Here is a 72089-nt window from a genome sequence, read left to right as displayed (position 1 = left end):
AAGGGGACAAAACTCTTAGCAAGATATATCTAAAATTTATCACAATATCAAGACAAGTATATGACCTATAATTCCCCTATCATGACAATTTTCAAAGGTTTTTACCACAATCAATAATATGAGAATTATAAGGACACATTCAAATCAAGAATCATGATATACTTTAGACATATTTGGCATTTAACCTTCATAAGCAACATCCACATAACTTGCAACACAAAAAATCAACAAGTTACATTCACAAACAGTAAAGAAGGGACCCAAATTAGAGACAAACTGATGAGTCATAGATTAGTCTAATTTAATGCTTTATTTAATTTAGTTTTATTAAAGATTTAGTTTTATTTTATTGCATTTTATTTCCTTTTAGAATATTTTACTTTAAATTGCTTTTTATTTTATTTTAGGAACGAATATATGGTGGAAGGTGCCTTGGAGCGAAAGAAAGAGGACTGGAGCAAATACAGCGCAAGAATACGAAGATACGGGACAAAAATATATTCCCTCATACTCAGAAGCTTGGCACGGCCCGTGCCAACATGTGGCACGGCCGTGCCCGTCTCCAGAACCTGTTTTGCTGCTTTTTCTTCGGGCCCAAGTTACCCTGTTGCAGCTTTACCGTTTTATCCCTTTAGTTGCTTAGTTTCTAAGTCGATTGTAAAGCTATAAATAGAGTAGCTCTCCACCATAAACATTCACCCTTTACTTTGTTTATTTCAAGTATTATTTCAATAAAAAGTCTTTATTTTCCTTTTACTTTCTTTGCAATTTATTTTACTGTTTTTCTCTCTTCTTCCCCCATGTCTACGATGAACATGAGTGAGTAGACTTCTTTGTCTTGGGATTGTTGCGGAGTCTAATGACTCAATCCTAAACAAAACAAGCCTAAACCCTAATTTCTATGTAACCCTAATTTCTAATCTAGATTCACCGTCTTAACGTGGATTAACAATTATCAAACTGTGGAAGCGAAAGCGGAGGGTTTGATAATCGTTAATCCATCATCCCAAACATCAATTCATAAAGCGAGAGCGGAGTCTTGATGTTGGAACAAGTGAATCTAGACAATAATCGCAAAACAGTGAAATAGTCTTTGCAATTATTGAGACAAAGAGTAGTTTCAATCCTCTATGCATCTTCTAGTAATCATGTCAGCGAAATAGGCTTGTTTGCTAGAAGTAAACTCTCATCGGACTTTCATCGGAAAGGTGAGGGGCTAAGGGAAACCAGTCTTTATAAATTAGTGTGTAAACCATGAAATTAGATGTTTAGGTCTTGTCTAGTGAAGGATTTGTCATTATGATGAACCAATGATCCCAAGGCTTTTTATTAATATTGTTTTTTACCTTCAGCAATCAAAACCCCTTTTTACTAAACTTTCTCTCCCTCTAATCATTCACTAAAGGTTAATTAAGTTGAACAACTCCCTAGCGGAACGATACTTTTACTTACTACTATTACTTCGATAGGCCGTGCACTTGCGGTTTGGCTCTATCAAGTTTTTGGCGCCGTTGTCGGGGAGTTAACTAATTTGATTAACTTTTTCTTAGTGATTAGAATTCTCTCTTCTTCTTTCTCTTTTCTTTTTCGTTTTTATTTTTAACTTTTTATTTTTCTGTCATTGTTAACTTCTTGGGTTCTCAAATTTTTATGCGAAAAACCAGAAATCGAGTTGTAATAATCAATGAGATCGAAAGGTATTTGCATAAACGAAAGAGAGACGCACGAAATAACACCGTCATGGCCAATCGCACTCTCAAAGAGTATGCAACGCCGTCTACGGCTGAGCCACAAGCTGTTATTGTGTACCCAACGGTTGAGGATGACAATTTTGAAATTAAGCTGCCCTACTTAACTTGGTGCAGCAAAACCAATTCTCGAGATCCCCCACTGAGGATCCCAATCTTCACATCTCTATTTTCCTACGAATTAGTGGAACCATGAAGGAGAACCAAGAAGCCGTAAGACTTCATCTCTTTCCTTTTTCCTTAAGGGATAGAGCTAGCGCTTGGTTCCATTCCCTCGAAGTCGGTTCCATTACCTCATGGGATCAGATGAGGCAAGCATTCCTTGCCCGTTTCTTTCCACCATCTAAAACCGCTAAACTTAGAGACCAAATCACGCGGTTCAACCAAAAAGATGGGGAATCTCTCTATGATGCGTGGGAGCATTTCAAAGAAATGCTAAGACTTTGTCCCCACCATGGCCTAGAGAAGTGGCTTATAGTCCACACTTTTTATAATGGCTTGTCTTATACCACTAAGATGTATGTTGATGCAGCTGCAGGTGGAGCACTTATGAACAAGAACTACACGGAGGCGTATGCCCTGATTGAAGACATGGCTCAAAATCATTACAAATGGACCGACGAGAGAGCCATCACTAGTTCTTCATCCTCCAAAAAGGAGGCAGGTATGTACGAAGTCTCTAACTATGACCACCTTGCTTCTAAAATTGATACACTAACTGAAAAACTTGAAAAACTCAATGTTAGTGCTATTAATTCTGCTTCTACTCCTTCTTGTGAAATATGTGGTATAACTGGTCATGCTGGTGTTGATTGCCAACTAGGTAGTGCTATTAATGGTGTTGAGCAAATGAATTATGCTCAATACAACCAAGGGATGCGACAAAATCAAAATTTTTATAAAAACCAAAATCCCTATGGACAAGTAGCACCACCCGGTTATGCAAACAACCAAAGATTCACTCAGAAATCTAATTTGGAAATTTTGTTGGAAAATTCTATTGCCAACCAGACTAAACAACTTCAAGAACTTAAAAACCAAACAGGATTTCTGAATGATTCTCTTTCGAAGCTCAATACCAAGGTTGACTCTATTGCTACTCACTCTAAAATGCTTGAAACTCAAATCGCTCAAATAGCCCAACAAGTGGCTACCTCTTCCCAAACACCGGGAGTCTTTCCTGGTCAAACCGAAGCCAATCCCAAAGCCCAAGTTAATGTCATATCTTTTGGGGGTAGTAAGTTAGGCGAAACTTTTGCTAAGGTTAAAAACATTGGGAAAGAAAGTGTCAAGCCTTTAGGTGATAAAATTGTGATAGAAGAAGCAAAACCGCTTGAAGAAAACAAAACTCCATCCCCCTTAAATCTTGATAAGCTTAAACTAGAGGGTAAGTTTGAAAAATTTGTTAACATACTTAGGAAGATTTGCATTAAACTTCCCTTTGCTGAAGCTTTGTCTAGGATGCCTCTATATGCCAAGTTTTTAAAGGAAATTTTTTCAAAGAAAAGGGCTATAGAGCATAATGAGACAATAGCCTTGGCCAAGGAAACTAGTGCAATCATCCAAGAAGCACCCCCTAAGCTTAGAGATCCAGGTAGCTTTGCCATACCGTGTGAAATTGGGAATGAAACCATAAACAAAGCCTTATGTGACTTAGGAGCTAGTGTTAGTTTGCTGCCTTTGTCTCTTCTTAAAAGGATAGGGATAGGAGAATTGAAACCTACCAAAATAGAGTTGAAGCTAGCTGATCGTTCTACCATGAAACTTGTAGGATTTGTCGAGGACATACCCGTTAAGATAGAAGGGATATATATCCCAACTGATTTTGTAGTCGTTGACATTGCGGAGGACGAAGACGTCCCCATAGTCCTAGGTAGACCTTTCCTAGCCACTGCGGGAGCTCTTATAGATGTCAAGAACGGTAGGATAGTCTTTCAAGTGACTGATAAGATGGTAGGATTTGAGTTGGAAAATGTTATGAAAGGTCCCGCTCTTTACTCTTGTTGTATGGTTAACGATCACGTTGTGAAAGAACGTTTTATAGCGTCATCTACACAATATGATATCTTTGATCCATTCTAAGGACTTTTTCTAACCGTCAAGCTAATGACATTAAAAGAGCGCTTCGTGGGAGGCAACCCACGCATTTAATTGCTTTCGTTTTGTTTTTCTTTGTTTTAAGTTGTTTTGTAGGTAATTGTCCAAGTGTGATTCGAAAAAAAATCAAGAAATTGAAAAATTCTGAAGCCCCCAAGACCAGAAAGGTGGCACGACCTGTGCTAGGTATGGCACGGCCGTGCCAAGTTTTTAAAGAAAAAAAAAGGGTTGAAGTCAGAAAGATGGCACGGCCCGTGCCAATAGGTGGCACGGCCGTGCCCGACCTCTTGCTGCATATATACATAAAATTTTCTTTCTTCTTCATCATTCACAAACAACAACCCTCTCTCTACCTTCAAACTTCTCTCTAAACCTCCATAACCTCCAAACCTTCAAACCCTCATATCTCCCTCAAATCTTAACCAAATCACTCAATTCTTTCACCAATCAACCACAAACTTCATCCAAAACAAAAACCACCAATCACAAACATCTTTCATCCATCCAAACCCATAATTCACCAAAACCCTAATCTTTCAAAACCTAACCCAAATACCACAAAACCTTAACCAATCTCCACATCCAAACCAACAAACCTTCCTTAAACATCAACCCCAACCATAAACCAATCCTTTCCACCAAAAATCTTCCCAAACCCTAAAACTTCAAACCAATTGCAACAAGGGTCAATGGCTTCAAGAAGAAGTGGTAAGGAACCAGCAAGCTCTCAAGGAGGACCTCCCCCAAAGAAGCAAGCACAAGTGAAGAATCATGGAATCCAGTTCAAAAACAACAAGCAAAGGGACAGGTATAAAATTCTAATCTCTAAACACTTGCATCCTTCTCGTTATCCAGATCCCAATACTTTGGATGCGCTAGAGCTTTTTGATGATGTTTCTAGGTTGATAGGAAAATTAGGTTGGACTGATTTGCTGAAACCTATGCGGGGTTATGAAAATTTCACTTATGAATTTTTAAGCTCAATTGTTTTCACTAAAGATAAGTTGGATTATGATAACCCTAACCATAGAGTTGTTTTCCGGTTGATGAATATTGATTATGACATGTCACTTCAGCACTTTTGTGAGGCCTTAGGTTTTGCAAATGAAGGATATATTCATGATCATTGGGATCCTAGTCTAAAACCGGTTAACTACGACCCAGCTGCCTTTTGGACACGTATCACCGGCGTTTCCAACTATGTCCCTAGAGCCAACAAAGCTAGCAACATCCACAACCCCGTACTTAGGTACCTCCAAAGGATAATGGCTTGCACTATTTGGGGTAGAACCGAGCTAGGAAATACTAGAACCGATGAGTTGTTCATGTTATGGGCAATGCTCCACAACCACCCCGTCAACACATGTTTCTATTTGATTGACTACCTAGACTTCTTAGGTAATAAACCAGCCGGTAAGGGAGACATAGTGGTGGGTGGCATCATTACATACATGTTTTATCTTGGTTTTCGGGTGTCAAACATTGATTACGTTTGAACCTTTTTAACCTTTGATATCTCATTTTTTCTTGGGAAGGGAAAAAATAAGCAAAACCCTTGAGAATCGAGGTCCGGGAGTTGTTTTCGCTACGGGAAGGTGTTAGGCACCCATAACGACTATAGTATCCTATAGGAACCGTCTTTACTTTCTACGCGCGCGCTTTATTTTTAAATGCTATTTGAAAGTGTTTATTTATGCCTAAAGGTTTACTAAGTGAAGAATTAAAGGGAGAAGAATGTTTTTGGATTTTTATTTTATTTTAATTGAAGGAATATTGGTTCCTTGCCTACGTACCCTTTTAAGGGATCAAATCCACCGTAGTTCTCTTCCAAAAATGTTTTTTGTTTTTGTTGATTGATTTTAAGCTTGAAAATGAAATTTTGAAGAATAAGAGAGAGGCCTCAAGGGCATAAGATTGGAAAATGTGAGGTTGAATTAGTCATTTTGCAAAAGAAAGTCTAGGTATGATTAAAATTCTTTAATGATTTTTGTTTAAGAAAATAAAGGAAAAAAGGAGGAGTTTTGACTCCTATTTTTGGAAAAAGGTTTTCAAGTGAGATTGTTCATGTTTATTTGGAAAATGATTTTGCTAAGTTTCAAGTCCTAAACATACATCTAAAGCATTCAAACCCTAAACATACATCTAAAGCATGCATACCCTAGACATACATCTAAAGTACCTATGTGATGTGTGTGCATGTGTCGGTGCTTGTGTCGGTGTATATCATTAGAGTCCATTGTCCTTTACATTGGCCCTAGTTTACATGCTATGGTCTTGCAAGAATTTAAAAGCATAAGGTAAAGTACAAGAATTCCTAGGTTTTACATTCTAAGTATTGCATGAATTCAAATGGCAAGAAGTGAAACTAAGACTAAAGGATGAAATATGCTTATGGAGTGTATGAAACATGAGACGAAAATGTTAGTAGCACAAAAAATATAGAAAAGAAATAGAAACAAGTAAAGAGAATTAGAGTAACTAGAAATTAACAAAGAGATAACCAAGAACTTAATCAAAACCATGATGAAATAGTACTTGAAAGATTACTAAAATTCTTAAGGCAAAACCAAGGCCTAGAATCCTCACATCAATGGTAACATTTCAAAAGTTTTAATTCAATTATGATGTGAAAAATCAAGGGAGATTAGCATGCAATGCAATCATAGTATTTTCAAGCCTATTTGCACTTTATTTAATACAAGGACCACACATTATTCACAAGGTACAAAATCCACAACATGAAACCAAATCAAACAGCAAGTATATACTAAAACAAGAAGCCAACTCACTCAAAAAAATGCATATTCAAAGTCACTATTATGTGCCAAATTCAAGAGCCAAAATCACTTCAAAATTGCACAAAGTTTTACAAGAAAAAGTGAGGCAAAAGCACAAGAAGGTTGCACATAATTTTGAAGTGAATTTCAGCATGAATTTACATTTCACGAGCAAACATCAAGTATCCACAATTATGAGCCAAAAAAATCACACAAGTCCTAGAAATTTTTAACACAACTTGATACATTGAATTAACAAAAAGCACACAATATTTTCCATACATTTTTCAGTATCAACATGTAAAAATTATCAAGAATCAACAAAAATATCAAAGGAAAATAATAGGCATTTTTAGAAATTTTATCATGCAAAATTAACATAGCAGGAGGTGTAATTAGAAACTTTCAACAAGAAATGCAGGAAGCAGGGGGGTGCGCGTAGCAAGAGGTACACAGGCATGGGAACTGGGCTTGGGGAGAGTAACGGGCCAGGTTGGGTTTGGAGCGGGTCATACTGGTTCACAGGCCTATATAAGGCCTTGAACCGGTTTTGGTTCACTTTCACCCTCTCCTTCTCTCTCTAAAGGAAATCTAGAGAGAGAGTCTGCAACAGACTCATCTTCTCCGTCCTACTTCCGATCATCTTCTTCCTTTCTCCGACGCGGTGGCCGGTGGTGGCGCCGCCGCGTCGGAGCTTCAAACCACTCCGATTCTAAAACTAATTACATATTCTTAAAGCTCTTCCTCTCCTCTTTTCAATTTCGAAGCTAGATTTCTAAAAAGATTTTTGAATCGGCGTAGATCGGGGTTTGAACTTATGGTTTTTTCAAGAACTTTCGGTTTTGAACTCTTTTTCACATATGTTTTCCAGAAGGCTCCGATCTACTTCGATTTAACCTCGTTGATGTGTTTAAAGAAGATCTGAGAGGTTTACGTGTTTACCTGTTGTTCAATTCGGAGATTCAAAGGAGAAGATGCAGGAAACTTCTTGAATCTCTTCTCTGATCTTCTGGTGAGTGTTTCTTTGTTGCTTCGAACTAAAAACGAATAGATGAACACGTTCCACTTCTTCTCTGGTTCATCTTCGAATTCGATCTTTCTTCTTCTCTTCTCGAAGCACTTCTTGTGATCGCACCTTGTGCTTGAATTGCAAGAAGATGAAAAAAGAACCAGTTCGGTGATGAAGATTCCTGAAAGGAATCACTGAGAACTGCTACGGTTTTGGTCGAACTTTAGCGAGATTTTTGTTGAATTGAAACACTTTCAGCTTGGATTTTCTGGAGATTTATGTGAAATTCGTGTGCTTGATGATGAGTTTGGTGAATTGCTGCGAAATCAGTGATCAGTTTGGGACGGATCTGGCTTTGATTGTGATGATTCTGGGAAAATTGATGAGTTAGGGTTCAAGGATGAAGATGAATCTTCATCTTCGTTCCTGGAGAATTTTGTCTTTTGATTCTGTTAGAGGAGAGAGAAATTGTGGAGGTTGTTTGTGATGAGTTGTAGCCGAATGAATGGTCCTCCTTGACTTGTACAGTGATGTGGCCTTTTATAGGCTGACACATGGCTTTCTGGACCAATGATGAGCTGACACGTGGATTGGACACTGGACTTGACTTTGGACTGATCTGCAATTAACTAAACTTAAAGGACCAAACTGCAAAAATAATAAAAGACTAAAAATGCAATTATTAGAAACTTCAGGACTAAAATGAAAATTAAAATAAAATTGAATTAAAATTGGTAAATGGAAAACAACGTAAAGTGAAACGATTAAAAATAACAAAACGGACTAAAATGAACCAATTACTAAATGAGGTACTTCAAAGTAACCTCTCTCTGCCAAAATTTTGTGTAAAATGACCAAAATGCCCCCTAGGGACTAAAATGACTCAGAATGACTCAAATGCAATTTTAAAATGGTTTTTAATAGGGAATTAAAGCAAGAGTTTATACAAACTAAATGAAAAGACTCAGAGACAAGTTTTAGGGATTAAACAGAGTTTTAACACAGGAAATGACTAAAATGCCCCTAGGGGCTAAACTGACTCAAAATGACTTCAAATGTAATTTTTGGAATGGGTTTTGACATGGAATTAAAACAAGGACTTATACAAATCAAATGAAAAGACACAAACAATTTTCAAGGACTAAAATGAGTTTGGATGCAGGAAATGACTAAAATACCTTTTTTCATGAATTTTGCAAGTAATATTGAAATAAGATGCAGAGAAAGATGCAATTGATCATAGACAAATTCAAATGACTTTGAAATGCAAGGAAAATATTTTGGGTGACTTGAAATGCAAGAAAAGAAGAATTGAGCTAGTATTTTTAGGTCCAAAATTAGGGTATAACAGCTGCCCCTATTTAAGTTTCTTTGTCCGGAGGGTCAAGAGACGAAGTCTTTGATTTGACGGGACGAAGATACTTAAATATTAACATTTGCACTGTTTTTGGACATAAAAATACGCTCTCAGATTTTCAAAATATGAATGCCATGCAACATTTTGATTATGAATGCAAGACAAACGAACTAGAGTTTACAGAGCATGTCATATCACTGGGGATTTAGGGAGGCATTGATAGGGTAGACAAACCAGGGGACAAAAGATAGGTACAAGCTGTTCTTTGAATCGAACTAGCCACTTGACCAAGAAATACAAATAAGAGATGGGTACAAGCTGTTCTTTGGATCGAACTTGCCGCTTGACCGGGGATAGAAATACGAGACAGGTACAAGTTGTTCTTTGGATCGAACTTGGCACTTGACCGGAAACATAGACATATAGAAAGATACAAGTTGTTCTTTGGATCGAACTTGCTACTTGATTGAAAACACAAACAGATAGGCAGGTACAAACTGTTCTTTGGATCGAACTTGCTATTTGACCTGGAAGCATAGACAAAAAGTTGATACAAGTTGTTCTTTGGATCGAACTTGCGGCTTGATCAATATTACAACATGTAAGTTGGTGCAAACTGTTCTTTGGATCGAACTTGTCGTTTGACTGATAACAAAACATAAGCAGGGTACAAACTGTTCTTCGGATCGAACTTGCTGTTTGACCGGAAACATAGGCATATAAGCAGGTACAAGCTGTTCTTTGGATCGAACTAGCCACTTGACCGATAACAAGACATATAACAAGATACAAATTGGAAGTTTGATTTGAAAAGATACAAATTGAGAGTAAGTTGACATTGATTTGATTTGAAAATAGACATGACCATTATTGTTGGCCCAAAAGCAAATTGGGAGTGGATTAACATTGACTTGAATTGAATTGAAAGTTGACATTGAAGGAGACATTGAAAGTTGAAAATAATCAGAGATACAAACATAGACACTGAATTGAGAGTTGAAATTGAATTGAATTGGAAATTGAGATTGAATTGAATTGGAAATTGAAATTGGGTTGAATTGAAATTGAGAATTGAAAGTGGAGATTGAACTGAATTGAAAGTGGAAACTGAGTTGAATTGAAAATTGAGATTGGAGATGCAACATGTATGTATGGTATAACAAGATCAGTAAATGTATGAGCACATAAAATGCATGATTATGCATGTAAGAATGCTTGAAATGCATGATTGGTTTGTAGTTTGACAGAGAAATTTCACAGAGACAGACGAAACATTGGAAGATTGGGCACGTAGTGGCTCGTGCTATAACATATTCATATGGAAATCCTCTTTGGAGAGACCGTCGTTGAAAGACGTATCAAAACCATGGTTGAGGGCAATAGAAACTTGTAGAGGAGGGACCTTTGGAAGATTCTTGGATACAGGTCGCCGTTGTTAGGTGTGTCAGTGCTGGGTAAACGTTGGATGTTCGCATCTGTGGTCAATGCTTTTCATCATTTCATTCTTTCTTTTTTCAATCCCATTTTTGCCTGAACCGCCCTTTCGGGTTTTCGATTCACTGGGAATAAATTCTTTTCATTGCCCCATTTTTGCCTGAATTGCCTTCATAGGTTGTCAATCAGCGGGGTGCTCATTTTTGCCTAAGCCGCCCTTTCGGGTTTTCAACTTAGCGAGCTTTTTATTTGCATTTTTTACTTTCATTCTGTTTTTTCATTCTTGCCATTGACCACAGATCATCCTGGGGAACAACCTGCTTGTAACGTGTATTGAAATGGACATTGATATACATTTATTCATGCATGTTTCACTGGAATGTACCTTATTGCTCAGGTTTGCTTTCAAAATAGACGGAAAAGATTTTTCAATTTTCAAAAATGTTTGTTCCAGACATTGACATTATCACATAGAAAGGAAATATTTTGTATATAGCATTGAAAATAGAAAGAAAAATAGAGTTTCAAACAATAGCACAGGCTCAAATTGATGTAGAAGAGTGAGAGTCAGCCAAATGCATGACTTCACAGATTTACAAAGCTTGGAAAATGGTAATTTTATTGGTTGGTGGTACATTGAACACGATGACCGCTACAGTTCATAGAAATTTTGAATTCACAAGTACAGAAGCTTCTGATGAAGACGATTATTGACAACTGCAGATGCCCCAAGGAGTGATGGTGGTTTGCCAGATATAGTTACTTGTCTTTTATTATCAATCTCATTTTTGCATGAACCGCCCTTTCGGGTTTTCGGCTCATCGAGACGCTCATTCTTGCCTGAGTTGCGTACAATCTCAGCGAGCTTTTTCATATTCATTTTTTTTTTGTCCCTAACTTTTGCCTGGATCGCCCTTTCGGGTTTTTGATCCACCGGGAAGCGCATTTTTGCCTAGGCCGCCCTTTCGGGTTTTCGACCTACCACGCTGTTCTTTTCTTTTTAGACAAAGTATTTCTTGACTATATCAGCATTTACAGGATTCGGAAGTTCAACACCATCCATGTGTGTAAGGATCAAAGCACCACTAGAGAAAGCCTTCTTGACAACATAAGGACCTTCATAGTTAGGTGTCCACTTGCCCCTTGGGTCAGGTTGCTGGCTTATCCTTCTTTTCAATACAAGTTCGTCTTCCTTGAATTCTCGAGGTCGGGCCTTCTTATCAAAAGCATTCTTCATTCGTACTTAATACAACTGTCCATGAGCCATGGCATCCATACGTTTCTCTTCAATCAAATTCAACTGATCATACCGACTTTGACACCATTCAGCCTCAGTTAGTTTTGCTTCCATGATCACTCGAAGAGATGGAATCTCCACTTCCAGAGGGAGAACTGCTTCCATACCATACACCAAAGAGAAAGGAGTTGCCCCGGTTGAACTGCGCACTGTAGTACGGTAACCATGCAAGGCAAAAGGTAGCATTTCATGCCAGTCTTTGTAAGTGGTGACCATCTTTTGAACAATCTTCTTGATATTCTTGTTAGCGGCCTCAACTGCACCATTCATCTGAGGTCTATAAGGAGAAGAGTTGTGATGTTCAATTTTGAATTCTTCACATAAAGCTTGCATCATGCTATTGTTCAGATTGGAACCATTGTCAGTGATGATCTTGTTGGGAACACCATATCGACAGATGATGTTATTCTTGATAAACTTTACTACCACTTGCTTGGTTACATTTGCATAGGAAGCAGCTTCAACCCACTTGGTGAAATAGTCAATCGCCACTAGAATGAAACGATGTCCATTGGAAGCTTTTGGCTCAATTCTTCCGATCATGTCAATGCGCCACATGGAGAAAGGCCATGGGGAAGAGATAACATTGAGGGCATGCGGAGGCACATGGATCTTGTCAGCATAAATTTGACATTTGTGGCATCTCTTGGCATGTCTGTGGCAGTCACGCTCCATAGTTATCCAGTAATAGCCGGCTCTTAACAGTTTTCTTGACATGGTGTGACCTGTAGCATGGGTCCCAAAAGTACCATCATGTACATCATGCATCAATTTCTCAGCTTCTTGTTTATCAACACATCTTAACAAGACCATGTCGTAGTTCCCCTTGTATAGGATTTCTCCGTCCAGAAGGAATTTACTAGCCCATCTTCTCAAGGTCTTTTTATCCCTGTTGGAAGCACCAGGTGGATATTCATGATTTTGCAAGAACTGTTTGATATTATAGTGCCAAGGTTTTCCATCATTCACATCTTCATCAGCTTGATCTGGCATATTTTCAATAGTAAACACATGAGCGGGTCTATCAAGACGCTGCACTTTGATTACGGGCACATCGTTCCAGTGGTTCACACGAAACATGGAAGACAAAGTAGCAAGAGCATCAGCCATCTGGTTTTCATCCCGGGGGATGTGGTGCAGCTCAACCTTTGTGAAGTATGTCAACAGCCGTCTTGCATAGTCACGGTAAGGGATCAGCTTCTCATGATGAGTCTCCCATTCACCCTTTATCTGATTAATAACAAGTGCAGAATTTCCATAGACATCAAGGTGCTTAATTCTCATATCAATGGCTTCTTCAATGCCCAAGATGCATGCTTCATATTCAGTTATGTTATTTGTGCATTCAAAAGTTATTCGTGCAGTGAAAGGAATGTGGTGCCCTTGCGGAGTTACAATAATGGCTCCAATCCCTTTACCGTAGGCATTGACAGCACCATCAAAGACTAACCCCCACTTGCTATTGGGATCTGGCCTTTCATTAATCAGTGGTTCTTCATAGTCTTTTGCTTTCAGATACATAATCTCTTCATTAGGGAAATCAAACTTAATTGGCTGGTAATCATCAAGAGGTTGACAAGCAAGATGCTCAGCAAGGATACTTCCTTTGATTGCTTTCTGAGCTTTGTACACAATATCATATTCAGACAACAACATTTGCCAACGTGCAATCTTTCCAGTAACAGCAGGCTTTTCAAAGATGTACTTGATTGGATCCATTCGGGATATCAACCAAGTTGTATGATTCACCATATAATGACGCAGGCGTTTGGCAGCCCAAGCTAAAGCACAACAAGTTTTTTCAAGCATTGTATACCGAATCTCACAGTCGGTGAACTTCTTGCTCAGATAGTAGATAGCATGTTCTTTCTTTCCAGTCTCGTCTTGTTGACCGAGAACACAACCCACAGAATCATCTGACACTGACAGGTACATAATCAAAGGCCTTCCTTCCACTGGCGGGACAAGGATAGGTGGTTCCAACAAGTATTCTTTAATGCTATCAAAAGCTTCCTCGCATTCATCATTCCATACAACAGGCTGATTCTTTCTGAGCAGTTTAAAAATTGGTCCACAGGTAGTAGTCATGTGAGATATAAATCTTGAAATATAATTCAGGCGTCCGAGGAAACCTCTGACTTGCTTTTCAGTTTGAGGGGCCGGCATCTCTCTAATGGCTCGGACTTTGTCAGGATCCACTTCAATGCCTTTTTGACTGACAATGAAGCCTAGCAACTTTCCAGATCTTACACCAAATGTGCACTTGTTAGGATTCAACCGCAGCTTGTACTTTCTTAATCTTTCGAACATCTTTTTCAAATACACCACATGCTGCTCCTCATCACTTGATTTCACAATCATGTCATCAACATATACTTCAATCTCTTTGTGAATCATATCATGAAACAGAGTGGTCATGCCTCTTTGATAGGTAGCACCAGCATTTATCAAGCCGAATGGCATCACTTTATAACAGAACGTTCCCCATGGAGTGATGAAGGACGTCTTTTCTCTATCTTCAGGTGACATCCGTATCTGGTTATAGCCAGAGAAACCATCCATAAAGGAGAACACTTTGGATTGAGCAGTATTGTCAACAAGCACATCAATATGAGGCAATGGGAAGTTATCTTTCGGACTGGCTTTATTCAGATCTCTGTAATCAACACACATTCGAACTTTCCCATCTTTCTTTGGTACTGGTACAATGTTGGCAATCCACTCAGGATATTCAGCTGTCATGAGGAAACCCGCATCAATCTGCTTTTGCACCTCAGCCTTGATCTTAAGAGCTATGTCTGGACGAGACCTTCTCAATTTCTGTTTGACAGGAGGACATTCAGGTCTTGTCGGTATCCGATGTTCCACAATCTTGGGATCTAGACCCGGCATATCTTCATAGGACCATGCAAAGACATCTGGATAATCACGGAGAAGCTGAGTAATCTTCTTTTTCACCTCTGGCTCAAGTGCAGCACCGATCTTGATCTCTCGCTTGTTCTCTTCAGTACCCAGGTTGATAAGCTCAATTTCTTCCTGGTGAGGCTGAATGGCTCTTCTTTCTTGTTCAAGCAGTCGAGTGATCTCATACGGTATCTCTTCATCATCTTCCTCATCTTCAGCTTCATATACAGAGAATTCAAAATTTGGAGGAACCATAGGGTCATTGTGTTCAACGGGTTTATTGTGGTTCAATCTGCATAATATGATTGGGATGATTTTAGAAAAAATGTTTTTTTTATGCAGATTTTTGAAATTAATAAGAAAATACAGATGTTTCGGTTTTTTCTGGCATTACCATTATTTCCAAGAAAAAGGCACTAAAAAGTACAAAAACAAAGAGTCGCGGAAAAGACGACAACTTTTATTGATAACGGCAACGCCGAAACAAACATGCCCTTACAAGGATATCACTTTCGCCTTGGGCAGAGCGAAAGGATTGTTATTTTGAAAACAAAGACAAACATGAGCAACAAAACACATTACATGGAAGCATGCATGACTAAAGGAACATCAATGGCCTCCCAATTTCTCACGGTGCCTCCTGGTACAACAAACGTAGGCACACAACTACTTTCAGCAGCATCTTCAGCAATAGCATTGATGAACCCAGCACTATAGAAAATTCCTGTTGAAATGCCTGAGGTCGGGGAGAATCCAAGGCCCTCTTTACGCTTGTTTTCCAAAATCTGTATCACTTTGCCCCAGCCAGCAGCTTGCCCTTCTTGAACAGCTTTCTGGGCGTCTTTCAATGAAGCCATACTAGCACTAGCTCTCCGGGGTTCTGCACCTTCAACAGTCAAGCCTTGAAATGACGTCCCTTCAGCGGACCCTGCTTCAACACAAGAGAAAGATGACACTTGGCTAACCAGATACGCTTCTTCACCATGTACAGTGACAAGCTTACCATTCCTCACAAACTTGAGCTTTTGATGCAGAGTAGAAGTTACTGCCCCAGCATCATGAATCCACGGTCTTCCGAGGAGACAACTGTAAGAAGCATTGATGTCCATGACTTGGAAAGTGATCTGGAACGTCTCAGGACCAATGGTAATTAGCAGATCTACTTCTCCAAGAACATCTTTACGAGATCCGTCAAAAGCCTTAACCAAATAACTACTTCCCCTTAGAGAGAGTCCATGATGACTCAACTGTCTCAGCGTAGACTCAGGCATTACATTTAAGGATGATCCAGTGTCCACCAACACATTGGATATCATGTCAGACTTACAGTGCACTGAAATATGCAAAGCTAAGTTGTGGTATTTCCTTGCTTCGGGGAGTTCATCGTCACCAAACCCCAAATTATTGCAAGCAGTAATGTTACCCACTATTCCATTGAACTGATCCTCGGAGACTTCATGATCAACATAGGCATGTTCCAGTACCTTCATTAACACTTTCCTGTGAGCTTCTGAGCTCAAGAGCAGAGACAAGATGGATATTTTTGACGGAGTTTGCAGCAGTTGGTCTACAATCTTATAATCTCTCTTTTTGATAAGCCTCAGAATTTCGTCCAGATTAGACTCTTCAATAGATTGGCCTGATGGGCTGGCATTCTTGTCAATAGGAGGAGCAACTGGTGGAGTTATTGTGGCAACGGGTGTAACCACCTTCTTTTGGAACAAGGGTGGACGGACTTTTCCGCTTCTCAGAGCTGTAATTTCTCCAGCAACGTTATCAATCGTAGCTGGGGATACCAGTGGCACTTCCACCCCATTCTCAATCATAGTTGCATCATACTTGTAAGGGATTGCCCTAGTAGAGGCATAAGATACCGGGCCAGGCAACCTGATTACTAAGGGTTCAACGTTCCTTGTCTGAGATGCACTTCCAGCAGGAGAATCATGAAACACTGGCACAATCACACAAACATCACTGGCAATCAAGTGCTTGTCATCCATTAGGCTTTGTATATCACCTTGTACCACACAACAACCCATAGGATTTTGAAGACATTCTGAACAAGAAGCATGATCGTAATCAAACAAAGAAGCTTGGCAAAGTTTGACATGTAGTGGCACCAAAGGAGTGGCAACATTACGGACATCTAAAGTAAGAGCTTCTCGAGGAACACGAACTCCTTCGAAAGCCTCGATCATATTAACGGCAGCATGGTTTGGAAGTGGGTTGTCAAGAACATGAGGAACACTATTTTCAAACGTCAACCGTCCTCTGTCTATCAGGTCTTTTACCACATATTTCAGAGCATAGCAACCCTCAACATCGTGGCCTTGAGCGCCCTGATGGAATTCACATGTGAGATCCTGTCGGAACCTGGGAGGCAATGGTGTAGGCGGAGGCTTGCCTGGTCTGGTGACGCATTGGCCTTTAGCAAGTAGAGTTGGGAGCAGATCAGCATACCGCATTGGTATTGGTGGGAAATAAGTCTTGGGCCGAGGACCCTGTTGTTGCTGCTGTGGCTGTTGAGCAGGAGGCTGCTGTTGTACCTGCTGAGCAATGGCGTTAACGGGCACGGGTGGTTGACCCGGTGGCAAAGGATATTGCTGGTAGAATGGCGGGAAGAAAGGATGTTGAGAGTACTGCATGTTTGGTAGGGTAGAGGTAATTGAGTAGCAGCTGTAGACTGGTTACCAGATACCATCCCCACTTCGGATTCTTTCTTCTTATGGTGGCCATTACCATACTTTTTAGGTGCACTAGCTGAAGATTCCCCCTTTTCAAGAACAATGATACCTTCTCTGACAGCCTCCTCTAAACGAGTTCCCATAGTAACCATGTCGGAGAAATTATTTGGAGCAGAAACTATCATTCTTTCAACATATTCCTTCTTCAAAGTTTTCAGGAATGTCTGTGTCAGTTCTTCCTCATCAAGCCGAGGAGAAGCACGGGCAGCTGCCCCTTTCCATCTCTGAGCATATTCACGGAAGGTTTCATCTGACTTCTGGGACAAAGACTTAAGAGAATCCCTATTCGGCTTCAAGCGGGTGTTAAACTCATAGTGATTTTCAAAAGCAGCAGCGAGTTCCTCAAAAGTATGGATATTGTCTTTGCTTAAACCAGTGTACCAGTCTGCCGCATCTTCCATCAAGCTATCCTAGAAGCAGTGGATCATTAGTGCATCATTATCTGCGTAGTTGGCCATCTTTCGGACGTACCGAATGACATGGCTATGTGGACAAGAAGTTCCATTGTATTTGTCAAAATCTGGCACTTTGAATTTCTTAGGAACCTCAAATCGGGATACCAGGCATAGATCACGAGCCTTAGCAGAAACACCGTTCCCACGGCTTGCTTTGACCTCACGGAGTTCTCCAGCTAACTCTCTTAACTATTTTCTCATAGCCTCCATTATAGGGTCTTGTCCACGCGGAGTGTCAACATCGATTACCTGTTGCACAGTGTGTACAATAGGATCGGTAACAACAGTAGTCACTTGAGGCATAGAGGTAGACGTAGGAGTAAACGTTGTCACAGGAACCTGTCCTTGATTGCCAATACCAAAAATATCAGCCGCAGTATTAGGAGCATAGAAAGCTGAGAGTCCATAAGGGCGTCCGTTGGGCATAACAAACCGAGCATCAGACATTACGGTAGACAGTGGGATAGATGGAATCATTTCAATAGAAGCTGGGACAGATGTGGCTGGTTGCTCTTGTGCAGCCATCATAGTAGACATAACGTCATGAGCCTTAGCCAGGTCTTCTTTCATGGCAGCCAATTCGGCACGGAGCTGAGCATTTTCTTCTTCAAAGTTAGCCATGTTTCTTCTCTTGTACAATCTTGTTTGATGAACTCTATCCGGTTGGTAAACCTTACGAGCACGAGCCACTTTTCAGACTGCGGCAGAAGAACCAGGAGGCAATGAGCATGAGAGAAGTCATTTGTGACCAATGAATGCATATGATGCATGAGATGTGTTAATGCATATGCAAAAAGACTCTTTTTGTGTTATCGAAGGGTTTTAGACAAATAAGAAATTTGTAAACATTACTAAACAATTGAAACATCAAAACCAGACAAAACAATCAAACATCACAGAGTCCTACAAGATAATTCCCTTTGAAATACTAAGCCAAGGGATAGACTTTGAAATGTAAAACAACAATAACAACTGGGAATAATAACAGGAAATAGAAATCCTCAAGCATAGGAAGTGGAAGCATCATCCTCAGACTCAGACTCATAGCTGCAGTATCAGGCATAGAAGTTACGGGCCCCCCTAGCCCTCTTGGAGTCTCTCATAAGCAACTTATCCTTTTCTTCAATTTCTTTCCTAGCTTTAGCCAACTCTTTCTTCAGTGTCAACACCTCATGAGTCTTCTGTTCATCTTTTCCATCCAAAGTCATGATCAAATTCTCAGCCTCATAGTATCTAGTCTTCCACTGATGCTTCTCCCGACTCTCCATAGCTAGACGTTCCTGATACATCTCCTGAGTAGGTGGAAGTAGAGGCAAAGGCATAGTTGGAATAGATGCAGACACATACCTCATGGCGGGGTAAGGCATACCAATCTTCTCAGCTTAATTTATCACCAACTGCGTATAGGCCTCATGAGCAATACCGGACCTCACACCCATATGCTTCACCTCTTTCTTCCGAATTTTAGACCAAGCCTCTATGAAATCTTCTCTTATTCATGTGGGAGCATTAGAGTAATGGAAGAAGTAAGGAGATGTAGCAAGATGGATAGGCTTCTCTTTCATTGGGAAACCAAATTGTCGCAAGGCAAGCTCCGGGTTATAGTTGATTCCACCCCGGGTACCAAGAAGTGGTACATTAAGAAATTTTCCACCACCAAGGATAATCTCTTTGATTCTAGCAGCGGGAGTGAACCAAATCACTTCATTAGGGGTGAGAGCCATGATCCTCTGTGAAATAGTCCAATTCTCTGGATTATCATGGAAAGACTTCAGAAGGTGCGAAATAAACCACCTATAGAGGAGAGGTACACAACAAAGAATGCATCCACGACCTTTGCCGGATCGATCGTGAATAGCATGGTATGTGTCAGCTAGCAAAGTAGGAACCGGATTCTTGGATTGGAAGATCATAATAGCATTCATGTCCACGAAGTCATCAAGATTTGGAAAGAGAATAATCCCATAGATGAGGAGTGCAAGAATAGCTTCAAGAGTGTCCTGACAAGTGGTCTTGAGATTGGCTTTCTCGAGTAAATACTCCAAAGTGAACCCTCGGATGTGAGCCTTAGTGACAAGAATCTTGGAGACATCGGTGGTCTTGAGATGAAGATCACGGGCAATAACCAATGGAGTAGGAGGATTCTCAAGTCCCGCGAAGGGTACCCCCTTAGTAATAGATAAATCCATCAAGCAAGAATAAGCCTCGAGTGTGGGCACCAACTGAAAGTCAGGAAAAGTGAAGCACCGATACTCCTGATCATAGATTTGTACTAGAGTGTGCACAAGCTTCTCATCCACATTAGTCTGGAGAAGAGTAAGTAAAGCCCCGTAACGATGTCGGAAACCAGTCAGATCCTCAATCTTGAGTGCCAAATCTCTCAAACTAGCCAAATCCACTTCCTTGAACTTGTAGGACTTAGTCTTCCCCATTCCTACAATGTTTACAAATTCAATTTGTCTAAGCCCTTCGATAAATGCATGGAAAAAGTTTATGCATGTATGCATGTATGCATGTATGCATGATCACATTCAAGTACGGAGAAAACATGGTGGGTTTGAAATTCAAAGTCAAGGAGTCATGGGTGGAGTCATGGGTGGACACGGTGTCCGGTGAATCTAGGGCTTTAGGATAATAGTAACCGGGTTCTAAAAAGGTTCCCAAGTTGCAACCTCTCCGACGTATATCATGGTGTCACGAGACAACACTCGCTCCATGATTATGCGTAAGAAGGTCTAACTTGAATGTAGTGTCGCGGGACGACTAAAATTCGAGACAACACTCGGTTTAGCCTCCGCACTACATCCTAGAAAATGGCCATGGATGGGTTTGGTTATCTACGGTTCATAGCGTCATAGAACAATTAGAAGCAAAGTGCCTAAACGCGACAACACGCGCCGACAACATCACCCCCAAAATGCCTCAGCTATGTGGGATTGATCGCATAATCCAATACACGAGGCAACCCTCGGAATGAATTCTCGATTATATCCCTCCTAAATCCTAAGTTCACTCAGCCCGGGTGTAGGACTTTTGATATTCTCACCCTCACACGTTTGCAAGAATTTAAACAATTATTCACATAGGAAAGCAAAAAGAAGCAAGTAAAAACGAAAGCGCAAGCTTGGAAATAAAGACTAGGCGTAACTCTCTGATATCCCCAGTGAAGTCGCCAGCTGTTTTATCTTGGTTTTTGGGTGTCAAACATTGATTACGTTTGAACCTTTTTAACCTTTGATATCTCATTTTTTCTTGGGAAGGGAAAAAATAAGCAAAACCCTTGAGAATCGAGGTCCGGGAGTTGTTTTCGCTACGGGAAGGTGTTAGGCACCCATAACGACTATAGTATCCTATAGGAATCATCTTTACTTTCTACGCGCGCGCTTTATTTTAAATGCTATTTGAAAGTGTTTATTTATGCCTAAAGGTTTACTAAGTGAAGAATTGGAGGGAGAAGAATGTTTTTGGATTTTTATTTTATTTGAATTGAAGGAATATTGGTTCCTTGCCTACGTACCCTTTTAAGGGATCAAATCCACCGTAGTTCTCTTCCAAAAATGTTTTTTGTTTTTGTTGATTGATTTTAAGCTTGAAAATGAAATTTTGAAGAATAAGAGAGAGGCCTCAAGGGCATAAGATTGGAAAATGTGAGGTTGAATTAGTCATTTTGCAAAAGAAAGTCTAGGTATGATTAAAATTCTTTAATGATTTTTGTTTAAGAAAATAAAGGAAAAAAAGGAGGAGTTTTGACTCCTATTTTTGGAAAAAGGTTTTCAAGTGAGATTGTTCATGTTTATTTGGAAAATGATTTTGCTAAGTTTCAAGTCCTAAACATACATCTAAAGCATTCAAACCCTAAACATACATCTAAAGCATGCATACCCTAGACATACATCTAAAGTACCTATGTGATGTGTGTGCATGTGTCGGTGCTTGTGTCGGTGTATATCATTAGAGTCCATTGTCCTTTACATTGGCCCTAGTTTACATGCTATGGTCTTGCAAGAATTTAAAAGCATAAGGTAAAGTACAAGAATTCGTAGGTTTTACATTTTAAGTATTGCATGAATTCAAATGGCAAGAAGTGAAACTAAGACTAAAGGATGAAATATGCTTATGGAGTGTATGAAACATGAGACGAAAATGTTAGTAGCAAAAAAAATATAGAAAAGAAATAGAAACAAGTAAAGAGAATTAAAGTAACTAGAAATTAACAAAGAGATAACCAAGAACTTAATCAAAACCATGATGAAATAGTACTTGAAAGATTACTAAAATTCTTAAGGCAAAACCAAGGCCTAGAATCCTCACATCAATGGTAACATTTCAAAAGTTTTAATTCAATTATGATGTGAAAAATCAAGGGAGATTAGCATGCAATACAATCATAGTATTTTCAAGCCTATTTGCACTTTATTTAATACAAGGACCACACATTATTCACAAGGTACAAAATCCACAACATGAAACCAAATCAAACAGCAAGTATATACTAAAACAAGAAGCCAACTCACTCAAAAAAATGCATATTCAAAGTCACTATTATGTGCCAAATTCAAGAGCCAAAATCACTTCAAAATTGCACAAAGTTTTACAAGAAAAAGTGAGGCAAAAGCACAAGAAGGTTGCACATAATTTTGAAGTGAATTTCAGCATGAATTTACATTTCACGAGCAAACATCAAGTATCCACAATTATGAGCCAAAAAAAATCACACAAGTCCTAGAAATTTTTAACACAACTTGATACATTGAATTAACAAAAAGCACACAATATTTTCCATACATTTTTCAGTATCAACATGTAAAAATTATCAAGAATCAACAAAAATATCAAAGGAAAATAATAGGCATTTTTAGAAATTTTATCATGCAAAATTAACATAGCAAGAGGTGTAATTAGAAACTTTCAACAAGAAATGCAGGAAGCAGGGGGTGCGCGTAGCAAGAGGTACACAGGCATGGGAACTGGGCTTGGGGAGAGTAACGGGCCAGGTTGGGTTTGGAGCGGGTCAGACCGGTTCACAGGCCTATATAAGGCCTTGAACCGGTTTTGGTTCACTTTCACCCTCTCCTTCTCTCTCTAAAGGAAATCTAGAGAGAGAGAGAGTCTGCAACAGACTCATCTTCTCCGTCCTACTTCCGATCATCTTCTACCTTTCTCCGACGCGGTGGCCGGTGGTGGCGCCTCCGTGTCGGAGCTTCAAACCACTCCGATTCTAAAACTAATTACATATTCTTAAAGCTCTTCCTCTCCTCTTTTCAATTTCGAAGCTAGATTTCTAAAAAGATTTTTGAATCGGCGTAGATCGGGGTTTGAACTTATGGTTTTTTCTAGAACTTTCGGTTTTGAACTCTTTTTCACATATGTTTTCCAGAAGGCTCCGATCTACTTCGATTTAACCTCGTTGATGTGTTTAAAGAAGATCTGAGAGGTTTACGTGTTTACCTGTTGTTCAATTCGGAGATTCAAAGGAGAAGATGCAGGAAACTTCTTGAATCTCTTCTCTGATCTTCTGGTGAGTGTTTCTTTGTTGCTTCGAACTAAAAACGAATAGATGAACACGTTCCACTTCTTCTCTGGTTCATCTTCGAATTCGATCTTTCTTCTTCTCTTCTCGAAGCACTTCTTGTGATCGCACCTTGTGCTTGAATTGCAAGAAGATGAAAAAAGAACCAGTTCGGTGATGAAGATTCCTGAAAGGAATCACTGAGAACTGATACGGTTTTGGTCGAACTTTAGCGAGATTTTTGTTGAATTGAAACACTTTCAGCTTGGATTTTCTGGAGATTTATGTGAAATTCGTGTGCTTGATGATGAGTTTGGTGAATTGCTGCGAAATCAGTGATCAGTTTGGGACGGATCTGGCTTTGATTGTGATGATTCTGGGAAAATTGATGAGTTAGGGTTCAAGGATGAAGATGAATCTTCATCTTCGTTCCTGGAGAATTTTGTCTTTTGATTCTGTTAGAGGAGAGAGAAATTGTGGAGGTTGTTTGTGATGAGTTGTAACCGAATGAATGGTCCTCCTTGACTTGTACAGTGATGTGGCCTTTTATAGGCTGACACATGGCTTTCTGGACCAATGATGAGCTGACACGTGGATTGGACACTGGACTTGACTTTGGACTGATCTGCAATTAACTAAACTTAAAGGACCAAACTGCAAAAATAATAAAAGACTAAAAATGCAATTATTAGAAACTTCAGGACTAAAATGAAAATTAAAATAAAATTGAATTAAAATTGGTAAATGGAAAACAACGTAAAGTGAAACGATTAAAAATAACAAAACGGACTAAAATGAACCAATTACTAAATGAGGTACTTCAAAGTAACCTCTCTCTGCCAAAATTTTGTGTAAAATGACCAAAATGCCCCCTAGGGACTAAAATGACTCAGAATGACTCAAATGCAATTTTAAAATGGTTTTTAACAGGGAATTAAAGCAAGAGTTTATACAAACTAAATGAAAAGACTCAGAGACAAGTTTTAGGGATTAAACAGAGTTTTAACACAGGAAATGACTAAAATGCCCCTAGGGGCTAAACTGACTCAAAATGACTTCAAATGTAATTTTTGGAATGGGTTTTGACATGGAATTAAAACAAGGACTTATACAAATCAAATGAAAAGACACAAACAATTTTCAAGGACTAAAATGAGTTTGGATGCAGGAAATGACTAAAATACCTTTTTTCATGAATTTTGCAAGTAATATTGAAATAAGATGCAGAGAAAGATGCAATTGATCAGAGACAAATTCAAATGACTTTGAAATGCAAGGAAAATATTTTGGGTGACTTGAAATGCAAGAAAAGAAGAATTGAGCTAGTATTTTTAGGTCCAAAATTAGGGTATAACAATACATAGCTAGGTGTTTTGGAGTAGGTGAAGATGAGGGGATCAAACCAATTGAGGGCAACAATAGACTCAACATAGATACCCTCATTGCTATGAACTTCATTAAACAACGTCCACCCCTCCATTAGCAACTCAAGCTAAATGTGCCTATCTTGTTTTTACTTCCTAACCCATCTCGGACTACCACCGAGGTGGAAGAAAATTGGTTGTATGTTGATGATGTGCAGGTTCTAGAGCAGCAAGATGATGAAGGAGACGGTGCTAACTTGCACCATGACATGGGAGAAGGTGCTAACTTGCACCAAGAGGGGCACCATGGCCATGAAACCGGTGAACTTGATGAACATCAAAGATGGGCATGGATTCACAATGAGATCGAGAGGATGAGCACCGAGCAACAAAGGCAAGGTGTTGAGTTATCCGGGCTTCGAAACGATGTCCAAAGAGGCAACCGTGTGAACAATGAAAACAATGAAATGCTCCGAAGGATGATGCAACACCTCCAACTTCAAGGTCCTCCTTATGGACCTCAATAAATTGTGAGCGTTCCTCTTCCTCTCTTCCCTTCTCTCTTCTCTCTCTCTACTACTCTTCTTCTACTCCTTCTTTATTCTTCTTCTTCTTCTTCTTCTTCTTCTTCTTTTTAATTTCTTTTCTTTTTGAATCATTGAGGACAATGCTTCCCCTAAGTGTGGGGGGGCCTAATAAAGTGTCTAGAGTCGTAGTGTCCAAACTCCCTTGAACTTTATTCTTTTGTTTTGTTTTTATAGTGAAAGGCATGACTAGTAGCTTGTTTTTAATGTAAAAAATTGGCATGAAATTTTTTGTTTTGTCTCTTCTTTAAAAGGTTGCTTCTTGTACATGAAAGTAGTTTCTTGTGTTTCTTATGTTCTTGCTATACCCATGTCTTGTTTTATTGTGAAATTCTCCAATGAGAAAAGCACCCGGTTGCAATCCTTGAGCAAATGTATGAATAGGTATTTTAAGGAACACGTTCTATCTTTAGTGTTAACTTAGACCCTTTAAAGTCTTAAGAGTAAAAGTAGTATAAGTTGTGTGGGAAATTAATCAAATGTTCTTAATTGTTATATTCTTAAATTGTTAAAGTTAAATGGGGCGGGAGAATGGCACCAACATGTGGGGGAAAGGATAATCCCTAACTTCCTAATTGTGGTGGTGACTCTCTAATTTGAACTTAAAGTGAAACAAATTCATCAATGCTAGGGGGAAAGGACAATTACATCCAAAAAGACTTCCTACGCGGAGATGAAATAAATAAAATTTTGCAGCACTGCTTAGGGTGATTTTGAATCTAGGGGGAAAGGACAATTACATCCGAGAAGACTTCCTACGAGGATAGATAGCCCCTAAGCATCTGCAGCCCCTTGTGCTTAATTGTTAATCTAATCTAATTTTAACTTAAATTCCCATCACTCTTATATGAAATGAAGAAAGGACTTTTCTCGATTACTTTAGCACTAAGGATAGAACCTATTCCTCATAATATCTGTCTTATACAGGAGCAAGAAAAGGGTTGGACTGCACACACACACTAACTTGAGACTTGATGTTGGGTAGAATAGGTTCATGAGAAGTATTTGAAATTGTAATTAGTGTACTTGAAGCAAAGCCTTTCTTTTGAGACATGTGTTCTTAATATTGCCATGAATAAATCTTTTGTTGCTGCTATGTCTGTTGCCTTTTGCTTTAGGACAAGCAAAGATTCAAGTGTGGGGGAGTTTGACGAGTCATAGATTAGTCTAATTTAATGCTTTATTTAATTTAGTTTTATTAAAGATTTAGTTTTATTTTATTGCATTTTATTTCCTTTTAGAATATTTTACTTTAAATTGCTTTTTATTTTATTTTAGGAACGAATATATGGTGGAAGGTGCCTTGGAGCGAAAGAAAGAGGACTGGAGCAAATACAGCGCAAGAATACGAAGATACGGGACAAAAATATGTTCCCTCATACTCAGAAGCTTGGCACGGCCCGTGCCAACATGTGGCACGGCCGTGCCCGTCTCCAGAACCTGTTTTGCTGCTTTTTCTTCGGGCTCAAGTTACCCTGTTGCAGCTTTACCGTTTTATCCCTTTAGTTGCTTAGTTTCTAAGTCGATTGTAAAGCTATAAATAGAGTAGCTCTCCACCATAAACATTCACCCTTTACTTTGTTTATTTCAATAAAAAGTCTTTATTTTCCTTTTACTTTCTTTGCAATTTATTTTACTGTTTTTCTCTCTTCTTCCCCCATGTCTACGATGAACATGAGTGAGTAGACTTCTTCGTCTTGGGATTGTTGGGGAGTCTAATGACTCAATCCTAAACAAAACAAGCCTAAACCCTAATTTCTATGTAACCCTAATTTCTAATCTAGATTCACCGTCTTAACGTGGATTAACAATTATCAAACTGTGGAAGCGAAAGCAGAGGGTTTGATAATCGTTAATCCATCATCCCAAACATCAATTCATAAAGCGAGAGCGGAGTCTTGATGTTGGAACAAGTGAATCTAGACAATAATTGCAAAACAGTGAAATAGTCTTTGCAATTATTGAGACAAAGAGTAGTTTCAATCCTCTATGCATCTTCTAGTAATCATGTCAGCGAAATAGGCTTGGTTGCTAGAAGTAAACTCTCATCGGACTTTCATCGGAAAGGTGAGGGGCTAAGGGAAACCGGTCTTTAGAAATTAGTGTGTAAACCATGAAATTAGATGTTTAGGTCTTGTCAAGTGAAGGATTTGTCATTATGATGAACCAATGATCCCGAGGCTTTTTATTAATATTGTTTTTTACCTTCAGCAATCAAAACCCCTTTTTACTAAACTTTCTCTCCCTCTAATCATTCACTAAAGGTTAATTAAGTTGAACAACTCCCTAGCGGAACGATACTTTTACTTACTACTATTACTTCGAAAGGCCGTGCACTTGCGGTTTGGCTCTATCACAAACATATCACAAGATTGCACATCAAATGTCAATGTCAACTTGACAAAATATCATATCAAAACATAGTAAAAAATTCACAAGAAAAACAAACAAATCACAAGTGATATCAAGTATATTTTTTTATCATTTTTTTAATACGTAAAACAATCACAAAAATATCAAGAAACACATTAAAACATATAGGAAACTTTCTAGGATTTTTAACAAAGTTTTTTGGGCAAGCAGGGGGCGCAAAAAATAGAACACAGTATTCAAATAGTAAAAATACAAGCAAGAACGAAATCCACAGCACACCTAAGCCCAGGCCCAAAGGGGAAATGGATTTGGATCTCAGGAAGCAACAGAGGCCGCAGGATTGATCCAGATGGATCAAACCCTAGGTCCAACTGCCAGGATGCAAAGACAGATGAACCAAAACTGAACCGAACCGGTCCAACTATCTATATAAGGGTTTGTGGACCGGTTCAACTCATTTCTCTCTTCTCATTCTCTCTCTAACTCTCTCCTTCTCTCTCTAGCTTCGCCTGATCCTCTCTTCCTCTCACCGGTTTCTGAAAGAAACTGGTCGGAGAAGATGAAGATCGGCCGGAATCTTCATGATTCCGCCGGAATCTTCATCCAAACCACCGTCACTTCCAGATTCCGACGAGATTGAAACTTTCACCGATTCAAATGCAACAAACCCTAATCTATTCTATTTTTCATGCTGATTTCAAATATGAACTTAGATTTGAAGAATAAACGGTGAATCTTCGTAGATCTACATCTTAGGGTTTGGCTTCAAAACTTTTTCAATCTTTTTCAAACGAACAAGTCTCAGGACTTGTTAACCTACTTCGATTCACCGTTTATTTACATTTGTGGACCTTCAGTGAACTTTTACGATGAAAATGAGAAGGTCTCTTGTGTTTACCTGAATTTGATTTGGGAGATTCGAACGAAAGGATCCGTGAAAGCTTCTGGTAAGTTGAACCGAAAATAAATCGGTATACTCTTCTCTCTTCTTCACTGATTCAATTCCTCTTCTTCTCCTTCTCTGATTTCCTGTGATCGTGTTTGAATCTACTACTACCAGTGGTGGATTCGCACTGGAATTGCAGGAAAGATGATTCAATGATGAAGATTCGTAAATGAATCACTGAGAATCATCCTGGATTCGTCGCATTTGATCTTGATTTTGCATTCTGGAATTCTAGGTTTTTGGATTGTTCTTCGTGTTCTTGGTTTGATTCTGAGTTTTTTGGTTATTCTGTGATGGATCAGTGTGAAAATTGTTGTGAATTGGTGTGTTTTTGTGATGAATTCGTTCGAGATTGATGAAATTGGAAACGGTTAGGGTTTCTGGTTCATGTGTTCTTGATGAAATTCATGTGAATTTGAGACTTTGATTCGTTTTTTCTGGAAAATGGGAATGGAAATGTGTTTGTGATGTGGCGAAATCTGAATGGGAATGCACTGTTGTGGCTATTTATAAGCTGCCATGTGTGATTCTGTACCAATGAGATAGTGCCACCTTGGATTGAAAATGGCTCGGCCTTGCTATTTTGAGAACTTAGGGACCTTTCTGCAATTATGAAGACTCAAAGGACCAAACTGTAATTATGGAAAAGGACTAAAAACAAAAAAATGAGACTTGAAGGACTAAAAATGTAAATTGAAAAAGTCTTTAAAAGAAAAATAAAATGGAAGAAAAGGACTTAAGTGCAATTTTTAAAACTTGAAGGACTGAAATGCAATTAATAATAAAATTGAAATAAAATTGGTAAATTGAAAAAAACGTAAAGTGAAACCAATAAAAAACACAAAATGGACTAAAATGAACCAATTACATAAATGAGGTACTTCAAAGTAACCTCTCTCTGTCAAAATTTGTGTGAAATGACCAAAATGCACCTAGGGACTAAAATGACCCAAAATGACTCAGATGCAATTTTTGACATGGATTTTAACATGGGATAGAAGCAAGAATTTATTCAGACCAATTGAAAAGACTCAGAGACAATTTTTAGAGATTAAACAGAGTTTTAACACTGGAAATGATTAAAATGCCCTTAAGGACTAAACTGACTCAAAATGCCTCAGATGCAATTTTTAAAATGGATTTTGACATGAATTAAATCAAGGACCTATACAAACAACTTGAAATGGCTCAGAGGCAATTTCAGAGATTAAAATGAAGTTGGACACATGAAATGACTAAAATACCCCTTTGTTATGAATTTTGCAAATAATATTGAAATAAAGTGCAGAGAAACATGCAATTGATCAGAGACAACTTCAAAATGACTTGATATGCAAGAAAAACATTTGGATGGTTTTAAATGTAAGAAGACATAGACAAATTCACAGTTTGAAAAGATTTTTGAGGCAAAATTAGAAGATAAAGCAGGGTAAAATATCAGTGTAAAATAATAGCAAATTGGCAATCTTTCAAGAGTAATAGACACATATCAAAGATAGAAAAACATTTTGAGCAAGTATTTTTAGGTCCAAAATTAGGGTATAACAACTGGCACTAGATGGAAACAATTGGAAAAGATGGAGTGCACTGATGAAGTCACTATTTGGAGGACAAGATGTTCTTGAATCGGTGGAGAATGGGTATGAAGATCTTGGTGCAAATCCTAGAGATGTGCAGAGAGCTACTTTCAATGATTTGAAAAAGAAAGATTGCAAGGCTTTGTTCTACATTCAACAGAATGTTGATTCAAGTCACTTTGAGAAGATTTCAAAGATCATAAGATCCAAGGAAGCTTGGGATATCTTAGCAAAATACTATGAAGGTAGTGATAATGTGAAGCAAGTGAAGCTTCAGTCACTGAGAAGGAAGTATGAGTTGATGTTGATGGAGGATTATCAAAGAATCAATGATTACTTCTCCAAGTTGTTATTTGTAGTGAATCAGATGAAGGCTTATGGAGAAGCAGTGACAGATCAACAAATGGTGGGTAAGATCATGAGATCCCTTACTTTTAAATTTGATTTCATACTTATGGCCATACAAGATGTTAAAGATGTGAAGACATTTAAGATTGAAGAACTTCAATCATCTAGTCTTGAAGCTCATGAGATGTTGGTGATTGAAAGAGGTTTTGAAAGGAACTGCTCAACAAACCTTACAAACTCAATTCACTAAGAAAGATGGATATGACAATGGTCTTACTAGGACCTAAACATTCATAATGATTTCAAGTATCTGTCTTTTTGTCCTTTTTATACATCTTGTGCTTGTCCTTTTAAAAAAGGCTAAAACACACTTTTTACCCCCTAAGTTTCAAAATGTTGCAATTTTGGCCCCCTATTAAAAAAATAGCATTTTTGGCCCCCTTCGTCCAAAAATTGCTGAGAAGAGGCCACGTGTCCCAAAAAAGGGGCCATAATTGCAACTTTTTCTAAAGATAAGGGGTCAAAAAGCATATTTCCCTTATGTTAGAGGGTCAAAAGAGCATATTTCCCTAAACATGGGGGTCACTTTTGTCATTTTTTTTAATAGGGGGTCAAAATTACAACATTTTGAAACTTAAGGGGCAAAAAGTACAGTTTAGCCTTTAAAAAAATCTCATTGTATTCATAGTTAAACCGCTCCAGTTTTGTTTTTGTTTATTATCTATATGCTTGTAACTTGTTGATTTTTTTTGGGAAAAAATAAGGGCTGAGAATAAGACTTCCCTAAAGATGCATGACATATAAATGAACCAAACTCCATCGTTAACCATAGTTTACGAGGACCAACTTATGGATGAGTGATCTTTTTGGAATTTCATTAAAAAGCGTGAGTGAAAATAAGAACATTATACCATATACCCATACATTTGTACCTTCACCCCTACAAATCACTTATAATTTCAATTTTATCCTTTTTTCTATTTAATTTTTTGCACATTTATTTTCATCCAAATTCGATGTTCACCCCTACATGACATATATGTATGTTCCGGTGAACTTCAATTCAAGTGACATTTACACTTCAAATTGTTTATCGAATATCTGTCAAAATAGTTTCCGGTTTATTTTAATTTCAAAAAATTCACATTACCTTTCCAAAAATTTCAAACAGGAAAACAACAATAACGAGAGTTGATACCTGCGTTCTTTACGATCATTTCCATGCTTATTGTTTACAAACACAACTTTCTGGACTCATTTCCGATCATTTTAGAAAACAATTAATAATAAAAAACCTTATTTTTCAACAATTTAATAAAAAACTGTGTCATAATCCATCATAATCATTTCGGAATCCTTTATAATCTTTTCCAGTAAACACATAAACACAAACTAGAACCGTCGAAAAACCGTATAACCGTCACAAAATTGTGTCAAAATTGCAGCAAAGTCGTAACAGATCTGAAGCAGAATCGTGATAACATTTTCTGCTAATGAAATATAAACTGAAATCGTTGTTAACCAAATTCTAATCTGAAACACATATTGATGTTTACTGATGCCATAGGGTAATGTTTCCAGCACTAAAACACAAACTAGAAGATTGAAATCAGTCATTATAGAACTCACTCTGATGTTGAAAATCAGCGATTCAATGATTTTTGGGTGAAAGAAGTTTATGTAATGGATGAATATTGTTGGGTGCAACCTGAGTTTTCTTTTTCCGAAAGGGTGAAATAAGTTGTCTGGGGTAGAATTGTTGGGGTGAACAGTTAGATGAACAAAAAAACACTGAAGTGGTTTGAGGGTAAAATGGGTAATTTGTGTAAAATTTTAGGATGAGAGTATAATTGTAGGGGTATGGGGTATAATTTCCTGAAAATAAAATAAGCTAGGGTTAAATGCAGTTTCTCCCTTTTATATTTCAAAACATTGCAATTTTGGCCCCCTAATAAAAAATAAAAATTTTGTCCTCTATCTTTAGAGAAATATATTCTTTTGACCCGCTAACTTTATAGATATATGCTTATTTGACCCTCTATCTTTAGGGAAATAAGCACTTGGTCTGTTATCTTTACAAAAAGTGCCAATTTTGGCCCTTGTTTTGGGACATGTGGCGTCTTCTCAACAGTTTTGCAAGGTTTTGTAAAATTAAGGGGTAAAATAATTATTTTTTTAGAGTGTCAATCGCAACTTTTAAAAGTTAAGGGGTTACAAATGCACTTAAGTCAATAAGCTAAAATGAATTTGATTGGTTTGTGAGCTCCGTCATTAATACTTAAAGTTGTTTCAAATGCTAAATATTATTTATTTTACTACGTCCTCTCTTAATTCTATTAGATGTATAACCTTTAATTTTATTAATATGATTTTTATTATTAATATGATATTTTAAATTTATAAATAAATGAGTGTGGCATTTTTGTACCGTTAGTTTTCATCATTAATTATTTTTGTTTCTCTTTTGGGATATTTTCCCTATGATCATTACTAAGGTTATGTGACCACTTGAATGAGCTAAAAGGACACACGCGACATATTGAGTAGAGACACTTAACATTAATTCCAATTTTATAAATGACTTTTTGAAACTCCTAAGTCTTAAAAACTATTTAATTGAAACTACAAAAGCTGGGAATTTTACTTATAAAGCCATCCAAAAAAATTATGATTATTATACACAATAAATAAAAAATGGCTCAGAATATCATGTTTCTTTATGCTTTGATCACCTTTCTTCTTCTATTTCTTGTTGAAACTAGTACAACGAATACCAAAAGTATGTCAATTTTTACACCATCATCATTTTGTCTAATTTATGTTCTACATAATATTCTATGACATTTTAGTAACACTCTATTCTTCTTATTTAACAATGCAGCTACCATTCCTTGTAACTTTGATAATGATTGTCCGGAGGTATCATATCCTCTAATTTTGATGTGCATTGAAGATTTTTGTGAGTACTTGTTGGCATAAAAATTTAGTTTAAAACAATTATGTTAACTATATGCGTATAACTTTATTTGTACGTCATAATATATGTACTTTATAGTGCATAATTTAATTCAACATATGATTTAAGTTTCTCATGTCTTTCAATTTATATGACAGTCTTAAAAATGTACTATTATCATAATATTCAAGTATTCTTACCATTGTTTTTCATAGAAGATATTTGAAACAAATGAATTCAAAATGTGGTCTAACATAACTTTTCATATAAGTGTAAAGGAATTAAAGTGAAAATTTACATTTTGTTCTTTGTGTAAAAAAGGTTTACAATTAATAAAATAATACTCCATCCGTTTCTTTTTATAAGCAAATTTTACTTTTTAGGTTCATTCAATTAATGATATATGTGGTCCATATTATAAACCACATACATCATTAATTGAATGAACCTAAAAAGTAAAATTTGCTTATAAAAAGAAATGGAGTACTTTATAATGAAGAAGGAAACTTCCAATAAACCCTAAACTAGACTCATAATATGATGTTGCTCCTACTCAAAACATTTTGAACAGTTAACGAGAAATCTATATACTTACAATCCTTCAATGATATATTGACAACCTTTTGGTTGTCTTACATCCTATTTTTATATTGTATAGATATTATATCATTTTTTAATTAGTTGTTTCTCTCTCTTATAATCACATCAATAATTGATGTATTTTTATACTAGTTGTCCAAAAGTTGTTGAATTTTAAATGTTCATATAACACTACTCCAAAATTATAATACAAAAATGTCTTAAGATTTTTGTTTTAGAGTACAAAAGGTTTCCCTAATTTCAATGACTTACTAATATCATACTCCAAACTTTTCATAAAACGGCAACAAAACTGATAACACATAAACTTTTCATAAAACGGCAACAAAACTGATAACACATTTTTCAAACCAATACTTTAACAAAGGGTCATGTTAACTTATGCACTTAGGCACAAGTTAAGGAACTTATAATAAAAATAAAAAATAAGTTTTATAATGAAAATATAACTTTGAGACTTTGAATACATTGAATGCACAATTTCCAAGTGAAAACTTTTATATTTGGTTTCTTAACTTATGTCTCAAGGGCACAAGTTAACATTTCCTTTTTAACGAATACCACAATGAGAACCCTACACTTAGCTTAATACAAACATAAGCACAACTCTAAGACCAAGGAGGATCCTATGTATTCGAATTTTATCTTTATAAAAAATAAATATATAATGACAATTAAAAAATTAATTTTTTTTGGAGAGAATTAAAAAACTAAATATTAAAAAAAAACTAAAATGACCTTAAACAATTTTTTTATATAAATTTTATTTTGTTGGTGATATTAAAAAAGATAAGGATTTATATTATATTCGCTAAATTACTGCTGTTATTGAAAACAATAAACATGGTTTATTGAGTTTGTTGCAATTTAAAAGTCACAAATATTTGTATTTATAATTTTAATCAAAATCAAAATTTTATATAAAATACTGTTCATAATTTACACGCGTTAACGCAATAAAAAAGAGAGAAAAACAGGCACGTAAATGCCCATCTTTTCGCTAGTTAAAAAATATAAATAACTTATATTATATTTGTCATATTGTTAACGTCATTGAAAAAAACATCTAAACTATTATTTAAAAGTCACAAATAGCTACGTATATACTTTTAATCAAATCAAAATTTCATAAAAAATCAAACATTTATAATCTACATACGTTAACTCAACAAAAAGAACGAAAAATATGAATTAATTAAGTGCTAATCCTCTAGTAATAATCTATACTATATATACAAAGAATACAACCCCTTTCAACTCTTTTGAGCAAGATTTTTTTTCAAAATTATCCTTAATTTTCAATACAAATAGCACATATAACAAATAAATAAGAATAAATTTAAATATTAAAAAACATGTAACAAACATGATGAGTATATTTATACTTACTTTTTCATTATCCCAATTATACCCTTAAACAATTTTTTTCTATAATAAAAGAATTTAGATTATATTGTTTTGTTAAATTGTTGGTGCCGTTGAAATAGATAATCATGGTTAGTTTGGTATGTTATAACTTAAAAGCAACAAACCTTTGTATTTTTAGTTTAAATCAAAATTTTATAAAAAAACACCGATCATAATTTTCAAATTTAACGTAATAAAAAGAGCGGAAAGACGGGCACGTGAGTGTCCGTCTTTTCGCTAGTAATAATAAACCATAGCTTGTTTCGGAGTCTCCAACAATTCCCATATTGTCTTCTTTCCCTTTCTTGTTCTCTACTTAATGTGCCGTCCCCTAATTAGTCCTAATTTAAAACTGCCATCTTTATTTTTAACATAGTTTTCTTCTCTTGATTATTGTTTCAAGTTCAACCATGAAATCCAATGGAGCATTGACACCAAATCAGGTTAATTAGTGTACCTCTATCATGCTTTAAGTTGTTTCTCAATTATCATAGTTTACAGATGTATTTTCGTGTTTGTTTAGTTTTAGTTTCAGTATACATCTAAAACTATATGGTTTTTTTTTTTGTTACATCTAAAACTATATAGCCTGCTATGTTTTTCATTTTATTTCAATAGTTTCTAATTTTGTTAGTTTCTAATGACTTTAAGCAAACGGTACTGGTTGTTCATGAAAAGTTCAAGTCTTCAATTCGTGCTAATTAAAGTGATTCTAAACACACAGTTGATAGGGACAATTTATAATATATGTAAGGTCCGAGTTGGTGGTTCTTGAAAAATACCTATAGAGAATATCTACCACTAGGAAGAGTTTTTTTCTTTCTCATTATGCTTTTATATGATAACAAAATTTTTTTCTTCCTTTGTATTAATATTTGTGCTAAATATATTTTTATTCCTTATAAAATAGAGACCTTCTAAGTTTAATTTTTAATTAATTTTAATAATTTTTAGTACCTACAGATTATTCAATTTTTAAGTAAAAAAATGGTGAAAGAGAAATTTATTATTGACTGTGGTACTAATTACCAAATTACAACCGTCTAAAGTGGGATTCGAACTTTGTCTCTTTCTCTTGATGTTACAAAGTCAAACTCTTACCACTGAGCTGACATCTCATAGACTATTCCCTATAATTAAATCATGATTTATTTTTGAATGAATCATAACTTTTTATCAACATATTATTTCTATATTATCTTCATTTCATCTCTTATTTTTGTTTTCTTTAAACAATTGTTCTTAATTATATGCAGGAACCATATATTCGTACTAGAGAAAATCCATTCTTTGATGGCCTTTTAAGCAAAGGTGAACACACAAAAACCTATACCAATTTTTTGTTTTTAAAATTTTTCAAATCTCTTTGAGGAACTAATAGTAGTAATGTTTTTGAATCATTATCAGATAGTGATGAAACCAGAACCAAAAATTTGGTCACAGATATGTCTAAAGAGGTTATAGATCTTTCACCATTGGATAATTCAGCAATCTCAGATTTCAACTTTGAATCCTTTGAACACTCTTCATCTGAAAAGTGGTCAAAAACAAGCAATATTGCACCATTGATACAATTAGATATTCAATCTAATGAAGAGTTTTCACATTCACCTGAAATACCACATATGGAAAAGATATACACTATTACTAGAAGAAATGAAAAGCTATCAAATGTTCTTCTTCCACTATCTGCAGCTTCATATTATAATGGAGTATCACCAAAAATTGAAATTGTTGAATCATGTGAAAGTATTGGTAAACTCGATGCATATTTGAAGGCAAGAAAGGATGATGTTAATGCTGGTGTACCTGGAAAATTCTTGCATGCTGTAATTGGATCCGATGATGCTGGTAATTTTATTCTTTCTTATAGCTTCTATAATATGCAACTCAAAAGCTTACTATAAATAAATATATCTTTAGACATGGATTGTAAAATTTGTATTCTGAAACTGCAATTGTGACCGCAATATAAATGATTTTGACGTCTCTGGAGTCTGGAATGACAATTTTGACCGCATCGACCGCACTTTGCGGCAATAGAGAGGGTTGCAGTGTATGTTAGCCAAGTGTAATTCCTAATGTTCTATTAAGAATTCAGTTGAAATTATGCTTATTTTACATTACACTTGTTTCGCTTCAAATAATGTTTTTTCGAACAAGAGTTATTGGATAATGTTTCGATATATTAAAAAAATTTACACTATTTGAAAATAGAGGATAATGGTAGTTTATAAACATCTATACTCGTCGGTTAACTAAAACGCCTTTTAAAAAGGACAAAATTGTAAGAGCTTACGCAAGACCCCAAAATGGACAATACCTTGAAAATGTGATCGACTTGAGGTCGAAACATTGACGTGCGAAAAGGGGCCTTAGCTATAGGCACCTTAGTTTCTTAGCATCCCTCAAATTGGAGATATTGTTTCGGTCCACCCAAAAAAAATTTACTATATTACTTGAGAATCGAGGCTAATAGTAGCTTATAAACACCCATATTCTTCATTCCATCAAAGACATTTACAAAGGATAAAACTGTGAGGGCTTATAAACGTCCACACTCTACATTCCATCAGGGATTATTTTATAGAAAGTTTCTTGGATAGATATTGTCTAATCATAGCACTCCTCTTATGTTTTAGTTTCTTAAAGTATATATTTTTTAAAACTTATCTTAATTTATTTGTATTTAATTCAATGCAAATTGTGTGTAGATGTTGGAACTATAGCTTCAACCATCATGTACTCTTTTTACCTAAATGTAACTTCAAACAGTGATCAACTTTGCATAGTACCAATTATCAACATTAACAGATCAAATCTTGGCTCACATCTTGAACTCAAGTGGTTGTTTGATTCATGTCAAATTGATCAATCATCCTTAATTTTTGCTGATGAGGTTAGTTTAATTCACAATATAGAGTTCAACAACCATATTTTAATAAATAAGCTTGCAAACATAATTGCAATATTTTTATCTTAGCTTCTAAAATTTATTTATACTTTCATTAGACAATTATTATTATATTTAATCATGTGTTAATCAAATTCAAACAGATTGATTTGTCATATTATGATCTATTTGGAAGTCTCAAGATACTTCTGTTGAAGAGCAGCAAGATTGCCAATAAACAAGAGGTAACAAATTATACATTGATTGAAATTCTATTAAAAATTGTTATAAATTAATTATGTATATTTTATTTTGTTCTTTTGACCACAGAAATTGAAGCAGGCCGTGGTTGAAATTTTTCACTGCAGAAAGGTTAATTTAGTACCCAAATTTTGTTCTAATTTTTCAGGGGACCAATTTTCTGGACACTATATTTTGAAATGTGCTTTCAAACAATACAAATTTACATTTTCCACATGTGTATATTCCAATTGATATTGTAAGGTGTTGAAGATTATCAACTTATTCGAGCTATCAACACACATTTTTCAACAGAGTCTTTTTAATTGGTTAAAATTCACTTTAACACACACTTTTCAACGCAATCTCTTTGATTGGTAAAAATTCACATGAGTCTCAATAAATCATGTGGGTCCCATTTATCCATATGAATTTTAATCAATAAAAAAAAGTGTGTTAAAAAATGTGTGTTAAAATTGTGTGTTGCTATCATTTCTCGCTAGCAAATACACACAACTCACATTCTAACAAACTATTTTTGTTCAGGGAGAGACAATATATCCATGGGTAAAAAATGTGACAACAGGAGAGGTAATTAGAACTTAAATTCCATAATGATAATTTTTTTAAAAGACCAATTTTAATTTTGGTTAATTAATTATTTGATTATAAGAATCAAAGTTAATATGTTAACATATGGTTACAGGAAAGTTCTTGTTGTACTGCTATAGCTGAAAAGTTTGCAACGTATTCACCAGAAATTTTGACTAGCAAATCCTTCAGTAAACTTCTGGTACTTATTCAACTTCTTACTAGCTCTCACTTTTTCCATTAATGTTACCTATAAAAACATTTCAAGAAGTATTTGTTCCATAATACCGGAATATCTTCTCTATTTCTCATAAACTCTCCATGTCTATTAGATTTTCCATTTCCAATTATTCATAACTACAAGATTTCAACTCTTCAATAGAAATATGATATTTTATGGGGGTGGGGGTTTAAACAGTAATCTATAATTTACAGAGACTGAGTTTAAACACTGCTCTTTCGGCTTAAAGTTTTTACGGGCCCAATAAACACAAAGACCTAATGTTTTCAACTTTTCATATGAAAATTTCTTTTCCTACCCTACTTGCTTCTTGCGTGCCCTTCCAAATTTATATTTTACCGTGTGGTGATTTTATAATCCAAATCAATTCTACTAGATTTTTCCATTTTAACTCATTTTGATTTTATAATCTGAATCATTTCTTCAATATTTCGGATTATATGATTCGAATCGACTAAAAACTCAAAAAACACCAACAGATTACCCCAGTTTCTATAATTCTTTATTAAACAGTTAGAAAATACTATAAATTTTTTTTAAATATTTTAGATTATATAATATGAACCGTACCAAACCCCTCATCAGACCAGTTACAAAGAGCATTTGTAGTCCATAAGTTGACACATATTGGATTATAAAACCAAATTTAAAAAATGCAGGCTAGGATTATACAATTTGAATTATGTTAACATAGAGAATGATATTGTTTATGACGGTAAACACACTGATCCCTTGTCAACATAGAGACTGAGCCAGCCTTAGTAGACGATCATGTGTTGGAACTCGTGTGTCTGGCGGCGTTTGGCGTATCGTTAGAAGGCATAATTTGTAGTTATAATTCAATCGATTAGCACTTTGTAGGGATCTAACTGGGAAACCCTACATTTGGTATAAACATCATAGCATGTGGGTATCCCTCCTTCCAGTAACCCTTTCAATAACCCATTGGTCGGACTCCCTCGAAGTGTTAAAATATACATGCTTACATCATCATATACTAATAAAAAAATAACACATAATATGACTTGTTTAACATTTATGTAAATAAAAATTTCTTTGTTATACCCGAAGTACAATTAGGCAGGAAGGTGCCTTGTCCCATAACTGAAAACAATTCAAATCATAGATACAAAAATCAACAAAAAAAACTCAGAATTCAACACATTACTCCCTCCGTCCCATAATACATGACACAGTTGACTCTGTTACGCATATCAATGCATATTAGTAGAAAAATATTGTCAAAGTAAGTTAGGTCAAAATTGTACATTTTCAAATGGGTCATCTATTGCGGGACGGAGGGAGTATATTGCTTCAGATCATATCATCCAAAAACAAGAACAACCAGTTTCAGATATATAATTTGACACAACACAACACGTAGAAACAAAAAAAAAAAAAGGAACAAATGATCGAAGAAATCCAACCCTAAACTTCTCACAAGTTATAATAAAATATCGTAAGTTCAGATAAGTAAATTTTAATTGACATATTTAAATTATATGAGGATGTTGCGCTGGATGAGTGGTAAGATTAGACGAGATAGGATTAGGAATGATACCATTAGAGAGAGTGGGGTAGCACCTATAGTAGAAAAGTTGGTAGAAAATAGGCTTAGATGGTTTGGACATGTAGAGAGAAGACTCGTAGATGCCATTGTAAGAAGAGTGGATCAAATGGAGGAGAGTCAGATTAAAAGAGGTAGAGGAAGACATAGGAACACTATTAGAGAAACCATTAGAAATGATTTAGAGGTCAATGAGTTAGATCCAAATATGGTTTATGATAGAACACTATGGCGTCATTTGTTCCATGTAGCCGACCCCACTTAGTAGGATATGAAAGTGAGAAAAACACAAGAAGGGGGGTTGAATTGTGTTTTGAAAAATTCTTCGATTCTCCTAAACTAAAAACACTAATCAGAAGCTAAGTAAGACAGCTTCTGAAGTGGTAATCAGAATCTGAATGCAGCGGATAAAAACAGAGAGAGAAAGAGAAGAAAGACACAAAGCAATTATACAGGTTCCTTCCACAAACCGGAAGTAGTCATGTCCCCCTTGCACTTCCAAGGAGAGTTCACTAGAATGTAATATCTGATTACAATTGCTCAAGCACACAGCAAGAGACTTCCTTTGCTCAAGCACACTTTGCAAGAGTCTTCCTATGCTCAAGAACACAATCAAGAGACTTTTATGCTCAAGCACAACTGCAAGAGACTTCTAAACAAACAAGATTACAAAGAAAAATGTTTGAAGTTGAACGCTTGATATACAATCAGAGGTGTTCACAATACAAATCAGATAAGACTCTAAGACTTAAGAATTTCAAGAATAGGACTTTGTGAAACAGAAATTCTAAGTGAATGCAGAACAATTTCAGCAGAGGTTTGGCACTTGTAAAAATGTTGAGAGTCTTTCGTTCAACATTGCCAAATCTCTAAGTCTTCACTCCTTTATATAGAGGTGTGAAAGAGACGTTGTGAAATTGCCAGCACATCAAAAGAGTCGTTGTTGAAGTTTGATCAATCACCAATGATCTTTTGCCTGATTTGGTTATTGTCCTATGAAGAACCAATTTGAAATCCATTCCCATTGTGAAGGAACATCTTTGCAGGCATAGCTGTTATTCTGGAGCTGTTTTCTTGTCTTGTAGCGTGGACACAAAACAGAGTAGTGGAGAAGGTGGTTGTACAGTTCGTACAAAGTACAATATCAACGCTCTTTGAAGATAAGCTTCCAATGCCTTCAAATCTTCACCAAAATGACCGTTGCAACGTTCCACTAGTCTTCTGCATTTCTTTCGAATCCAATAGACAGCTTTTGAAGTGTTAATTCTTGAATCTTCAGCTTGTGGTGATTATCAGCTTCTGATGAGCTTCAGCTTCTGATGAAGTTGCTTCTGAACTACTTGCTTCTGATGAACTTCAGCTTCTGATGACTTTCAGCTTCTGATGACGTCATCATTCTTCAGGAGCACTTTTGGTCTTCAGGAGCACTTCTCTTCAGATGCTTTAAAGCTTCCTTTCCTTGATTCCTTAGCTCTCATTTGTCCTTCAGAACCTTTAAGTGATGTAAATTTTTAACTATGGTCATGTACACTTGAACAAATATTAGCTAGTCCAATTGTCAATTTTTAATACCTTGTTATCATCAAAACTCTTTAAGGTTCATTGTTAAACACATTTTGTTCCAACAATCTCCCCCTTTTTGATGATGACAAACAATAGTATTTAAAACTTGATCAATTGTTGTTAGTCTAATTAACAAGTTGACTTTGGGGTTCTGAGGTTTGTAAGCTCAGAGTCTGAGGTTTGTAAGCTCAAACTCCCCCTGAGTCTGATAGTCTTTAAGGTGAGGTTTGTAAGCTCCCCCTAAGTTCTATCCAAGTTAATTAAATTCTTTTAACGCACTATAATATTTCAAAATGGAAAGAAGTAGATTATAGATAACAAGAATGGTTCACTTAATTTTATTTGAAATTCGATACTCCTTCTTACGTTCATAGCTTATACCTCTCAGGTGAAAAAATGATAGAAGTTTTTCAAAATAATTTTCAAATATCATTAATGGGGCTCAGAGCCTTTAAATACTATCACATAGACACCCCCTTTTGTCATTAGCAAAAAGAAAATGTGCACTAACGACAAAAAGATAATGAGAAAAACTAAAACATGGAGAGAGTATAGACTATAATAAAACAATCAGAGCAAAAAGTGTTAGAGCAAAACAATAATATAGATCAAAGCACGTATAGACAAAACAGAAGCATAACATTCAAAAGCAAAACAGTTCAGATTCTATAAGCAATCAGAAGCATAAAACAACAACAAGAAAAAAAAACTAAGGTGTGTATCTAATGGTTAGGTTGTTGCATCATAGCTTTCATGAGAGCAATTTCTTCAGACTGTTTCTTCAGTAGCTCTGCTTGTTGCTTCACAAAATCTTCAAGTGCTTGCTGCCTCTGAAGAAGAGAATCTTCCTTAACCTTTGATTCTGTCAGTTTCTTCTTCGGCGTCTTGAACACCTTTTCTTCTCTCCATATGTACTCTGATTCTGGATAGAAGGGCTCATAAGCTAAGCAAAGAACTGGACCTCTAGCTGGCTCAAATTGTTGCAGATTCATCAGCAGTCTTCTTACAGTAGCAGCTTGAGTCCTGATACATTTCTTGCTTACAGTATCTATTAGCTCAGAGGCTATGTTCTTCAAAGATGCCCATTTGGCCTCATAGTCAAGAGAAAGAGTGGGAACTCTTCTCAGTTGCATTAGAGTATGCATGTCAGAGCTAAGCTTGAGCAGCTCAGTGTCAACGTAGTCAGATTCCAAGATGTCTAAGGGTGGTTGATCTAGAATTTCAAGGTTAGATGAGGTTGATGGTTTGTCAGAAACACTAAGTGTTTGAATCTGATTGGGAGATGGGGGTTGAGTTTGTTCAGTTTCTAGGGTGGTTAGTTGTTAGGTAGGTAGTTCAGTTTCTGAGACTTGAATGAAATTTGTTTGCTCAGGTGCAGTAAGTTCAGAAGTATCTGGGTCAGAAGTGGTTTGTTTAAGAACAGTAGGTTCAGAAACAGCAGGTGTAGGTAGGGTTTGAGTAGAGCTGGTTGAGGCGTCCATTTGTGGTTTAGTTTGTGTGTTTGGTGGTTGTTGTTGTGGGGATAAAGTCTTTTGTGGTTCAGGTGCTTGTTGTTGGGGGTTTTCTAAAACAACTTTCTCAGAAGCAACTGCTTCAGAAGCTGTTTCAGAGGCTTTCTCTGAGTTTGGGTTAACTTCATCAGGTAGTTCACCTGAATAGTGATTAATCAGATTCTCTAAGACAGTATTGTCTTCTGTTTAGTTGGTTGAGGATGGTTTGGATGAAGAGGGTGAAACATGGATAGAGGTTTCTGGAATCTGACTTACCTGAACTGCTTCTAAAACCTCAGCTTCTGGAGCATCCTCCACAATAATCATCATTTCTTCCTCTGAATCATCTCCAGCAGCTTCACCAGCTATCTTCTTTACTTCAGCAATCTTCTCCTTGAAGTACTTATCACAGTTTTCTAAGCCAAGAGTCTTGAGCTTCTCATCTCTTTCCAGTTCGTACTGAGCTTTTAAATCCTTCTTTTCTGCTCTCATATGCTCAGCTCGCTCCTGAGCCATTCTCTTCATTGCAAGAGTCACCCCAACCATAGGACTCACAATCTGAAGAGGAGCCTTCTTCTTCTTGGGCTCATGCTCTTCTGCTTTTATTGCTTCAAGAGCTTTATCCAGATGCTCTTTGGTGATTATGGTTTCTCCTTTTCCTCTCCTTTTCTTGGGAATAGAAGCAGGAGCAACTTTCTGCTTCTTGGCCTTTGCATCAGCAGCTTCAGACTTAGTACTGGTTCTGCCCTTTTTTCTTTTGGTTCCATCAAGAGCATCAGGAACAGCTTCCACTTGAGTGTTGGCTCCTGATTCTCTGGAGTGAGCAGCTACCAGACCAGCCAAGATTTCAGGATTGTTCTCTTGTAGAATGGAAGGAAAATTCTTAACAGGTTCTGATTCAGTTGTGGTCTTTTCCATCCAATTCTCATTGACAGGGGGTTAGTCAATGATCCTCATAGCATACAAAGACTTGTTGTTTAGGATCTTGTCAGAAGTTGTGACCTTGAAGCAGCTGTCAGATGCAGGCTTGATGTTCCTCAGGACCTCCAACAAACCTCCTTGATGGAAAATCTCAGACATAAGCCTTGCACAAGGTACTTGCTTCCTTCCCTTGTTAATTCCTTTCTTGATAGCCCAGCACAGATGATGCATGAGGTATCTAGGAATGTTTATCCTTTCAAAAGTGGCCATGAAGTACGGAGCCAGTTGATGATCCTGATTAGGTTGATCAGACCATCCTCCTCTTTGAAAGAAGCAATTAGTGCAAAACTTCAGGAGCAGCCTATGACAATCCTCCATTTCAGTAGTCCTAGCCTTTGGGTTTCCTTTCAAAAACAATCTCACGTAGCTTTCCAACAGGACATCATCCTTGACATCCCACTGAAATCTACCTTTATCAGAAACCCTGCAAGCTCTGGAAATTGCTTTTTCAGTGATGGTTACTGGAATACCCATCACAGCTGACCTAATCTCCATATCCTCAATTGGTACCAAACCCATTTCTTCTCTAGTATTCCCTTTCAGACTGGGATTTCTTTCTACAGCCTGCTCTTCTTCTAACTTAGCCGCTTCCCAATCGAAGACTTCAGCCCTTAACCAAAAGTCCTTTACCAGATTCTCATATGTTGGTCCATTCAACATACGGAAGTAACCATATAACTTTTGAGGTTTAACGAAACCCTCCATATTCACCTTGTATCTCTCAAGAGAGGTGAAGTCCATTGGGCTCTCTATTTGAACCGTTAGAGATTCAACTGGTATAGACATGGTTTTTGGTTTGATGACTAACCCTGGTTCTGAAGCACCCTGTTGTTGTTGCATGCTGGATGTAGATTCTGATAACACTTGTTGCGAGCTTGATGATGCCATTTGATGAAGATGATGATGATGATTTTGGGTTCTAGGGTTGAGAATTGCACTTACTTCGCAAGAATAGGTTTGAAAGAAGAAGTGTTTGTTGTGAAGTGAGTAGTGTGTGAATTGTCAAAGTGTTAAGAGTAAAAACGTTTGCAATTCAAAAGAGACAAACAAACATAACATTAATGACATTGGGGGCGCGTGAAAGTACTTTCAAAGCTTTTAAATCATCATTGCCCTTTTAAGTTACACACCAATACAGATAAGCCACGTCAGAAGTTCTCAGAGTAACTGCCAAGTTAGTGGGCCAGTGCTACCACAAAAGTAACTTCCAGCGTTTCCACTAACTCTACTATTCAGAAGCATAAAATCCAGCTTCTGGACTTCAGATGCTGACGTCATCATCAGAAGCATATTTTCCTCAGAACCTCAATAAAGAGCTTCTGATGGACCACAACTTCTGAACTGACTTCAGAACCTAAAATCCTATTCAGGAGCAAGCAAGCTTTTAATCAGACACAAAGTGCATGTTCAAATTTTTCTTTATAAAATCAAATCTTTCAACAGTTAAAGGCTAGTAAATATATCAGCCCATTGATTCTCAGTATCAATGAATTGTATATCTAAAATTCCTTTTTGAACATAGTCTCTGATAAAATGGTGTTTGATTTCAATATGCTTAGCTCTTGAATGCAAAATTGGATTTTTAGACAAACAAATAGCAGCAGTATTATCACAATAAATGGGAATACTGTTAGCAATAATCTGATAGTCTTCCAACTGATGTTTCATCCAAAGTAGTTGTGTACAACAACTTGCAGCTGAAATGTATTCTGCTTCTGCTGTAGACATAGCAATAGTTGTTTGTCTTTTGCTAGCCCAGGATATAAGATTATCACCCAGAAATTGACAATTGCCACTGGTTGACTTTCTTTCAATCCTATCACCAGCATAATCAGCATCACATAATCCAATTAGCTTATAATCTAAGGATTTCCTATAAAGGAGTCCAAGATTAGTTGTTCCCTTCAAATACCTGAAGATTCTCTTGACAACAGTCATATGAGATTCTCTAGGATCTGATTGGAATTTTGCACACAAGCATACACTGAATAAAATATCTGGCCTAGATGCAGTGAGGTATAACAAAGAACCAATCATACCTCTGTACAGCTTCTGATCTACTTTTGCTCCTTCATCTTCTTTGCTTAAGGTGCATGTAGGATGCATTGGAGTGTTCATCACTTTACAATCTTCAAGCTTGAACTTCTTTAGAAGCTCCTTTGTGTATTTGGATTGATGAACATAGACTTCATCTTTGCATTGATTGATTTGAATACCTGGGAAGAACTTCAGCTCTCCCATCATGCTCATTTCAAATTCATCCTGCATTAACTTAGAAAATTCCTTGCAAAGAGATGCATTAGTAGAACCAAATATTATATCATCAACATATATTTGCACAACAAGAATATCTTTCCCAAGGGTCCTTCTGAAGAGTGTTGTGTCAACCTGTCCTCTTTTAAAATCATTTTTGATTAAGAAATTACTTAGTCTATCATACCAAGCTATGGGAGCTTGTTTCAAGCCATATAGTGATTTCTTCAGTTTAAAAACATGATCAGGATACTTAAGATCCTCAAAACCAGGAGGTTGTTTGACATACACTTCTTCTTCTATGACACCATTAAGAAATGCACTCTTGACATCCATTTGATACAATATTATGCCATGATTAACTGCATAGGAAAGAAGTAACCTGATTGTGAAATTCTGGCTGGCTAGCAACAGAATGTTCTACGAGATGTTCCAACACTCGGCACAGATTACTAATGTTGAATGAGATGTTTAGAACATCGTGCTAGCAGTGGACATAAAATAACAAGGAAAATAAAGAACAGAAAAATAAAAGGCACAAGAGAATTGTTAACCTAGTTCGGTGCAACGTCACCTACTCTGGGGGCTACCAAGCCAGGAAGGAAATCCACTAGTGTAGTTCTTATTCTCTAGCTCTCAGCAAACTCCGTTTGCACTTATGACTTAGGACCTACCCCAACAAGACTTCAACCTAGGAACTCCTAGATCTGAGATCCCACCCCACTCCCTTACAACAGATCACAATCCCCTGTGATTCCCAAATTACAGACTCAAATAAGATGAGGTTACCCTAAAAAATAACAACATGTAACCTTGCTTAAAAGCTTAGATGCAGTTCACAATCTACCTAGCTCCTTGCTTAAAAGCTTCGGAGTAGTGCACAGTTTTACAACTCAAAGCACAGTCCTAAGCATTCATCAAAGTGATACACGAAAGGCTCACAATAAAAAGACTCAAAACCTAAATAAACTCTATTTTGTAAAAATGATGTCTTGAATAAATCTTCAGGTCTTGCAGCCTCCTTTATATACTGAAGCAAAGCGCGTCATCAACTCAATCAGGCTTCAGATCAAACCGGTGACTCATTACTCAATCAACATGGCCGGATAAGGAAACTCCTAAAAAGTAGGCACATTAAAAGTCACATTATCATCACCTTAAAACACACTTTCCTAAGTCATTACCATTCCCTTAGGAAATCACATCTGTTATGATCTTCTTATAAAAACACGCAGCTTGACCAACAAGAATAAAGGCATGGATTCCTTAAATAGAAAACGCGTGCGTAAATCAAGGCACTTGACCAGGTCACACTGAACCTTGTCAGGATGTTGGAACATCGTATCCAACATCACACTTGAATATTTGTTTTAGGCAAAAGTGAAGCCAACATACAAATATCCAACAATCTCCCCCTTTGGCAAATTTTTGGCTAAAACAAATTGAGGCCAGTCCAAACACAGAAGAGAGATAACACGCATCCATTACTTCAATCAACACAAGAAAACAACCATGAAGAACGGAACACATCTTGCAGAACTTACTAAAGAGATACCGTAAATATAATTCTTCAGTCACTTCATAATCATTCAGACATGAAGAAAAAATAACATAACTCCCAAATTCTACTTCCATTATTTTTCACAAAAACTCTTCAAAAGGAAATACGTAGATAAGAGAGAATGAGGTACCACTAAAGAAACTCAGAGATGCAATAGCGGAAACATCACACATCATATGTCTCACAAAAACAAAATGGGAAAAATAAATTCCCACATAAACATGCAGAATCTACTTTGATGTTCCAACATGAAATCACGCATCCTATACCACTTCCTACCAAACAGCTTGAGCACGGCCAAGCACACTTCATAGCATCACTCCCCCTCAAAGATGCAACCAATGAGTGACTACTAACACAGTATTCTAATACTCCCCTTGAACACATGCACAAAAAGAATCTTGAAAAACCAAAACTCTTAACACATAGAATAAGAAAACTTCAGGACTGAGTCAACCAAAACCTCAGGGAATGTTTACCAACTAGCATACCCAAGCTAGCAGACCTTATAGAAGCAGCAGAGAACATGTACAGCAGAAATACTGAGAAAAATAAATTCTCAGAACAACATCAGGATGTTGCAACATACATGTCAACATCTACACGTACTTGAAATAGTTGCAAAATAAATGCAACAGCAGAAAATATAGGCATAACATACATAAAGGTGCACAATAAATGCAGACAGATAGAGAGACGATAATACCATTTTTCTCCCCCTTTTTGCCACAAATTATGCCAAACAGAAAGTAGCAGACTTCAAGATTAGATCATTGCCATGTATACCCCACAGTTCAAAGACGGACGCATAAGAGAAAACAGATAACCCGTCTCACAAAACAGATCATTACACTTCTTCATGCCGGAAAATGTCATCTAGATGTTTCAACATTATCAGGCACAACAGCAACAACAGACAATATGATGCAGAAGCAAACACATACAATCACCTGCTTCCAGTGAAGAAAAAAAAACTTCACGGGCATTTACAGAAGAACATAAGTAAACATCTACTCCCCCTTTGTAGCCATAAATTCTGACAAGCTAATCAGAAAAGTCCACACACTTTGATCACCACTCTCTGATCCATCCTTCTCATCACCAACAGTCACAGTATTACCATCCTCATGATCAGAAATATTCTTGCTTTGAGATCTTTCATTATCAGATGCTGACTCAGCCACAAACTTTATTTGATCAGGTTGAACCAGGGATGTTGTAACATCTGACGCAACATCCGGTGCAATAGCAGTTTTACAAGCAGACACAAACACACATTTCTCAATAGTATTATCAGCATCAGCAACATTCAAACTAGACTGGCCTAAGTTGCCAGACTTAGTCAAAACAGGTGGAACACTAATTGATGCAGAGGAAGTCATAGAAGAACTTACATTTGGAGTTTTGGGTCTCCATTCTTTCCTAGCTTGCGCAAACATACCACTGACCTTTGGTTGAACATGAGACTGAGGATATCCATACAATTTATAACAGAAAGGTCTTATGTGTCCTTTTCTTTTACAGTGGTGACAGATCCAAGGACGAGTTGTCTTTTTGTCATTTTGATGTCCTTGAGAATGCTTCAACATTGTCTTGCCAGCAACATCTGTTCCTGAAGAATCAATAACCTTGACACCTTTGACATGTTCTTCCTTTCTGATCATCCTATGATCTTCTAATGCATATCCAGACTTTCTGTTGCGCTGCTTTTGATTTAGGGGTTTATATTCAAAACATACACCATTTGCCTTCCTTTTATCTTGACTTTCAGTCACTTCTTCCATAATTATGGAACCACTTGTCATCAATTCAACTTGCTTCTTGACATGTTCAAGTTGTGAGTTTAGAGAAGTTACCTCATCATTGAGTTCTGAAATCCTTATTAGATGACTACTCCTTTCTGTAAGCAGTTCACTATTGATCTTCTTTTGTTCCCCTAACATTTTGCATATTTCTACACTTCTAACATGCAAATCCTTATAAGAAGTGGCTAAGTCATCGTAAGCCAATTCTTCATCACATGACTCAGTGTCAGAAAAGACTCTACCAGTAAAAGCAGTCACCTTCTTAGTGAACTTACCTTCATTAAATCTTTCTGAAATATCTTCATCCGACCAATCAGCAATCAAACCTTTCTTTTGTTTTTTGAGAAAAGTAGCACACTCCGTTTTTATATGACCATATCCTTCACATTCAGAACATTGAACTTCCTTATCGGTGTTAGAAACGAAAGCTATGTTTTTCTTCTTAAAACCATTAGCTAATTCAAAAGTTTGAAGTGATCCTATTAGCTCATCAACCTTCATACTGGAGATGTCTTGTGCTTCTTCAATCGCAATCACCTTCATATCAAATCTCTTAGATAGAGATCTGAGAATTTTTCTAACAAGCTTTTCATTAGAAATTTTCTCTCCAAGTGAGTCAAAAGAGTTAGCAAAATCAAGAATGTTCAAGTAATAATCATGTATGTTCTCATCCTCCATCGTTTTTAGATTTTCAAACTTGGTAGCCATAAGTTGAAGCTTTAACATTTTCACTTTAGATGTACCTTCATGTGTAGTTTTGAAAATTTCCCAAGCATCTTTAGCCACAGTGCATTGCTTGATCAATCTGAACATGTTCTTGTCCACTCCATGGAATAAAGCGTTCAAAGCCTTAGAGTTTTCAAGAGCAAATTCATCTTCTTCCTTGGACCACTCTACTTCTGGTTTCAGATCAGCTATATTGTTTCCATCTTTGTCAAGCACAACAGGATGTTCCCAACCCTTCAGAACTGTTTTTCATGTCCTGCTATCTATGGATTTGAGGAAAGCACTCATGCGTGATTTCCAATTATCATAGTTGGATCCATCCAACAAAGGTGGTCTGTTCACAAATCCTCCTTCCTTGTCCATAATGCCAGAAAGTATCTGCTCTGGATCTCACCCTAAAATAAGCAGGGTGCCTACTCCGATGCCAATTGAAATTCAGGCTGGCTAGCAACAGAATGTTCTACGAGATGTTCCAACACTCGGCACAGATTACTAATGTTGAATGAGATGTTTAGAACATCGTGCTAGCAGTGGACATAAAATAAAAGGAAAATAAAGAACATAAAAATAAAAGGCACAAGAGAATTGTTAACCCAGTTCGGTGCAACGTCACCTACTCTGGGGGCTACCAAGCCAGGAAGGAAATCCACTAGTGTAGTCCTTATTCTCTAGCTCTCACCTACCCCAACAAGACTTCAACCTAGGAACTCCTAGATCTGAGATCCCATCTCACTCCCTTACAACAGATCACAATCCCCTGTGATTCCCAAATTACAGACTCAATCAAATATGAAGTTACCTTCAAAACACAACAACTAACACCTTGTTTCACAACTTCGGTGTAGTACACAATCTACCTACCTCTTTGCTTAAAAGCTTCAGAGGAGTGAACAAATTACAACTCAAAGCACAGTCCTAAGCATGCATCAAAATGATACACGAAAGGCTCACAATAAAAAGACTCAAAACCTAAATAAACTCTATTTTGTAAAAATGATGTCTTGAATAAATCTTCAGGTCTTGCAGCCTCCTTTATATACTGAAGCAAAACGCGTCATCAACTCAATCAGGCTTCAGATCAAACCGGTGACTCATTACTCAATCAACATGGCCGGATAAGGAAACTCCTAAAAAGTAGGCACATTAAAAGTCACATTATCATCACCTTAAAAACACTTTCCTAAGTCATTACCATTCCCATAGGAAATCACATCTGTTCTGATCTTCTCATAAAAACACGCAGCTTGACCAACAAGAATAAATGCATGGATTCCTTAAATAGAAAACGCGTGCGTAAATCAAGGCACTTGACCAGGTCACACTGAACCTTGTCAGGATGTTGGAACATCGTATCCAACATCACACTTGAATATTTGTTTTAGGCAAAAGTGAAGCCAACATACAAATATCCAACAGATTGCTTCCAATCTTGCAACTAGAGCAAATGTTTCAGTATAGTCAATGCCTTCTTGTTGACTATAACTTTGTGCAACAAGTCTTGCTTTGTTTCTTGTTACTTCTCCTTGCTCATTCAACTTGTTTCTGAATACCCATTTTGTTCCAATAATGTTCTTATGCTGAGGTTTGGGTACCAGATCCCATACATCATTTCTTTGAAATTGATTCAACTCTTCTTGCATAGCTAAGATCCATCCATCATCTGAAAGTGTTTCATCAACTGTTGTAGGTTCAATCATTGATATTAGTCCAATCATAGACTCTCCTTGTCTGAAATATGATCTTGTTCTTCTTGGACTATCTTTGTTTCCAATGATTAGCTCCTCAGGATGTGAAGATTTGTGCTTGAAAGTGTTTCTGGGAGGATCTGCTTGATGTGAGCCATCTTGTGCTTCATCAGAAGCAGCTTCATCTTGAGCTTTTGAAGTGGGTTCAGCTTCTGGACTATCTTCAGATTCAGCTATCTGACCAGGTTATGGAGTATCTTCAGGAACCTGTATCTCTGCAAAACTTTCATCTTGCTCTAGAGTTTTACTCCCAGGCTCTTTGTCATCAAATTTAACGTGCATAGATTCTTCAATAGAGTGTCTCTGAATTATACACTCTGTATGCCTTTGACCTTTCAGAGTAACCTAAAAAGATTCCTCTTTGGGCCTTGGCATCAAATTTCTTTGGGTAGAGCTTGTTATTCAGAATGTGACAAGTACATCCAAATTGATGAAAGTAAGAGATATTGGGTCTTCTTCCTTTAAAGAGTTCATATGCTGTTTTCTCCAAAATAGGTCTAATATAGATCCTGTTCTGGACAAAACATGTTGTATTCACTGCTTCTGCCCAAAAATGCTTTGCTAAATTGTTTTCATGGATCATGGTTCTGGCCATTTCTTGTAAGGTTCTATTCTTTCTTTCTACAACCCCATTTTGTTGTGGAGTTCTAGGAGAAGAGAATTCATGGACAATTCCATGTTTTTCACAAAAAGCTTCAAATGACTCATTTTCAAACTCTCCACCATGATCACTTCTGATTGAATTTGAGTGCAGAAACTACTGAATACATCACAAGCAACATCTTTACTCTTCAGGAATTTTACCCAGGTACATCTGCTGTAATCATCAACAATAACCAATCCATATCTACTTCCATATAAGGATGCAGTGTTAAATGGTCCAAATAAATCAATATGAAGTAGTTCTAAGGGTCTGGAGGTTGAAACAATGTCTTTTGTTTTAAAAGATGATTTCACAATCTTCCCTTTCTAGCATGCACCACAAAGTGCATCTGAATGATAGTCAATGTCTGGAAGGCCTTTGACAAGTTGTAACTTACTAAGCTTAGAGATTAATCTCCAGTTAGCATGTCCTAACCTTCTGTGCCACATCCATTTCTTATCATTCACTGATAGAAGGCAAATCACCTTCTGATCAGCCAGTTCAGAAAAATTGATTTTGTAGACATTATCAACTCTCTTTCCCTTGAACACAATGGATTTGTCTTCCTTGTTGATTACAGTACAGTTGGCTTTCTCAAATAACACATCATAACCATTGTCACAAAATTGACTAATGCTCAAAAGGTTATGTTCAAGACCATCTACCAACCATACATTATTAATTGAGGTAGAGGAATTACCAATAGTTCCTGTATCAAAGATCTTTCCAGACTGGTTGCCTCCAAATTTCAAACTTCCTCCTTCTTTCATTGTTAGGTTGAGGAACATTGACTTCTCTCCTGTCATGTGTCTTGAGCAACCGCTGTCTAGGTACCATGATCTTTGTTTCTCCTTTGCTCTTAGACATACCTGCAACATTGACATTTTTAGATTTAGGTACCCATTGTCTTATGGGTCCTCTCAGGTTAGTACTAGAAGTTTTACTTTTCACTTCTTGTACCTTGTGCTATGTGTTGGGTTGCTTCTGATTAACCATCGCCTTAGGTTTAACAACCTTTGGTTTTGGTACTTCAGGAGCAGTAACTGTCTTCTTCTGAGACTTAGACTTCAGAACCTCAGATTTTGGTTTCACCAGACTATGAGGAACAGGTTCTAATCTCTTTAGAATCCTGATCTTTGAAGTCTTGGAATCAGAGTTGATCATAGCCTTTGGCTTGGAGTTCTTTGGCTTTGAAGTAATCTTAGCCTTAGAGCTAGAAGCTTCAGGTTATGATTGAACAACAGTTTCCAACTCAGCAACTTCAGGTACAAAGAAGGTTTTCAATCCTTCCTTGATGCATTCACAACATGCTTTGAGACTGATTTCATTAGGTTTCCCTCCTGAAAAACCAATCCCTTTGCCATTGTTTCTGTAAATGTTGTAAATCATTGAAGCAACTCCGCTTCTGTCAATACCAGACATGATAAAATCTTCAAGAGCAATTTCATGGTTGCTTAAAGGTTTTTCATTACACTTTTCTTGTAGCTTCTGACATAAGAACCTGAGCTTATCTTCATAAGTTTTACAAATGAAGTCAAAGCCTCTAAGTCCTTCTTCAGAAGCCTTCAGATCCAATAGAGTTGATTTTTGTTGTTTCATTAAATCAACATATTTTTCTTTCAAATCCTTCAACTCATTGGTTCTTACTTCAAAATGTGTAAGGAGTTCTTTAAGTGACTCAACAAGTTCATTTCTGGGAATTTTAGAATATATCTCGTTTTCATCTTCAGAGTCTGATTATGATAGCTTCTGAAGTTGCCGTAGCTATTAACCCAACAACTATCTTTGCACCTTCATCAGCTTCCTCTTTATCAGATCCAGATTCACTTTCCAAATCATCCTAGGTGGCCATTAAACTCTGCTTAATCTGCTTCTTGAATTTGCTTGGTTTGAAAGATGACTTCTTTGACTTGTCCTTTGACTTATCCTTCTGAAGATCAGGGCAATCAGCATTGAAATGTCCAGGCTTCTTACAGTTGAAGCAACCCTTCTGATTTTCTCTCTTTGAGCTTCTGGAGTTACCCCTTCTAGTCAGAAACTTTCTATTCTTCTTGGCCAGATACTGAAGTCTGTTGGAGAGCATAGCCATCTCAGCAGCATCTTCTTTAGAGTCTGAACCAGATGGTTCTTCTTCTTCAGATTCAACTACGTTGAGAACTTTTGATGACTTGCCTTTGGATGGAAGTGCTATTGATTTACTCTTCTTAGTAAAATCATGTTCATTAAGACTTAACTCATGAACTTTGAGAGAACTAACAAGATCTTCAACACTTAAAGTGTTTAAATCTTTAGCTTCCTCAATGGCAGTCACCTTTGGTCTCCATTTAGCAGGCAAACTTCTGAGTATCTTGCTCACATTATCAGAAGCAACATAACTCTTCTTCAGTATTTGTAGTCCAGAGACTAGAGTTTGAAACCTTGAGTACATCTCCTCAATAGTTTCATCATCCTTCATTTTGAACAACTCATACTGATGAACCAGCAAAAGAGCCTTTGCTTCTCTAACTTTCTTGCTGCCTTCATAGTTAGCACAAAGAGAAGCAAACATTGCTTTAGCAGTTGACTTGTCACTCATCTTCATGTACTCTGCTTTAGGGATAGCAGTGACAAGTGCTCCTCTGATGATATGATGCTTCTTGTAAATCTTCTTCTGAGCAGAGTATGTTTCTTTCTATCAACATCAGCTCCTTCTTCATCAAGAGCCAAGTCATCACCAACACCTTCTTCCAGTATGTCCCATAGTTCTTCGTCTAAGCTCATGACATAGTTGTAGAAGTTAGTTTTCCACCAAGAAAATTCTTCAGGGTCTCCGTTAAACTTGGGAATCTTTCCTACGCTGGATTTCTTGTCACCATTATCATATGTAACATTGTTGTTGTTGTGGCCAGATCCATTACCAGAAACAGATGATTCACTAGACATGTTTTTTCTCAGATCTTGGACTATTACACTGTTAGGTGTTATCAACAGAACCAAGGCTCTAGATACCAATTGAAGGTGTTAAAAACACAAGAAGGGGGGTTGAATTGTGTTTTGAAAAATTCTTCGATTCTCCTAAACTGAACACACTGATTAGAAGCTAAGTAAGACAGCTTCTGAAGTGGTAATCAGAATCTGAATGCAGCGGATAAAAACAGAGAGAGAGAGAGAGAGAGAGAGAGAGAGAGAGAGAGAGAGAGAGAGAGAGAGAGAGAGAGAAGAAAGACACAAAGCAATTATACAGGTTCCTTCCACAAACCGGAAGTAGTCCTGTCCCCCTTGCACTTCCAAGGAGAGTTCACTAGAATGTAATATCTGATTACAATTGCTCGAGCACACAGCAAGAGACTTCCTTTGCTCAAGCACACTTTGCAAGAGTCTTCCTATGCTCAAGAACACAATCAAGAGACTTCTATGCTCAAGCACAACTGCAAGAGACTTCTAAACAAACAAGATTACAAAGAAAAATGTTTGAAGTTGAACACTTGATATACAATCAGAGGTGCTCACAATACAAATCAGATAAGACTCTAAGACTTAAGAATTTCTAGAATAGAACTTTGAGAAACAGAAATTCTAAGTGAATGCAGAACAATTTTAGCAGAGGTTTGGCACTTGTAAAAATGTTGAGAGTCTTTCGTTCAGCATTGCCAAATCTCTAAGTCTTCACTCCTTTATATAGAGGTGTGAAAGAGACGTTGTGAAATTGCCAGCACATCAAAAGAGTCGTTGTTGAAGTTTGATCAATCACCAATGGTCTTTTGCCTGATTTGGTTGTTGTCCTATGAAGAACCAATTTGAAATCCATTCCCATTGTGAAGGAACATCTTTGTAGGCATATCTGTTATTCTGGAGCTGTTTTCTCGTCTTGTAGCGTGGACACAAAACAGAGTAGTGGAGAAGGTGGTTGTACAGTTCGTACAAAGTACAATGTCAACGCTCTTTGAAGATAAGCTTCCAATGCCTTCAAATCTTCACCAAAATGACCGTTGCAACGTTCCACTAGTCTTATGCATTTCTTTCGAATCCAATAGGCAACTTTTGAAGTGTTAATTCTTAAATCTTCAGCTTGTGGTGATTATCAGCTTCTGATGAGCTTCAGCTTCCGATGAAGTTGCTTCTGATCTACTTGCTTCTGATGAACTTCAGCTTCTGATGACTTTCAGCTTCTGATGACGTCATCATTCTTCAGGAGCACTTTTGGTCTTCAGGAGCACTTCTCTTCAGATGCTTTAAAGCTTCCTTTCCATGATTCCTTAGCTCTCATTTGTCCTTCAGAACCTTTAAGTGATGTAAATTTTTAACTATGGTCCTGTACACTTGAACAAATATTAGCTAGTCCAATTGTCAATTTTTAATACCTTGTTATCATCAAAACACTTTAAGGTTCATTGTTAAACACATTTTGTTACAACAAGATAAAGCTTGGTTGTTGTTGTTGTATATTTAAATTATACTCCTTCCTGTCACTATCATAAGTAAAAAATCACATTTTAGGTTCATTGAACAACTTATGTATCTAATCTATGACAAACAAAATTTGTATATATATAAAATAATAATAAACAAAATTATTATAAGCGAAAAATCACTTTTTAGTTCATTGAATTGTTTAAGTATATGATATATGACACAAAAATTGATTTTTTTTTCCATATACATATAAAATATAACAAATATTTGTGATAATTTTTCAAAATAACAACATCAATAATAAGCTAATTATCCAACAATTTAAAGAAATGAAACTGCATAGAAGACAATCGTAAAGTATATATGTAATTTTTTATTCCAATATCGTTCAGTGGAATATATATATCAACGTTAAAAAGTTTGAACCCATTGACCCATTGAGTTAACTCACGCTGTCACTTTTAAAATCAATTGAACCAGCTTAAAAAATGATTGAACCGTCGGCAAGAAAAATTTGAAAATTTAGTAGTGGAGAATTTATTTTAAAATCTATAGATCAAAAGACTATATTTTTAGTAGTGGAGAAAATATCATAATTTAGTAGTGGGGAAATTTTTTAAAAGCTATAAATTAAAAGACTATATTTTTAGTAGTGGAGAGAAAGAAAGTATATAATTAAGCCAAAAAAATGAATCAACTTTTAAAAAATTTGTTAAAGATAGGTACCTAAAATTTAGTCATGTCGACATTGTCTCTTTTAATTAATAAATATCTAATTTATGTTAGTCATTGATCTTTTCTATTAAAAAATTTAATAACAGTGCACTTATAGTAGAAAAAGATAGTACATACCCAAGAGCATTTGGATGATACCGTAAAAGATCTCTTTTAACTTAATAAGATGTCTTAAGTTTGAATCTAGCTTTAGAATTGCAGCACTATTAAATCTCTTAAGAGATGATATTATAAGTGATTTTTTTAACTTAATTATAGGTCTTGAGTTTAAATCCAACTTTAGAATTACATTGTTAAATCTCTTAAGGGAGAATTTTGTCACTCATTGCAGTTTTATCCGAGTCAGAATCTCTTAAGGGAGAATTTTGTCACTCATTACAGTTTTATCCGAGTCAAAGAAATAGTCTCTGACTCTTTGTAGTTGAGTGAGTGGATACCCGATTCACACTAAAAGAAAAAGTTAGTACATATATCAACTTGTAGATTTTTTTTCTAAGAAAATACAGATATTTTTACAATTTTTGTACAAAGTAATCTAATTATATGACACTGCTATATGCAATTTAATATCTATATAAAACTTTTATAATTTTTAATTTTTTAATACTGTATGTTGTTTATTCTTCTTTTTGAGATGTGTTAGTAAGTAGTTATCGAACTCATACAATAACAACAATAAATATTAATTATTTATTAAATATCTAAATATTTAATTACAATTTCACACCACTAGTTTCTTTTATATTTTTTTTTATTCTTTTAATGTGTTAATGTACAATTTTTAAAATAGAATTTTTATTTTAAAATTTATAACTAATGTTCCAAGAATTTTTCCTTGGTTATAAATGATTTGCAGTTAGCTGGCATCCTATTGGACACTTCAAATCTGAGGGACCCACATTGCACGTCCAAAGATAAGTATATGGCTTCATTATTGATCAATGGGGCTGGTCGTTATGGATGCAATGGTCTTTATCAATTATGTATGTCCCACACCATTTCTTTACCAAAATAGTTTTGTAGCACATGTTATTGTCTATCAAACTAGGATAAATAAATTTACAATGATTTACTATATAGAGATAGAGATTTGACTACATATATTGCAAAACTTTGTATTGTTTTTTACTAGGTTTAATTACTTACATGATGTGATTATTTTTAGTAAGGTACAAAATGCACGACCTATCCTCACTGCAAGTTGGGGATATACTGAGAAAGGACTTCAAAAAGTGGAAAGGACAAGGTATTTCATTTTTACTTACCTATGTGAATTTAATAAATCATATCATAGTTTGGCATACATGTGATACATATTATATTCTCTGTGGATGGTGGTAGGGCTTTGTGCATTCATCTGAAAATGCCTAACAATATACACCACATCTATATTTCACCAATGTGCCCCACCTCATTTCATTTGTGAGATTCCTTCTTATTTATTTGGTTACAAGTTTATGAGAAAGATAAAAGTAATTTCAAAAGTATAGATAGTTGATTTTGAGATGTTTTGGTGTTCTAAAGTTAAATTGATCATACCTTCAAAATTACTTCTTAAGTTCATTTTAACTTGTTTTCATAGGAAAAGTTTGTTCCTATTTACTTGTCATTGACTCGTTCCAACAAAATAGCAAATACATATTCAAAAATGTAAAATGACCGTCAAAATGATATATTTGTTAACTCCTAGAATTAGAGGTTATGATGTGATACAGGGCCGGACCCTAGGGGGTGCAAGAAGTTCTATAGAACCGGGCCTCCCTAGGGTATGGGCCTCAAAAAAAAAATTATAGCCCAGTACCCCTCATTAAAAATCAGATAGGATATTAGAATTGATGTTCCTCATGTATACGGCAGTGATTTTCACCTTTGGGTGTACCGCATATATACGACTCCTTGTATTTATCTTTTAAAAAATTTAAATAGAACATTGTTCTTTTAAAAAAAAAATACATCTTTATTTTATTACGGGCCTCATTTCACTTCTAGAACCGAGCCTCCATATTCGCAGGAACGGCCCTGATGTGATATACGAATCAGACATGTTATATTGCATGTGGATCCTAAATCAGTGTTAACTTATTAGTGACTAATTTTTCTGTGACATTAAGGTTATTTCAATGACAAATTATCACTAATTGCAATTGTGCATGTACCAATTATATTTGCAAACTAGTTATTGAAAGATCAAAATTTCATAGACAAATTTTTCTTTGGTGTGAGAACATTAATGTCATAACAAAGTGGAGTGACCACATTTACTATTAACATGTCACTTCATAGATTTCCTAAAAGAAAATGTCACTTCATAGTTTCCAACTATAAAAGCAAATAGAAGGATTATTTTGGTTAACACTTTATAATGTACAAATGTATTTATCAATTTATAAAAATTAGGGATTATTTTATTAACACAATTCAAAAGATGATTAATAAATATAACAAGATGTTACAATTCATTAATCATCAATTAAACTCAACTAATCATGATTTAGAATTTCATTGACTATTATTTTCAAGGGTTCTGTTAACCGGTGCCCCCGGGGCACTGGTTAAGGAATCTAAAAAAGGAAAATTTGAATTAAAAGTAACATTTTTTTTTACTTTTTAGAAATTGATTACACAATTTCCAATACAAAAGTTACTATATTTGTTTCCTTAACCAATGCCCCGGGGCATTGGTTAACATTTTCCTATTTTCAATTACACATTTTAGCAAATATATATCATGTATATCTCAACACTTTTTTTTTTAGCTAAAAAAAAAATAAGTTCAAAAATATCATGTAAGAGAGGAAAGATAGAACTTGGAGGAGGGAGACTATGTCAATATCTAAGAACATTGTGCAAGAAAAACACTTGTTAATACCCAAGGTAAACAAAAACAAGAAAGAGATGGAGAGGGATGGAGAGAGGGAGAGGGATAGGGAGAGGGGGAGAACAAACTAATCACAATCACATCAAACAAATAAGTCAAGATTCAATCTAACCTTTCGGCTCACACTCACAGTTTCCATTTTTTCACACCAATCGTTTGATTGCACTTTTGTAACATAACGTCACATGACATTGATCAATTCAAGTGTGACATGTGACAGTACAATTCTTTTAAACATAAAAATATGTCAAAGAGAAAGAGAGAAAATTGTTGAATTGACTCATGCGTCACAATTAGATTGATCAATCTTAAGAACATTTCGACTGGTACACAAATGAAGTCCCCAATTGTTATAAGTTCATTGATCAAAGGACAAACAACAACTTCATGAAATAAAAAAAAACGCTAATAAGTTTTTTTCTCTCCTCTAAGAAATGCTAATAAGTTGTCTTTATGGCTATTGTTAAGAAATTTAAAAAGAAATTTATCTTGAGAATGATCAGTGATGTAATAGTGGCAAAATAAAATCATCAACATGGTGGCATATCAAGTGTCGACAAGTGTCATAAAAATAGTTCATAACAAGTGTCTTGATATGACCTAACAAAATAGAGAAATGTTAACTTATGCCCTTAAGGCACAAGTTAATGAATCAAATATGGAAATACTTTATTGGAACGTGTGTATTACATTTAATCTTTAATTTTTTAATGAATTGAATGCACAAAATTTTATAGAATATTTCTTTTTTTGAATTTCTTAACATGTGCCCTAAGGACACAAGTTAACACTACCCAACAAAATATCATCAACGTATCTGTCAAAAACAATCATCAACGTAATAGATCAGTGGTGTAATGGTGACAATAAAGAAGCTAGAGGGGACACGTATAAAGATAGAAAGAGTGTTAAAACAAACTTTAAAACCAAATCGTAATATTAAACAGGTTCATAATTGCATTTTTTATAGGCAAGATTTTACTAAATGTAAGCTAGTAAGCAAAATACTCCATCCGTATCCTCGTGAACTTAGCTTAGTTGATAGGAACAATATATAATATATGTAAGATCTGAAGTTTAAACCGTGACTACCAACAAAAAAAAAAAAAACTTCCTCTGTCACATTTTTTTTTGTCAAGTAGCCTAGTTGTTAGAATTCACCTTTTTCAAGATGAATAAGTGAGGTGGTCGGGGTTCGAACCACGGCCCTGCATATAACAATGCATGTCCCTGCCAACTGAGTAATACTCACGAGGCTCCCTCCGTCACATTTATAAGCAAAAAAAGTTTTTTTTTTTTAAGTTCATTCGATATTTAATATATTTGGCCTATATTCTCTCAAAAAAAAAATATATTTGGCCTATATATAGACCAAATACATTAGATATTTAGTGAATCTAAAAAACATTTTTTTCCTTATAAATATGACCGAAGAGAGTATGTACAAAGTCGTTCACCAAAAATTACAACATGTTTGTCCTTCAACCATAAGCACATGTGAGTATGATGAGAGAGTTGTTCAATCATTTAGTGATAACTTTTGTGACAACTTTTTTTTCTCTCTTCTTAATAATCATCAATAATAGAAAGAGAAAAAAAAAGAAAAAGAATAAGCACTTTGAATATAAGAAAGAGAGTTATTCAAAAATTATCATAAAATAATTGTACAAATATCATTTCTCAAACCATAATTGACGCAATATGGATCGACCGAGTTACCTAAATTAATTGATTTTTTCCTAAAGCGATTTTAACGCTATCAAATCATTACTGTGTTTCAATTCGATTTGGATTATAAAACCATGCACCGATAGCATTGCCGACACCTTGTGAAAGGGGAAAACATAGTAATGTTCAGTAACATCTTATCCCTGCAACTTTCATGGGTCCAGATTAGCTTGTAAGGATATTTTTGCTCCAAAATCTGTACCTGGCTTAACAACCATATGATTGGTGTTTATTCAACACCTTAAAACAAAATACACACAAAAAAAAATGAGTATCTCTTTGTTTGAATCTCATATTCTTATTTATTCATCTTATGAAATTATAATCTTTAACTTACTTTAAAAAATAAAAATTTGTGAAGATTAAGAAAGTTAGTTCAATATAATTAATTTTTTAAATGTAAATTAAAAATTAAATTTATTAAAGTATCATTGTGGATATTTAATGGAAAAGTTTACTCAACTAACCGCACAGGTGTTGTAGCATAGAGTATCACTGAGGTCCTCGTAAACTTAACTCAGTTGGTATGAATAATGCATAATATATGAAAGGTCTGGGGTTCGAACCCCGACCACCACAAAAAAATAGAGTGTCACCGAGGAGTTTTTGATCCTAATTAAGATCACTTAAGTTGAAAACTAAATAAAATGTAGATACATTCCAACGACCTTTAACTAATGTCAAAATTATCAAAGTAGAAAACAAATTAGATATACTCTCTCCGTTTTTAATTATAAGATTATTTTTTTAAAAAAATATTGTCCATAAATATAAGACTATTTACAAATTTTTAGATGCATTTATTATTTTTTTCAACTATACCCTCATTAATACTACTAATTATCTTGGAATATGAAAAAAAACATTAAATACATTTATACAAAAAGCGCATTTTAGTAATGGTAACACATTTTTCAGACAAATTTATTATTTTAATAACTTTTTTTAATACCTGTGATTGTTGTAAAGTAGTCTTATAAAAAGGGACGAAAGAAGTAAATAGATAAAAAGTAGAAAGAAAAAAGAAAATTAAATTTTTTATTTTTTTAACAAAGTAGTTTATTGGCTAAAAATTCATCCTTTTAGGGTGAATAAGTGGGGTGTCTGGGATTCGAATATCAGCCCCTGCATATATTATACAATATCCCTACCAATGAGCTAACTCATGAGGGAAAAAAATTGTTCTATTATGTGATATTAACATCACATATAGCTTAAGAAATGGTGAGGTACTTTTTTTTAACAGCCAAAGAAAATTTATTGATTGAAGGAAAAAAATAAGTGCAAGCAAGTTTTGATTTTAATATATATTTGAGGCAGGTCATGATTATATATCCATTCTTCAAAAAAAATGATTATATATCCATTAAATACTTTTTTTACTGTCTTTTGTTTGCATTATGAGATAATACATAGAGTTTTTTTTATATCTTATTAATATTTATTTTTCTTTTAATAAACCAGAAAATACAGATTCAAGATCATTGTCACAAATTGGCATGAGTTGTATTGGAATTTCAATCGGACAGCTTCTCTCTCACACAGAGAATCTAGCACAAGAAATAACATCTTTCCAATGTGAGTCTTATATTATTTTTTTTGAAGGAAATGTGAGTCTTATATAAAACGTCTACTTGAACTAATTAAATGTATGTTGCTTTTCAAAATAGAATATCATTCTTTTGTGATGATAACTATCTCTTTGTTGAGTCATGTTAACAAGTATTTTGTTGATGGTATTTATAAAAAGCAAGATTAAAATAGAATACAAATTAGTTACTAGCATGTTAATAGTATTTTGTTAATTAATTTCTTTACACAAATTTTATAAATTAGTTAGTTCTTATAATCTATTGGCAAGGAAGATGAAAATTCACTTGATGATGTAGAACAAGCTGGAGGATAAGCTGTTGAGGTTAATGTGTGTGCCTAGTGTAAATCTATCTAAAATATAGTTGCAAGATCAAGTGTTGAAGGAGAGTTACTATGACAAAAACAGATTAAGAAAAGATTATTAATGAAAGAGAATATATTGTATTTTTACGTATATTCATTATTGAGTATTGTTGCATTCATCATTATTAAAAATGAAAAGTCGAAGATATTGGATTTAAAATGATGGAAGTAGTATTCAAACTAAGGATGCATTTGAGGAAAAAAAAATCAATATTCAGAATAATATTCTTTATTTAAGATAATTTAATTTTCACAAATGGATTACTCATTGTAGGACGGAGAGAATAATATCCATCAGATTCTTGTGATTATACATTTTTTTTGGGAGATTCTTGTGATTATACATATATGTGCAAAATAATTGTTAGATTCTTCTAATGAAATCTATTATATATCAGTTGCAGAGAAACTTCGAGCACTTATCATCGTGTCAGGGTATTTTAATGATGAAAAGAACTTTAAGGTTTGCCCTTAGCTTTTATATATTAATTTTAAATTTTGATGAGTAGGAATCAAACTCGGTACCATAAAAATTACAACACATGCACTACATACCAATCACCACTGCTAGACCTTAGTTGTTTATATTAATGTTTACACTTGCAATGAAGTTTAAACAAATTAACACACAGAAACTTTTTTCTTATGAGTAACTGTTGATGTTGGCTATGACAGTTACTAGTTTGATAGTTTTCGTTCTTGCAACTGGTGCAAATACTTCATCAAATTTAATGACTTCTCTTTGCACGAATCCTTTTGCAACTAGTCTTGCTTTTATGCTAGGTCACTTCATCTTTAGAGTTCATTTTTACTTTGAAAACCGAAATTTATAGTGATTCCCCCTTTCGTCCTCACTCGGGGTACCTTCAGTCTTGATAGAAAACGTCTTTATCAAGGACTTCCACTACTGTTGAAAAATATGTACAAATTATTATGATTACAAAAGATTATCTTGATAACCCTAATCTTCAATCTTAAGCAATCACAACACCATCAATCTTCAAATACTCTTGTTAGCATTTCCCATCTATTAATACCACATAAAGTGAGTGTAATCGGTTAAGATGAAACAGAAATTTTTACTGGTTCAATCAAATTGGGTTGAAAAGCATGCAAGATCTGCAAGTGAGTAGAATGTGTATTGAAACACCCTTTAGTTAAATTTCTCTAGTTCAAACATCTATGAAAAATATCTTAGCAACACAAAAATATACTTTTTAACAAACTCTTTTTTGTTTATTGAAATATATATGAGTCCCACTAAATTATGTAGATCACGTATAAATTTGACGGAAGTTATGTTAATTTTAACCAATAATATAGAATGTGTTAAAGAGTACTACTCTTATCTTGTTAGTGCTTTTTTATAGAATCATGTAACATTGCTATTGGAATTTGACTTAAATCTCCGAACACTTTTTTATAAATTGAATTGTTCAGAGAGAAGTTTTAGTATCTACGGAATCCGTGAAGCTGTTGGAGAGTTTACTCTTTTTTTTCGATTTCAATGCCTCTCGGTTGCCACTCAAAATTTTACACTTCCCAGGTTAGTGTTAAATTTGTATTCCTACATGACACCTTCTAGTCATTGTTATAAGCCAAAATCTATATTTTAGATTCATTTAATTAATGATGTATATTATCTTTATTATAGACCACACATACATCATTTAACAAATGAATTTAATTAAAAACGTTGATTGTTACTTATTGTAGTGACCGGAGGATGTATTTGATCATTAATTTTGATGATGTATAGACAAAGAGGCAAATCTGATTAAGTACAACGCTCGCTGCTAAATTCCTTCATTTTCTTTCAGGTCTGAAAAATGAGATGAAAGCATATGAGATTGATAAGGTTACATCAAGAAAAATAGTTGAGCATCTGATAGAAGAATTTGTTGGAATTCCAAAATCCCAATAGGTTTTTAAATGAAAATAAGTATTTTATTCAAATTGTAACATTAGTGTTGCAGCCGTAATGATTTTTAACTTGAATGATGATCAACCATATGACTCGAAGATCCTTAATTTGTTGGCTTAATCTTCTTTTCAGTCTCTTATCTTTATTTCATGGTTGATATTGGTCCCTTATTTAAAAAAGATGCAAATAGGTCTGTTAATTTGTTCAATAGTACCACATTAGTTATTTTCATCCATCAAAAAGCTAACAATGTTTAATTTAGCATACGTGACATGTAAGTCAACATCTCTTTTTTCCACTTTACCAATTCCCCTATAAATCAAAATAAAGGTTCATTGAAACTCATCCCCCCCCCCCCCCCCCCCCCCCCCCCCCCCCCCCCCCCCCCAATTCACCGGCCCAAATTAGAAATTGCAACTAATCTTCTTTCCCGTCTGAGCTAACATGTCATATTCAGGATGTTTCTCATCAACTTCCTTTATAAAACTATTGAACAATGGTATGGAGGATGGATCCAAAACAAATTCGCATGGATCTCGTATTTCAAAACCACGAATTTGCATGGTGATGACTAACATGGTACCTATTAAATAAATTAAAGGACCTATCTACACTTTTTTTTTAATAAGGGACCAATATAAACCCCACAATAAAGATAAGGGATCAAAAAGTGTTTAAGCCTAATTTATTTAGTGTCTAACAACCAGCAGTAATCCCCACTACTTGAATTGATATTTAGTTCAATGACTATTATTAGTTTAGTGTCTAACAACTAACAGTAATCCCCACTACTTGAATTGATATTTAGTTCAGTGACTATTATTAGTGTTATATAATATATTTTTTTACGCAAGCAAACTTAAGGCATTGCATTACTAATAAGGGAAGTGCTAACAAGGGTTCATGGGGTATTGGTTAAGGAATTATAAAAGGAAATGTTGTCTTGAAAATTGTGTATTCTGTTGGAACAAAATGTGTTTAATATTACCACCTTAAGTTTTGATGATAACAAAATATTAAAATGTCAATTGGATATGTTAATATTTGTTCAAGCGTGCAGGACCATAGACAATAATTTATAAGTCTTAAAGTCAAGCATTGGTTCTAAAAGAACAAATGAGAGCAATGAAATTTACAAAAGGAAGCTTATGTTGCAAGACAGATTCTGAAGACCAACAGCGTTTGAAGACCATCAGAAGCTGATTGCCAGAAGCTGACGTCATCAGAGAGTCTAAAGATCATCAAAAACTGAAATTCATCAGAGTCTGAAGACTGGAAGTTGGAGTTAGTTAAAAGTTATTATTCTGAATTCACATCAATGCAGAAGGAATAGAAGCCTGGAGCAAAGACTATTTTAGAGGAATTAGAGAGCATTAGATGCTTATCCACTGAAGAGCTCAGGAAAAGGACAATAGTATAATTGTACAACCACTACTCTACTACCCCACTCTTCATGTCTGCAATAATATACAAGATAACGGTTGTGTTTACGCTGGTTATTCTTTATTCAAGGAATGAATTTGAAATTGTTCCCTCCTAGGACAATAACCAAATCAAGCAACAGATCATTGGTGATTATCAAGCTTTAACAATGACTCTTTTGATGTGCTGGCAATCAACAGCGTCTCTTTCACACCTCTATATAAAGGAGTGAAGACTTGAAGATTGTAAAAGACTCACAACAATTTTACAAGTGCCAAAACTCCGCTGAAATTAATTTCACATCAAAGTTCACTTAGAATTTCTTAACAACTTTCATATCTTAGAAATTCTATAGTCTTAAGAGTCTGTATCTGATTTGAATTGTGAACAACACTGATTGTATATCAAGTGTTCAACCTCAAACATTTTTCTGTGTAATTGTGTTTGTTTAGAAGTCTCTTGCTTTTGTGCTTGAGCATAGGAAGTCTCTTGCGTGTGTGCTTGAGAATAGGAAATCTCTTGCTTTTGTGCTTAAGTAGTTTAAAGTCTCTTGCTTTTGTGCTTGAGCATTTGTAATTAGATATTGATTTTAGTGAACTCTCCTTGGAAGTGTAAGGGGGGAAAAGACTACTTCCAGATTGTGGAAGGAACCTGTATAATTGATTTGTGTCTTTCTCTTCTCTCTCTCTCTCTCTCTACTTTATCTGCTACATAAGACTTTGAACCTTGTTCCAGACTCTGAACTCTATCAGACTCTGAATATTGGACTTAGTTTTAAAAAGAAGAAAAAACTAACACAATTTACCCCCCCCCCCCCCCCCTTTCTTATGTTTTTCTCACATTCAGTTGGTACTAGAGCTCCAGTTCTGTTTGTCTTAGCACTTAACAGTGTAACAGAGAAAGATCTGAGAAAAACATGTCAACTGTTGAAGGTTCTAGTTCTGGTAATAATGTTGTATCATATGACTATGGTACTAAAGATAAGTCATATGGTTCAAACAAACCTCCAATGGAGACCCTGAGACTTTCTCTTGGTGGAAAACCAAAATGTATAGTCACATTATGGGTTTAGATGAAGAGCTATGGGATGTTCTTGAAGAAGGTGTTGGTGACTTGGTATTAGATGAAGAAGGTGCTGCTATTGATAGAAAGAAACACACTCCTGCTTAGAAGAAGCTGTACAAGAAACAACACAAGATCAGAGACATTCTTGTTGCTGCTTTGCCTCATAAGGAGTACTTGAAGATGAGTGATAAATCTACTGATAAAGCTATGTTTACTTATTTGTGTTCAAACTATGAAGGTAATAAGAAAGCCATAGAAGATAAAGCTACTATGCTTGTTCATCAATATGAGTTGTTCATGATGAAAGCATTGAGGATATGTACTCAAGGTTTCAGACTCTAGTCTTTGGACATCAGATACTGAAGAAAAGTTAAGTAGCTTATGATCATGTGAACAAGATTCTAAGAAGCTTACCTGCAAGATGGAGACCTAAAGTTACTGTTATTGAGGAAGCTAAGGATCTAAACACTCAGAGTGTTGAAGATCTTATACGCTCTCTCAGATGTCATAAGATTGGTCTCAATGAGTAAGAACCTGCTAGAAAGCCAAAGACTAATGCACTTAAGTCTAAAGGAAAGCATTCACAAGCTCTCAAAGCAAATGAGTCTAAAGAAGAGTCCCCTGTTAGAGATTCTGATGAAGACCCTGCTGTTGTTAATAAAATGGTTATGCTCTCTAACAAACTTCAGTATTTAGCTAGTAAGAACAAGAAGTTCTTGAGCAGAAGCAATGGTTACAAAGGATCAAGAAATGAAGATAAAAAAGGTTGCTTCAACTGCAAGAAACTTGGACACTTCATTGTTGATTGTCCTGAACCTGCAAAAAGAGAAATCTAAAGAAAAATCCACGAAACCAACTTTCAAATCCAACAAGTTCAGAAGACATATCAAGCAGAGTCTGATGACCACCTGGGAAGATTTGGATAGTGAGTCAGGGTCTGATAAGGATGAAGCCAATGTAGCTGTGGGGTTAGTGGGCAGTGGCTTCAGATGTTGAACCTGAAACAGACTCTGAGGATGAAAATGAGGTATATTCTAAAATTCCCAGAGATGAACTTATTGAATCTCTTAAATAGTTTTTCACACACTTTGAACACATAACCAATGAGTTGAAAGATTTAAAAGAAAAATATGTTGAATTATTAAATCAACAAGAAAAGACTCTATTGGATCTGAAAGAATATGAAGAAGAACTTAGGAACTTTGACTTCATTTGCAGAACTTATGACGGAAAACTCAAGTATCTTTGCCAGAAACTGAAAGAAAAGTGTGAGGGAAAATCTTTAAGTAAACAAGAGATTGCTGTTGAAGATTTTGTTGGAACAAAATGTGTTTAACAATGAACCTTAAAAGAGTTTTGATGATAACAAGGTATTAAAAATTGTCAATTGGACTAGCTAATATTTGTTCAAGTGTACATGACCATAGTTAAATTTTTACATCACATAAAGGTTCTGAAGAACAAATGAGAGCTAAGAAATCAACTAACGGAAGCTTAAAGCATCTGAAGAGAAGTGCTCCTGAAGTCAAAAGTGCTCCTGAAGACAAAGCGCTCCTGAGGATGGATGACGTCATCAGAAGCTGAAGTTCATCAGAAGTAAGTTCAGAAGCAACCTCATCAGAAGCTGAAAATCACCACAAGCTGAAGATTCAAGAATTAAGATTTCTAAGGTTGTCCTTTGGATTCGAAAGCAATACAGAAGACTAGTGGAACTTTGCAACGGTCATTTTGGCGAAGATTTGAAGGCATTGGAAGCTTATCTTCAAAGAGCGTTGACATTGTACAATGTACGAACTGTACAACCACCTTCTCCACTACTCTGTTTTGTGTCCACGCTACAAGACAAGAAAACAGCTCCAGAATAACAATTATGCCTGCAAAGATGTTCCTTCGCATTAGGAATGGATTTCAAATTGGTTCTTCATAGGACAATAACCATATCAGGTAAAAGATCATTGGTGATTGATCAAGCTTCAACAGCAACTCTTTTGATGTGCTGGCAATTTCACAACGTCTCTTTCAGACCTCTATATAAAGGAGTGAAGACTTAGAGATTTGGTAATGCTGAACGAAAGACTCTCAACATTTTTACAAGTGCCAAACCTCTGCTGAAATTGTTCTGCATTCACTTAGAATTTTTGTTTCTCAAGTCATATCTTAGATATTCTTAAGTCTTAGAGTCTTGTCTGATTTGTATTATGAGC

At 35.8% G+C, this 72089-nt stretch overlaps 1 protein-coding gene, 1 long non-coding RNA gene, 1 other non-coding gene and 1 pseudogene across 4 annotated transcripts; 2 read left to right on the top strand and 2 right to left on the bottom strand.

The window, feature by feature from the left end:
• Positions 1-2102: 2102 nt before the first annotated feature.
• On the bottom strand, positions 2103-2209 carry LOC146927763 (small nucleolar RNA R71). Its single transcript, XR_015009101.1, has one exon. It is a non-coding gene; the product is annotated as a small nucleolar RNA R71 (small nucleolar RNA).
• Positions 2210-18823: 16614 nt separating this feature from the next.
• Positions 18824-24860, bottom strand: LOC146927762 (uncharacterized; annotated as a pseudogene).
• Positions 24861-33177: 8317 nt separating this feature from the next.
• Positions 33178-33634, top strand: LOC146927761 (uncharacterized). Its single transcript, XR_015005834.1, has 2 exons — positions 33178-33302; positions 33405-33634. It is a non-coding gene; the product is annotated as an uncharacterized LOC146927761 (long non-coding RNA).
• A 2119-nt stretch (positions 33635-35753) lies between these two features.
• Positions 35754-67529, top strand: LOC146927760 (uncharacterized). 2 transcript variants are annotated; one of them, XM_085700976.1, is made up of 14 exons: positions 35754-35929; positions 36743-36797; positions 36894-37337; positions 38201-38385; positions 38544-38624; positions 38710-38751; positions 39166-39210; positions 39326-39412; positions 59769-59895; positions 60078-60158; positions 64983-65096; positions 65873-65937; positions 66915-67020; positions 67295-67529. In XM_085700976.1, the coding sequence occupies exons 1-14, from the start codon at positions 35897-35899 to the stop codon at positions 67396-67398; spliced, it is 1569 nt and encodes a 522-aa protein (XP_085557102.1). In that variant the 5' UTR covers positions 35754-35896; the 3' UTR covers positions 67399-67529. The 2 variants fall into 2 exon arrangements, with proteins under 2 accessions (XP_085557102.1, XP_085557103.1); XM_085700977.1 differs by lacking the exon at positions 38710-38751 and having other exon boundaries at positions 35848-35929.
• The last annotated feature ends 4560 nt before the right edge of the window (positions 67530-72089 follow it).

Source organism: Medicago sativa, chromosome 4 (genome assembly GCF_051527215.1).
Source record: "Medicago sativa cultivar Bolivia chromosome 4, Bolivia_mono, whole genome shotgun sequence".
In the NCBI taxonomy this organism is placed as follows: Eukaryota; Viridiplantae; Streptophyta; class Magnoliopsida; order Fabales; family Fabaceae; genus Medicago; species Medicago sativa.
Note: the sequence above shows the minus strand (reverse complement) of the source record. Positions and strands in the feature narration are given on the sequence as shown.

Coding starts and splice junctions, on each gene's coding strand:
- LOC146927760 (XM_085700976.1), top strand. CDS start 35,897: ATGAAATCCAATGGAGCATTGACACCAAATCAG. Junction 36,798..36,893: donor TGATGGCCTTTTAAGCAAAG/GTGAACACACAA, acceptor AATCATTATCAG/ATAGTGATGAAACCAGAACC. Junction 38,752..39,165: donor AAATTTTTCACTGCAGAAAG/GTTAATTTAGTA, acceptor ATTTTTGTTCAG/GGAGAGACAATATATCCATG.